Here is a 70,859-nt window from a genome sequence, read left to right on the forward strand (position 1 = left end):
CGTTCCTTCAGCCTGGAGGGGAGGAATGTCCGAGAGGGGGTTTTGAGCACTGCCTCACAAGCATGAGGTCCTGAGTCCAAGTCCCAGGGGTCACATGTGCACCTGGCACAAAGCCGGCACAAACCAGGCAGCTCTGCTGTCCCAGCACCACGCAGGAAGGGGGGTGACCCCAGGGGGAGGGCCACCGAGAGAGGAGGGGGACACCACAGAAAGGAGGAGGGAACACAGGGCAGGAGTTGAGGGCTGCAGGGCCGGGAGCACCGGGCAGAGAGCAGCCCTGGGGAGCAGGAGGCCAGGAGGGCGCACCTTGTCACTGGCCACTCGAGGCCGTGTGCAGACCCACGAGGCTGACAGGGCGCCAGCGACGGGGCAACCCCAGCAAGGATTTTTCTTTAAGTTTTGGGCCACGGGGCCAGAACTCTAGTACAGCGGGGAGGGCGTTTGCCTTGCACACAACTGACCTGGCTTCAATCCCGGCATCCCATAGGGACCCCAGAGCACCTCCAGGAGTAAGTCCTGAGTGCAGAGCCAGGAGTGACCCCGGAACATGTCCAGGTGTGACCCAAAATCAAAACAACAGCAGAGCAAGCGGAAGGGCCCGGAAGCTCTGAGCCACGGAAACGCCGAGGTTGGTTGGTGCCCACTCGCCTCCGCCCCCTGCCAGGCCAGGCCGGCCTGGGATCAAGGTGCCCGAGCGTCTCCAGACAGGATCTGCCTCAGCGGCTCGGTGCGTTATCTCAGCCTATCACCCAACTCGACTGGGATTGACTCTGGTTATCTCCTTGACTGGTTATCTTGGGCATCTCAGGGGCCAGCCGCCAATCTCCGTCCTCCCACCTGGCCAGGGCGGGATCAGGTGTCAGCAGCTGGGCCCTGAACACCCCACCTGCCCGTCCAAACGCAAAGCAAGCACAAAGCCAGGCTCGCCCCCAACTCGTAGGACACGACCAAGCTAGGGGCCCCGGAGAGCACTGGGCCCGAGGAAGGGTCCCAGAGATCCCCAAATTTCCCTTGCTCGACGGCCCGGCCCAGCAATCTGCATCAACCACTGGGCCCGAGCTCTCTGCTTTCCTTCTGCTTGCTCAGCGAGACGCAGCACCTCACACCTGTGTTTGGAGGGGAGGAACACCAAACTTTTTTTTTTTGGCTTTTTGGGTCACACCTGGTGATGCACAAGGGTTATTCCTGGCTCTGCACTCACAGGGGTTACTCCTGGCTCTGCACTCAGGAGACCATATGGATGCTGGGACTCAAACCCGGGATGGCCACGTGAAAGACACACGCCCTACCCACTGTGTATCTCTCCAGCCCCGGAACTCCAAACTTTATATAGAAAACAACGTATTTCACAATGCCTTTTCAGCCATTCTGATTGTTGGGGGGTAAATTCTAAACAATCATGGTGCATCTTTTGTTGAAATAATGAATGCAATCAATGTAGAGGATAGTTAAGGAGAAATCATCTGCCTCACAGGCATTGGGTGGGTGGGAGCTGGGGTATATTGGGGTTCTTGGTGGTGAAAAATGAGCACTGGTGAAGGGTGAAGGGAAAGGTGTTTGATCATTGCATGACCGAGACTTAAATCTGAAAGCTTTGTAACTTTTCCCACGGTGATTCAATAAATAAATAGAAGAAGAAAAAATAAATAAATAAATAAAATTATGAAAAACAAAAAAAAAGTAAGGTGGAGTTCAAGCCCAATTCAATCAGCTAATCAGTGGCTGAATAAATAGCAGTACTCCTACATTAAAAAGAAACAAACAAACAAACAAACAAACGAAAAACACTGTACTTGTGAGGCGAGTGCATCAGCAGCCTGATGGCACCTTCAGACTCCAGATACCCAAAATTGCTGCTGTGCCTTTGGCCAGACCCCAAAAACTTGGGCAAAGTTTACCAAAAAAGTAAACGGCCAAAAGTTAGGTATGTGGGAAACACACCCACAAGCCACCTCCGGCTCAGCTATATCCTTGGAGGCATGGCCTCTCTGGTTCCTGATTGAACTGCTTAACGGCCATGATCCCAGAGACTCAGAAACACATCGCGAAACCCAGTGGCTTTTGGCAGAAAGGCGTCTGGTCCCTGCAGCGCTGGGCCCATGGTTTCATGCCTTGGCCTGTTCCCCCTGGCGGCCAGGTGGCCGCCATCCTCCAGAGGTCACTGGACAGTCAGGCTTGGGCCCTCAGTGACAAAACTTGTTGGGCCTCACAGGATGGGGGTGGAGCCAGTCCTGTCCTCCCCGTCCCAACGAGACCCCAAGTCATCGTCCATGAACAGCCTCTCTGACTCCTGATCAAGCTGCTTAATGACCAGGATGCCAGAGACTCAGGAGCAAATCTCGGAACCCAGCAGGTTTGGGCAGAAATCCCTCCAGATTGAAGTGTTCAAATTTGGAATTTCAAAATCACGTGGCCACTACTGCAGCCACACAACATCATAGGTTATTCATAACCAGCAATAGAAAACAAACTGTCTACTGTTGCCTTTTCAGCAGATCTGAGTGTTGGGGTAAAATCTCAAACAATAATTGTGGGTCTGGTGTCAAAATATCGAATGTGATCAAAGTCGAGAGAAAATAATTTGGAAATCATCTGCCCCACACGTAGGGGGAGGGTGTGGGATGGGGATATACTGGGGTTGTTGGTGGTGGAGAATGGGCACTGGTGAAGGTACGGTTGTTTCATTGTATGACCGAGATTTAGACCCGAAAGCTTTGTAACTGCTCTCATGGTGACTCAATAAATAAAATCATAAAAAATGAAAAAAAAGTAAGGTGGAGTTCATGCACAATTCAATCAGCTAATCAGTGGCTGGATAAATAGCAGTACTCCTAAATAAAAAAAGAGAGAGAGAGAGAGAAATCCAGAAAAACACAGCAAATCTGTACCCCAAGCGCACTCCTCCCCAAACGATCCATTTTCCCCCACCCGAGATAAAGCCGACATGCTATGGGTCACATCCTCCTGCCACTGGCCCCCAAAACGCGACGCTCCCTCCTCCCACCCCGGGGACTGATGGCACAAACTCCATCTTTGTGTCACGCCGTACGTGAGACATTTGTCACTAGAACCTGATGACTCACTTCAGAACCTCAACAGAAGCCACAAAGATGGGGAGCACTGCTCGGGGAGCACCATACAGGGGCTGCTCAGACCTTCTCTGCCTCTGTCCCCCGCCTGCTCTGGGGACGATGCGTAGACAAGTGGCCAGGGGTTGAGAACAGAGGAACCAAGCCTGGAGGAAGTGGGTGCTTGTGTTTTGTTTTCTCTGGAGGCCTCTAACTACGGCTCCTCTTAAGAGACAAAGAAGGCCGCAAATAGGCAAACACTCAGAACTCGGTTAGCACCCAACTCTGATTTAACGCCAAGATCTGCTCTAAACGAACCTTGAAAGGGTAAGCTAAATATCTCTCAGGGAAGCAAATAACCTTAGGGGATTATCTACTCTGGTACTAAAAATGGGGGGGAAAAAGTCTGTTTTGGATTTCTTGAAAATGTCAGTTTGACTCAAAGCTGGGGTTTCCGAAGGCAGTTCTATTTCATCCCGCAGCACAAATGCTTCCTCCCTGCTAGAGCTTTGGCTCACGTCTGTCCAGCGTCTTCTGGACAGGGAAACACCAGCCCTGGGAGGTGTGGCGTGATGGGACACTGGCACACAGGAAGCACCTCAATTTGGGTCATTTTCCCCCCTTAGGACTCCGAGGACCCCTTACCCCTCGGGCAGCGCCGCACGGCATTCTATCAGGAAGTTACATAAAAATCAGTCTTCCGTTCGAAACAAAATTTCAGGAGCTGTAGACACAGTTCAAGACTATATACAGCCTGAAGGCACAGGACATATGCAAACGGCATCTATTCACTGTCATCAGCGAGCCCCGTCACCCGTCTCATGCTGGCATTCAACTTCAAAATATCCAGATAGAGGAAATTTTTATGTGTCGGGGGGGAAATCAGAGTTAGCAAGAGCTCGAAGAGAAGAGCAAGCCGGCAAACAGGACTAAGAGAAGGTGAGCGGAGGTGAGGCCGGTCTCTGGCCTAACCCGGGTCCCAGCCCCAGCTGCCCTGCAGAACCCACCAGGGGACACCCCACATGCCTCGGAAAACTCACGGACACCCCACATGCCATGGAATCCCTCCAACGCTCACAGCTGCTCAGGTCTGACTCACACCCGCCCTTCCATGCAAAAGAGCTGAAGGAACAAGGATCCCCAGGTCGAAGCTTCTAGTGTCAGGGCTGGAACGAGATAGTACAGCGGGGAGGGCATTTGCCTTGCATGCAGCCAACCTGGGTTCAAATCCCGGCATCCCATATGGTCCCCTGAGCACCGCCAGGAGTAAATCCTGACTGCACAGCCAGGAGTAACCCCCGTGCCTCTCCGGGTGAAAAAATTAACAATAAAAAGATAACACTGTGGAGGTGTGCAGACTGGGGGCGGGGTGCAGAGGGAGACCTCCCAGAGAGCCTGGCCCAGAGTGAGCATAACATCCCCAAAGACCCCGTAGGATGGCTCCGCCAGGTCTGGGGTGCAGCCTCACACTTGAGTCTAAGCCACCCTGGTCAGGATGTCCAAAGAGTCCTCAGAAAAGAACGGAATACTCTGCATTGGAGCAGACCACAGAGGCTGATGCAGGGGAAGGAAAGCATTAGGGGTCCTCTTTCGAACTGCTCAGGGGCCCAGGTGACTGTTCAGAGCGGGAACTGTGTCTGCCTGCGGACAGCTAAGCCGGCTCCTGCCCGGCCCTGCCCAGCCCCGAGCACCCAAACAAAACATTCATGTTTAAAAACGGCGTATTACTACAGAGACACCTCTAACAACTCCCACCCGGCGAGGCTCAAGGGATAGGCTCTGCACTCAGGAATTATTCTGGTGGTGCTTTGGGAACCATATGGAATGCCGGGGATTGAACCTGGGTCAGCTGCGTGCAAGGCAAATGCCCTCCCAATGTATATTGCTCCAGCCCTTGTAATTCCTCTTTAAAAGCCCCTAGGGTCATATCTGGTGGTGTGTGGGTCCCTCCTGTCCTGAACTCGGGGCTCCCCAGGTGATGCTGGGGCTCTAGCCCTCTAAGCTATATCCCCACCACCCATAATTCTGTATTTTTTTAATACGGAATTATGGGTGGATGTGGGGGGATGTGGGGCCCTTGGTTCTGACCTGTGTCGGGTCTGCCTGTTGGGATGGCCCCACCCCGACCGCACAGGGCCAGGAGCGACCCTGGGTGTGACCGAGACGGCCCCTACCCTCAGCTGGGGTGACCAAGCCGCTTCCTCAAAGCTTATGCACTGCTGACTGGGAACAGAAGGAGCAGAGAGGCCTCTCCCAGACCCGCAGTGACTCGTATGGAAGGTGAACCCCGAGTCCTGTCACCACACAGGGCCGGGCAGGCCCCTGTCCTGTCACCACACATGGCATGCAAGCCCTTTCCTGCTCCAAGACTGGGGTGGGGAGAGGCCATCGGGGGAGCCCAGGAAAGTTCTGGATTCCACAGGCCGAAGCCCAGGGACGTGAGCAAACCCACGGGGAGCTGGGTGACAGCAGCCCAGAAACCAAGCGAGCCCCAGGTTCTTTCTCTTAAGGTGCTGCTGAGACCAACATGCTGAGGGGAAAGGGGGCCTGGAAATCTGGTGATGCACCTGCGTTCTCGAAAGGTCGTGTCTTGAGACCAGCAGCAGTACCACAAATCAACTCACATGCCCAAGAACTCAGGGAAATGTGATCGCGTCTCAAACACACCTGCACAAGCTTCCAACGAACGGCAGAGGGCGCAGAGGGCGCAGACAGGCACCGGGAGCGCTGGGGCCGTGCACAGGTTCAAGCTGACTCCCGGGCTTGGCACTGGGGGTCACACCAGTCGGGGCTTGGAGGACCATATGGGGTGCCAGGGAACGAACCCGGGTCGGCCAGGGGCAAGGCAAGTGCCCTACCCACCTTACTATCTCTCTGGCCCTGGTACGCCGTTTTTAGAGGACATTATCAAGCTGATGTGTTTCCCCTTGCATCTTCCCCTTCATTCCAGTATTTATTTTCCCTTTCCCTCCCTTTCTCGCTGAGGCTGAGGGTCGCACACTCTAGGTGGTGGTTACCCACTTGGGGGCGGGGGGGGGGGGGTCTCACTCGGCCTGCCAGAACTACAGCCATGCCCAATTTTCCCTATTTCCAGTAAAAAGTACGTCATAGGAAAAGCATCTGGTTGAAAACTCACATAAATCAATGCTTTGGGGTCTACAGATTGTCTTAAGGGACTAAGCATGGAGAAACCTCACCGCACAGAAGAAAGAGCCAGAGATCTGGCCCGGGCGCCCCTAAGAGCCAAGCTGACACTTTGAAAGAGAAATATTTCAGAAGTGCTCCCTGTCATAAAGATAGTAAACAAAACATATAAAATCATATTTGCAAACAAAAAACCACCTTTCAGAAAAAGACAACATTTAAAAAAGAAATAGTCCGGGTGGTCAGATATATAGTTCAGTGCGAAGGTGCTTCCCTGGCATCAAAGAGTCAAATATGGACCCCTGAGGACCCCCAAGAGTAATCCCTGAGCATCACCAGGTGAGGCTCCAAGCAAAAACCAAAGCAAAGCAAACAAATAAATATGTGCTGAAAATAACCAGTAGGAAACAGGCTGGGATGGGCGTGTGGGAGAAACAGAATTTCCCGCACACCCTGCACCCAGCCCTGAGGTCACACTGCAGAACCTCAAGAGTTTGAATGAAAAATGTAGGCAATTGTATTTCTAGAAAATGAGAATGTAAGATTAGAGTCTTCAGGTCTTGCCAAGACTCAATCAAGGGGAAAGGCGGTCACTAAAACAAAATCCCTCACAAGTGGCTAACTGGAAAAACGCAGTGACAGACTTGACTATTTCTGGCTGGAGCGGCCCTGCCTTCCACTCTCGAAGCTTCCTCCACAGCCACAGTCAAGTCAGGGTGGGACGGGCACAAGGACAAAGATCGACCAGCAGCAGAGAAACACCAGAAATAAACACATTTAAGGACAACTGAGTTTTGAGAATTCATTAACGGCATTAACAATTTTAAGCAAATTCGTTGAAACAGGAGGGTCTCCATAAGCAAGAGGAGCAGAGGCCCGAGAGACAGCACAGGGGAAGGCGCTGGTCTTGCACGCAGCCAACCTGGGTTCTATCCCTGGCAGCACATATGGTCCCCGAGCATGGGCAGGAGTGATCCTTGAGCACAGAACCAGGAGTAAACCTTGAGCACTGCTGGGTGTGGCCCAACTCCCGTCTCTCCCCAAAAGGAAGAAACTGGAGGCTTCCAGGAATCACTGAAATGCCAGTGTCAGTGTCACCATCACAAACGAGGCAGAAACGAGCGTCAAGTTCAAAGGGCAAACACTGAACTTACTCGGAAGGCGCCCTCCGGCTCCATGGAGAGAAGGTCCCCGTCGAAGGGAAAGAGGTCCAGGCTGTACTCCTCCCTGTGGATGAAGGAGCCCAGGACGCCCAGGTCCTTCAGCCTCTGCTCACACAGCAGGCTACGCCGGGGTACAAACAAGATGTGGAAATCTCTTGTGAGGCCACGTCTCTCTTCACTGCAAGAGAAGGACCGTGCGTTAGCCCGAGGCCCCGAGGCGAGGACTGCTCCCCAGGGCCCCCCCTGTGCCTGACACACAGTGGGCTCTAAAGAGACGCTTATGAGCTAAGCCCCCACCACTGACTCGGCCCAAGATTCTAGTTTTCTTGCTCTCTTGATTTTGATGCCTTTTCTGGAAACCGCTGACCTGTGCTCTGCCAAGGGGCAGTGTTACTTTCTCATGGGCCATTGATGGGACATGAAAACTCTCAGGGTTGGGGCTGGAGCAACAGCACAGCGGGTAGGGCGTTTGCCTTGCACGCGGCCGACCCGGGTTGGAATCCTAGTTCCCAGCATCCCATATGGTCCCGTGAGCACCACAGGGGGTAATTCCTGAGTACAGAGCCAGGAGTAACCCCTGTGCATTGCCGGGTGTCACCCAAAAAGAGGAAAGAAAAAAAGAAAAACCTCTCAGGGTTATTGCAACGAACATCTGTTTCTTGCAGAAAAAATAATGTTTCTATTTAATCAAGCGATGTCTCTAGGAAAATAAAAGTTTGCTCCACACTGTGCCTGATCTTGCGCAAATACCTCGCATGCTTTTAAGTCCTTAGGGGCCACGTCGATCAAACGTAATGCAGACTGGACTGGTGCACTTCCTCCATAGATGCTGCAGCATTAAATTTTAATCAGCTTCTCCTGACTTTGCTTATGAAGTTTGAGCATATGGTATTCAGTACTTGAAAAAGAACCATTAGCTGTTTTTCTTTTTATAAAGAAATTTGGGTCCTTCTACTGAGACAGGCCGGAGCTTTCTACTGTCCTGAGACAGGGGGTTTATGTGGTTTGCCCTGCCTCCCCAAGCCCCAATACACAAAGTTTCCCATTCTCTATTTATAGTTTTTGGGCCACCCCGGCAGGTGCTCAGGGATAACTCCTGGCTATGCACTCAGAAGTCACTCCCGGGAGACTTGGGGACCGCACTGGGTTCCGAGGATCTATCCTTGGCTGACTGTAGAGTATCCTGCTCCTGACCCCCCATTCTCCTCCGACACACTCTCACATCTGTCCAAAGATCCACTTCCTAAAGCGCTGGCAAGCAAAGGTGTCCTGATGAGCACTCAAACCACTAGAGGAATGATTCCGTATGGACCCAGCATCAGCTCTGAGATACCTAAGCACATTTTCAGCCATTATATCCATCAGTTCTAGCCGGGGTCTGACGAAAAAATTGATATTTTTGACATCGGCTGCTGGCAAGAGGCTTCCTTTGAGTGTGAACATTTTCTCCACCTCATGTTCCTAGGAAAGCACACATACAAATGGTGAACAGAACCCCTAAAACTTACCAGCCGACCCAACCTTGGGCATCACTGCAGGCAGCCAACCTGGGTTGGACTGCTGGCGTCCCACACCGTCCCCAAACACCACCAGGAGTCAATCGTGAGTGCAGAGCCAGGGGTAAGACTGAGCACTGCCAGGGGAGGCCCAAACAAAACAGACCAACAACAAAAACTCAGGTGTTGTAACACTCCCGCTCCAAAGCACAGTATACTTTAGTGTTGAGTCAGAGAGTGCAGGGGCTAAGGTATATGCCTGACACATGACTGCCAACTTTGCCCCCTGGCACCACCAGGGTCTCGAGCATTGCCATGTGCATCCCAAGAGAGGCCACTGGAGTGGCCTGGGATATCCCTGCCACCACAGCACCAAGCACCATCGAACTGCTAAGAATCACCACCAGGAGGTGCCCTGGGGCAGTGCTCAGGAGACCCGGGGCCAGGGAGAAAGTAGAGCGGGGAAGGTGCTGGCTTTGCATTCAGCTGACCCGGGGTTCTATCCCCAGCACCCCATACTGTCCACTGAGCACTGCCAGGAGTGATTGAGTGCAAAGCCAGGAGTAAGTCCTGAGCACTGCCTGGCACGAGCCTCCAAATAAAATTCAAAACCACTTTAGTACAAAAATTTAGATTCCCCAAAGCCAGGTCTATAAATTCAGGCTGAAGTAACCAATCCTGTGTCTGAAAAACTTTGAGCCACATTAGGTAACAATCAGAAGACATGCCGCTCCGTCGAGGAGAAGAGGGGGGAGCACACCCACCCTTGAAAGGTCCACTGAAGGCTCCTATGCTGCCCGAGCCCCTGAGCTGCCTGTGCCCAGGTAGCCGAGCCAATGCGGTGCCCGCAGCTCTCCTTGACATGGGGGCTTTTGTGCTTTCCTAATCTTGGGATGTGTGTAGGGGCTCTCTCTGCCTTTGGAGAAGCCCACGGTCTCTCTTGAAATGTTTCTCTCTCTCCGCTCGTCCTCTTCCTAAAAGTCACCAAATAAAAGGTTTTTTCCTTCAAATAAATAAACAAAAGGTCCACAGAAGATAAAACATTTACCACTCCTAACAGCGTCAGTGATTCTAAAAGCCAGACAGCTCTGCACACCAGTTACTCCAGAAGTGGAACATCACATTACTCTTGCTAGAGTCCAGAATGACAGTTTCAAAAAAATACTAATAACCAAAACCCTTTTAGCTTTAGAAGTGAGCACTGTGCAAGCAAGCCAAACGGTCCTGTGAGATGCTCATCCCAAACTACTGCCTGTGGGAGGGAGAAGCATCCCGTCCTTTGAGTGAAAGGAATTTCAATAATGGCCAGCAGCAGTCATTTGCAAACTCCGGACAAACAAAGCTTGCAGTGAGCAACAGCTGACACACTCATATTCCGGGGCCTGAAGAAAAACAGCATCAGGGCAAGGGGTGCGACTGGCCACGGAAGCAATCACTGTCCTCCACAAAGACTGCAGGGTCCTGGGGTCAGACTGGGGTCATGGACCCCCGGGTGAACTGCCAAGGAACCCGTGGAGGACCAGGCAGCTGGGAAAGTGGCTCCAGGGTCGCAGGCGGCGACACCCGCACGCGGGACAGCGGGGAGGGCCTGGACGCGGGGCTGCGCTCGGCCTGCCAGACGGACTCGAGTCGCCCCGTTTCCCTCCCAGGGCCGGGCCGCAGGGCGGGAGCGCAACGCCCCCTCGCTCGGGCCGCACTGGGGGCGCCCCCGGCTCCAGAGGCCGCCGCCCGCCCCGGCCCTCCCCTCGCTGCCCGGGAATCGCCCGGGAATCGCGCAGGGCGTCCAGGGTCTCCGGCGCAGGGGACAGCTGCGGCCTCGGCGCCGCTCAGGCCCGCCGCCACGTGACGCGCGGGTCACGTGAACTCCGTGACGTCACGCCGCCGCCGGAAGCCGAAGCGGCCGGGGACCCCGCGCCTCTTTCCGGTCCGGGTTCCGCCTCTTGGTTCCGCCCAGCCCCGCGCATCCCGCCCGGGTCCGAGGGTCTCGCGTGGCCCCGGCGCGGCCCGGGAGCCCCCGGGAGCCGAGACTGGCCTTAGAGCCGGCAGTGGTGGTGCTAAGCCGTCGGGGCGACCCCTCCCTGGGCAGCCCCTGGACACCGCCGCGTGGGGCCAGAACTTTGGTTTTGTTTGTCCCTTTGGTTGAGATAAAATAAAGCGAAGGGACCGAGGGGCAGCGCAGGGGTCCGGACGGTCACCTGGCACACGGCCGACCCGGGTTCGATCCCCAGCGTCCCCTAGGGTCCCCCGAGCACCGCCAGGCGTGGTTCCCGAGTGCAGAGCCAGGAGGAACCCCCGAGCACCCCTCCATGTGACCCCAAAAGCAAAATAAATAAATAAATAAAAGACGCAAAGTGACTAAGGACAAAATTGGTCCTCGGCCTCCTGGAAAGTCTCACCTTCGGGGCCGGAGATAGCTCCGGGATGCAGGCATTTGCCTGCAGGAGGGATGTGCTTCCTGTGCTCCAGCCCCTGCAGCCCCCCAAAGAACGCTGATGAGTAAGGCTCAGTGTTGGCCAGGGAGAGGCGCCCAGCTTCGGAAGCTTCTGGAGCCTGGGAGCTGACTCCACCACCGCTGCCAGGTGAGGCTCTGCTAGCACCGCTCACCAGCCCACTGCACTGCTGCTCGCTCAAAATTTCAAGGTCGACTGAAATTTGTTTTGACTTTTTAGAAATGTTGTTTTCTTTGTGAATTTTTTCAATCCTAGTGAAATACACGGAGTTGATCATGATTGTTGGATTTCAGTCATATCATGTCCCAACACCTGTCCCTTCACCAGTGTACATCGCTCACCACGAATCTTCCCGGTCTCCCTACTCCCCCAGGCAGGCAAGGCACCTCTCTCTCCCTCCTCCTTTCTGCAGTGCTCTCTCTCTCCTCCCTCTCTCCCTCTTTTCTGTCTCCCCCTCTCTCTGACACACGCTGTTAGGTCCCTAGGGACCCTGAGGGAGATTCCAGAGTTAAAACTCTATAAATTAGTAACTCTCCCTTTCCTGCCCTCCTTATCTGTTACCTCCCTTAAGAACTCTTCCCTTATCCACCTCCGGAATGCAGGGCTGAGAATCAGAGGAAGCAAGGTGATAACCAAATGTCCAAGTTACCTGATGCCCACTAGTCACAATGCCTATGTACGTAAATGCTGATCTTTGAATCTATAGGCTAAGAAGTGATGTACCCTTAATTGGATTGGTTAAGAAAGCATATGTTGTTACAAATCTATTGGCTATGAAATGCGCGGGCTTTGCTGTAACGGCCAGTGAAGGCCTATATAAGATCCCCTTTGAAGAGGTTCGGGGTCTTGCCTCACCTAACTGACCTGCGTGTCTGTGTAGGCGGCTTGACCCTGGCTAGCCAGTCTTACAATAAACCTTGCTTGCTGTTTGCAGTCTCTGGAGTTTCTTTGTCGTTAAAGGGAGATCACGATCCGTGCCCTAACATTTGGAGGCCCCAGTGAGATCTCCCGACGGCAAACGGGCCCAGAGAGCGGGTTTTGAAAAGGCCTTAAAAAAAAAAAATTTCTGGGGAATATTCCGTCTGTTCTGTGGGGGGACAGTGTCCCCTTCTGGACCGCGGCAGGGAAGTAGCTAACCCTGTGAGGACTTGGGGGGACATAGGGTTTCCTCGGGTCCTCGTCTGTCTGTTCTGGAGGCCTCGTCTGTTCTGGACCGCGGCAGGGAAGTGGCCAACCCTGACTGGGAGGACTTGGGGGGACATAGGGTTTCCTCGGGTCCTCGTCTGTCTGTTCTGGAGGCCTCATCTGTTCTGGAAAATCCGGCGCCGGGAGAAGACCTGGAAGAGCTGAACCCTCCGGAGGTGAAAATCACGTGCACGCCCTTTGGGCATATTCGGGAGTCCCAGGGTGACTGGTGAGTGTGGTGCGCACCCGTGTGAGAGAGTGGACCGGTCCGAGCGAGTGCAGGAGTGTGATCTGTGCGTGTGTCCTTCGTGTGTGTATTTGTCTTATTATCCTTCTCTTAGTTCTGTTTATTGAGATTGTTTAATATGGGTCAGAATCAATCGACCCCCAAAGCTTTAATTCTTGATCACTTCTCTGAGATCCACAGGAAAGCTCAGAATCTGGGCTTGATGATCAAGAAAGGTAAGTTTGCCAATTATTGTTCATCAGAATGGCCTTCCTTTGGTGTGGATTGGCCCCCAGGAGGTTCCTTCTCTCCAAACCTTGTGGCTCGGATAAAGGAGGCAATCTGTGGAAGATCTGCTGTGAAGGTATGCTCCCTTGGAAATCTCTAGGGGGACTGGGGGAGGAATGTGATAACCTCTGTGTGAATGTGTGTGTGTCTGAGCACCCTGATAGGTCCTCCTATCGGGCGTGATTTTGTAGCTCCACGACCTGGCACTCTTAAAGTCCCTCTAAAGTCACGGAGCTCGAGTGGGCTGCCTGCGACTCCACGGAGAACATACGGTCAATGGTGGCACTGGTATAGCTACCGGTCGCAAGTCACAACGCTGAACCACTAAGGCTAAGTTCTCCTCCGGCCAGGCAAGCATCTGAATGGTCTCTGCAAAGAGGCACCCCTCCTTTGTCTGTCTCGCATCACTGTCCACTATGGGAGGAGAGCCCACTAGTGAGAAGATCCTGGTAAACTAAGGCAGATCAATTTCTAGTTAGAAATCCCTTTCTTAAGCATTCTAACCAGCAGAATCAGCTAGAGGTCAATTCAAATGCTAATGGAGGCAGTCAGCAGGTTTAGCCCTAGGCAAAGTGAAGCAGAGAAAAAAAAAGGTAAAAAGACAGACAAGAAGTTTGTGGAAGAAAGTGTCAGCAGGGAACATTGGAATATGTGGCAAGCTAAGAAAGGCAGAACTTTTCTCTTCTCCCCTTAATAGGCTTATTGGAAACCCATGGCACTCTAGGTATGGCTCCACACGTGTAAGCCATGGTTGTGTGGACGCTCGGGAGGCAGGACCCAGGGATTCCTAGGGTGACTCAGAAATCTCTAAAGGAGACATCCTTTAAAGAGAGATTTTTCTGATGGGCTGGCATGCAGTTGTGGTCGTGTCCGTGCTCTCTCTAGAACCACAACACTAGAAACTATTAGGAGGAGAGCATGCTAAGGACTTATCCTACCCTAGATTTTTCTTTTCCCTCCCTTTCATAGGTTATTGCTGACACTTAGGAGATATGGGAAATTCTACATCAGTACCTAAATATTCTCCTTTGGGTTGCTCTTAAAACACCGGAAGAGCTTCCAAGTAGATAGTTTAGATAAGGAATATCTTGTTGACCTCTGTAACACCACGTGGCCTGAGTATAAGTTAGAATATTGGGAAGGATATACAGTGAATGGCAGTTTGCATTACCAGATCATTCTGCAGTCAGATCTTCATAGGTAACAAAAGAAATAGGATTATCAAAGCAGAGGAGGCAGGAAAATGCAAGATCATGATACTAGCTCCCTGCCTCAGATTTAGCCTTGGCCAAAATATGGTAACATCTTTGTCATAGTTTATTTTGCCGGCTTATATCAACAAAAGCGCTTTCTTGACCCATTTTTAACAAGCGGGAGACTGGGAAATGGGGAGCAGAGTTCCCAATCAGCGATAAGGTTTCTTCGCCCTGGGGACAGTCCCTTCCTTTCTCAGTCCATCAGTTTCTCCCTGCCATTTTTTTGAAGGGTCAGATTGATCGATCAACTACAGATATGTGCACATGTATGTGTGGTGTTTTAGTCAGTTCATTGTCTTGTTTGTCTGTCTGTCTGTCTGTGTCTGTCTATCTGTCTCTCTATGTGAAACGCTAGAGTGTTGGGACCAGGCTGAAATCAGAAGTAGAAATTCTAGAGAAGTCAGTGATATGCAACTCAGTGATTTAAGGAATGCAGTTGTTTTTGGAACTTGCTAGAGAAGGTGGTTTAAACGAAGATTTCTTATCAGAAGTTTGAGCCTACAGAGAAAGCAGAATTCTCAATCTTGATTTCTTATTAGAAGAACGTTAATGATTATGTGATTAACAGTTGAAATCCTTTTGAACTTAAGAATCTTGTACTATCTAGAAGAGCTATGGAACTAGAGCCTGAAACTTAAGTGAAATAAGAGTTCAGAGAAAGCAAGACCTTATCTTATAAGCCTCAGCTAACTTTAATGGAAAATTAGGCCGCTTTTACAAACTACAGAGGTACAGAAGCCATTAAAATGAAGTTTCCTTATTTTCCTAAACAGTGGCAATTTATAGGATAACAATTGGATCTGTCCATTCTCCCTTGACACAAGGAGCTAAGGTTTATCATGTTACACCCATCACAGTGCTCCTGAGTCACTTCCATTCCTTTGTTTTTCTGTAACCACTTCTCTATGCTCTCCTCCCCAACCAGATAATCAGCTTTCACCCTAGTCAGAATCTGTTATTTTGTAAGATCAGATCCTTCCAGGACACTGAACTTGTATTGTAAATTGTGAGTCGATCTGTTAAGTAAGAATCTGTCCTAGAAGAATGTCCTGACTAGTTTGGATGAGGTTAAACATTTTTCCCTTTCAAACTGCCTTCAGTAAATAATTTCAGTATACTGCAAGAGGCAGCTTCCCTTATCTCACAGAGCAGATCTCAGGTGCTAGCCAGGCCTGATCTTTGGGATGTAGATTCCCAGCTCTAGCCAGGCTAGTCTTTGGTACTGGCCTGCAGATGTAAAGAAGCAATGTATGTTTTGCTGCCTCAATGTTCTTTCTCCTTTTTGCCCCTTTAGAAGTACCATGAGATTTTGGGGCTCTCTACTAGGTCTGAGAGAACAGGGGAAAACATGCTTGAGAGAACCTGAGTTCCTTTTATGGGATATAATGAGACTGTAAGAATGGGTGGCTAGGAGAGGCAGGAGAGATACGGGAGTGAATGGAGAGAGGATTGGAATAAACTGCAACTAAGATCAAGCAACCTGGCCATAAGATTTCCTTCCTTTTCTTGCCCATCTCCATCTACCTCCCTGGAGTGGGGGAAACTACCGAACGCGGGCGGTGGGAAAGATAGATTGTTGCCATCCTTTTTGTGCTCACACAGCAATTCAAATATTTCTTATGCTGATATCAAAGTTTGGTTAAAAAAAAAATCCAAAGGGCTTTTTCTGTGTCTGAAAGCATGTTTGTATTTTTGTGGAATTGTTAAAAATGTCTGGTATAGAGAGCTCATGATTTTAAATAATTAAGGTACAAGAACTATTGAAATTAAGCCAAAGAAAGTTTTATCATGTTCTATAAAAATTGATTGTTTATAGGTCTTTTGCTGTTATGTTAATGTACATATTCGTATCTGGGTTGGATTAGAATATTTGACATAGTAGGAGTTAAAATGACACATGAAAACAGGTTCAAAAAATAATGGTTTAGTTTAAACTTGAGTTTCTAGAGTTATAAAATTGATTGCAAAGTTTGTCCTACCAGTGCTCTATATGATCTCTGAGACTCTTGGTAACTAAAATTTCTAGAACTACTAAGAGTTATAAAATGGGTTCACCTCAGATGTCAGCCTTCTGTAATAGTTTCTGAGAATGGAGAATTGCATGGAAAATGTGGGAAATTTTACTATGTTGTTAATCAGCCTGTCTAGTGCTTAAAAGTGCATGCTATTATTTTGATAATTTTATTTCATGCCAAGCTTTGTCTCCAGATATCAAACTAGTCCTGACCTGAGAACTTTGTACCTAAATGTGAAATGCTTTCTGTTTCATGATAATCTATGAGTGTTTTAATCTTTTTGTATTTGTGTTTTCCTGTAAATCAGAATTTTAAGATGTCTTCTGGTTAATTTCTAATGTAAAGTGATCTTTTGCCCAGTGAATATAACTTGTAAGAGCCTTAATTGTGAGCATTTTAAAGGCTTTTTGAATATCTATAGAACTGATCTAATGCTTCTGAAATAGCAATGCAGAGTACAGCATGTTAAGTGAGATGGTTGGTAACTTGTGTCTAAATTTGGGAGATCACATTGTACATTGTACTACTGTAGATGTATGTCATAAGTCAGAGAGATAATGGATGGAGATATCGTCAGTGGGAAAACAGGACAGAATGAATGTTAAGGAATGTGCAGAGGGTTTGAGGTTGTGTTTTAAGAAAAGGAACTGATCAAATTGTATTGTTATAAGAAACTTTAAATTACACCTGCAGAATTGTTCTGGTGCCTATTTGGTAAGCTCTTATTGAAAAGATATTGGACAGATTGTCCAGACTCCTGGTACAGTGCTCTTAGAAAATGGGAAGTCAAGGTTTAAATGGTTAGTCAAGGTTTAAAAATGCTGCTAAATTGTACCCTTTATCGCTACAGATTTAAGCTTATTTTGACTAGGACCCACAGCAAATGGGTGTATTACACCTCACTGTGAGTAAGGTGAAAAGCTTGCTTTTCTCTTCTTTTGTACCTTCAGATGTTTTTGATGCTTTATGGCACTACGTTGGTTTGCATAAATACAGATAAGTCTTTCCTCTCTGTAATAGGGTCTACCCCTCATGCAGACAGGAAAAACCAGCCATGGGACCCCAAAGCCCTCTTTCAGGGAAACAGTCAGGGGATCTGTCTAAATGACAGGAGCAGGGACTAAACAGGTACTGTTTCAAGTACCCTACAAACCTCAGGGCGACCCTAGAGGCAGGCCGGCTCAAGAAAAAAACTGGAAATTATCACTGCTATAGAGAATGAGGAATCTAGGACTCTGCAATGACTAACTCAGTCTGGGCCTACTCTCAGTGTCAAGGAAAAAAAAAACCTGGAAACCAGGATTTCTCCCACCCCTGAAGAAGGGATGGGATGGACTCCTTTCTGCCAGGACATCTCTGTGTAAAATGAGGCCCGAAGGCTCGAGGCCATCCAGTTCGTCGTGGGACATCTTCTGGCTAGGCCTGGGTAGCTCTGATGTGCCAAATCAGATTAATGCCACTATTGGTGTGTCTCCTGTCTTTAGTCGATCCCCAGGACTTCTCAGTAAATAATGGGGTATCCCAAATGGAGAGTTCTCTAAGCTTAACTGTGTTTATGCAAAAGAACAAGCCAGGTTTGTTAAACTATCTTGCAACGTTTTGAAATGAAGGTGGAGAGAAAACCATGTTTCTGTAACTTGCTTTTTGTAAGAATCAGATTCTAATTCTACAAAGGTGATTGAATAAATGTATTTAATCTTGGTCTAAAAGGTAACCCTCTTTGGGAAATTTAGATAAAACCTGGTTACTCTCTGTAGGAAAACAGCCTAATCTATAAAGGAACTCAATGTTATACATGCTGTCACTTGTCTGATACGAGCATTGGAAGTCAGAGCTTTACTAGGGTGAAGCTCATCTCAAAGTGCAGAATTGCTTTCCCCCAGTTTGTGAATTGGCAAAAGTGTCAAGAAAGGCCATCTAAAATGGTTAAATTAGAGTGGATTAATATCTAGTTCTAAAATACTGTGAATTTTCTTTCTATACTTTCTGTATTGCATCTCATTTTCTGTGAACAGTCATTTGGAGAGAACAAGGATGTTAACAGCTCTTAATTTTTGTTGCATCATGGGATTAACACCAGAGAATGTTTCCTCTAAGCCAGAATGCTCTGCAGAAGAGGAACGATGGACATTGGAGGTTTCCAAAAGGAAGATGATGGATGATTTACCAACAAGGAAAGTTGCTAACTCCTGGACCAATGCAGTGGAATATTATTAAAGGGACTCAATAGCAAGTAAGGTAGAAGTAACTCAGAACTGTGCTTTCTGTGCCATTAATGAACCTAGTGGAAATCTTGATCCTTCTCTCCTAACACCTGTTCAGCATCAAGGAACTTAGAGGAGTATCGCAGCTTGGCTTTATGCAAATGATCAAATGCTCATATGTTCAAGGTATAAATATCTGTTGGTTCTTATTGATAGCTTCAGTGTATGGGCAGAAGCTTTTCCAATCTGCACTGAGAGAGTGAGAATGGCTTGGTGTTTCTGTGTCCAGTAGAAAAATCTGGACACAGGAAGTCATTTTTCTATCAGCCAAACCTGTGGGTAGAGAACTCTGTCCTTACTGGGTCAGAAAGGAACTTCTACTCCTCCAGGGTCTAACCATTTCAAAGTGATATCCTTCAGTCTAATCGAACTGATCTTTTCTTTCAGATAACTTCAGGAACCCAACCAATTCATTGCTGAGGGCCACTAAAAAGCTGAGGTAGCATGAGATTTCACCCCTTGTGTAGGCAGGGCCAGCGCCCCATTGTCAGCATGAAGCAGCTCCAGAAGATGGACCTTCTGCCATTCTCCCTTAAAGATTCAAGGTGGTGGAATCTCTGGGGGGGGGGGGGCAATAGGATGTAGGCAGGTAGATAGGGAAGGCCCCCTCCCAAGGCAATGAAGAATGGGGATTTATGTGTGGTGTTGGGAGAAAAATGCTGCTACTCTATACTGATCACACAGGGATGGTCTGAGACTCCACGGCCAAGCTCGGGGAGGGCCTTGAACAACGTCGGAGAGAAAGGGAGGCCTGGGAGAATTGGTTTGAGTCTTGAAAATCCTCCTAATTCTGGGTAACAATACTGGACCCTGCCCACTGAGGAAATTACTCCTCTGTATGAAGAGCCCACTGAGGAAGATTCCTCAATATGAAGTAGAGAAAGGGAGGAATGTTAGGTCCCTAGGGACCCTGAGGGAGATTCCAGAGTTAAAACTCTATAAATTAGTAACTCTCCCTTTCCTGCCCTCCTTATCTGTTACCTCCCTTAAGAACTCTTCCCTTATCCACCTCCGGAATGCAGGGCTGAGAATCAGAGGAAGCAAGGTGATAACCAAATGTCCAAGTTACCTGATGCCCACTAGTCACAATGCCTATGTACATAAATGCTGATCTTTGAATCTATAGGCTAAGAAGTGATGTACCCTTAATTGGATTGGTTAAGAAAGCATATGTTGTTACAAATCTATTGGCTATGAAATGCGCGGGCTTTGCTGTAACGGCCAGTGAAGGCCTATATAAGATCCCCTTTGAAGAGGTTCGGGGTCTTGCCTCACCTAACTGACCTGCGTGTCTGTGTAGGCGGCTTGACCCTGGCTAGCCAGTCTTACAATAAACCTTGCTTGCTGTTTGCAGTCTCTGGAGTTTCTTTGTCGTTAAAGGGAGATCACGATCCGTGCCCTAACAACGCCTTTCGGTTTACAATACAGATATGGAAAGGTTATTATGTGTATCTCTTTACCTACTTTCAACACCCAGTTCCCGTCCAAAGTGATTTCCAACCATTTCCAAGCATTATTGCCAGACTGGTCCCTACTCTGTCCCCAATGCTTGTGGGAGCTTCCAACCATTGACCAGTCCTCCTGGCCTCCATTTTCCTAGCCTTGGATATCAATCCCCTGTATATCTGTGTGTGTGTGTGTGTGTGTGTGTGTGTGTGTATATTATGGGCTGGAGCAATAGCACAGCGGGTAGGGTGTTTGCTTGCACGCAGCCAACATGGCCGACCCAAGTTCGATTCCTCTGCCCCTCTCGGAGAGCCCGGCAAGCTACGGAGAGTATCTCGCTCGCACGTAAAGCCTGGCAAGCTACCCGTGGCATTTTCGATATGCCCAACGCAGTAACAAGAAGTCTCACTATGGAGACGTTACTGGGCCCGCTCGAGCAAATCGATGAACAACAGGAGGACCGTGACCATACATATTATATTCCACGAAATGGGTGCTTGTATTTGTCAAGGGAGTTGGGAACCATATCCAGCAGTGCTGAGGCTCCTCCTAACTGCGCAGGCATCACTCCTGGAGGGGATGCTGGGGACCATAGGAAGTGCCAGGGAAAAGACTCTGGGTTTGCTGCTTGCTAGGCATCAGCCTTGCCCCAGGGCTCTCTCTCCAATCTACAGTTTACTGACTTACAACCTAGTATTACAGAATATTCACAGTACGATGTAATATTTGGATATCCTGCCAAGTAACCATGATTCACGTATAGACCGTTTGAATTCCCTACCATAGATTCTAAAGTCAAGGACTGCTATTGGGGCTTATGTAGGCTAAAAGTAACGTTCTTGCTCAAGCTCTTTTTCAGGAAAAATCAACCTGAGGACACGTGTGCTTCAAACGTACAGGAGTTGGTGCTTATAAACATCGTTGGTTCTGTTAATTTTGGGTTAATAATATAGCAACTTCCAGTTTCTTTCCCAGACTTTATGGATTGATGGTGTCTGTACTGCATGGTGTCCCTTTATTTTCGTCTTGTCAAATAGCTATGGAGAATCACTGAAGGTATTCATTTTAGGCTACATTGGTTAGGAAGCTTTGCAATAATGCAATAAAGGTTTTATTTGTTTTGGGTTTTTTTTTGCCATTAAACCTCACCCAGTGGTTCTATTATTTTTCATCTTTTATAATTTTATTTATTGAATCACCATGAGAGCAGTTACGAAGCTTTCGGGTTTAAATCTTGGTTATAAAATGAAAGACCCGTACCTTCACCAGTGCCATTCTCCACCACCCAAAACCCCAGTATGCCCCCATCCCACACCCTCCCCCTACCTGTGGAGAGATGATTTTCACATTACACTCTCTCTACTTTGATCACATTCAATATTTTGACACTGGACCCACCATTATTATTTGGGATTTTACCCCAACACACAGAGCTGCTGAAAAGGCAACAGTAGACAATTTGTTTTCTATTCCTGGTTATGAATAACATATGATGTCGCGTGGTTGTAGTAGTGGCTGCGCGATTTTGAAATTCCAAAATTTTAACAATTAAATCTGGAGGGATTTCTTGCCAAAACCTGCTGGGTTCCAAGATTTGTTCCTGAGTCTGTGGGATCATGGCCGTTAAGCAGATTGATCGGGAGCCAGAAAGGCCATTAGTGGGCGGTGACTAGGGGTCTTGCTGGGATGGGGAGGAAAGGGCTGGTCCCACCCCCATCCCGTGAGGCCCCACATGTCTCATCACTGAGGGCCCAAACCTGACTGTCCAATGGCCTCTGGAGGATGGCGGCCACCGAGCCGCCAAGGGGGAGCAGGTGGAGGGACAGCACCCTTTCCTCCCTGGAATGGCCCAGCGACAGTAACCTACTGCAGGGTCCAGATGCATTTCTGCCAAAAGCCACTGGATTCCGAGATTTGTGTCTGAGTCTCTGGGATCATAGTCATTCAGCACCTTAATCAGGACCCAGAGAGGCCGTTCATGGGCGGCGACTTGATGTCACGTTGAGACGGGGAGGAAAAGGCTGGCTCAACCCCCATCCCATGAGGTCCCCCTTGTCTCATCACTGAGGGCCCAAACCTGACTGTCCAATGGCCTCTGGAGGATGGTGGCCACAGAGCCGCCAAGGGGGAGCAGGTGGAGGGACAGCACCCTTTCCTCCCTGGAATGGCCCAGCGACAGTAAACTACTGCAGGGTCCAGATGCATTTCTGCCAAAAGCCACTGGATTCCGAGATTTGTGTCTAAGTCTCTGGGATCATGGCCGTTAAACAGCTTGATCAGAAGCCAGAGAGGCCGTTTGTGGGTGACAACTTGGGGTCTTTTTGTTTAGGAAAGGGCTAGCTCCACCCCCATCCCATGAGGCCCTACGTGTCTCGTCACTGTGGGCCCAAACCTGACTGTCCAATGGCCTCTGGCGGATGGTGGCCAATGAGCCACCACGGGAGAGCAGGCGGAGGGAGAGCACCCTTTCCCCCCCGGGGTGGCCCGGCAACAGTAACCTATTGTGCGATCTGGACGCATTTCTGCCAAAAGTTGCTGAGTTTCGAGATTTGTTTCTGAGTCTCTGAGATCATGGCCGTAAAACAGCTCGATCAGAAGCCAGAGAGGCCGTTTGTGGGTGACGACTTGGGGGTCTTGTTGGGGAGAAAAGGGCCAGCTCCACCCCCATCCCATGAGGCTCTACGTGTCTTGTCACTTTGGGCCCAAACCTGATTGTCCTGTGGCCTCTGGAGGATGGCGACCAGTGGGCTGCCAGGGAGAACAGGCCAGGGCACGAAATCTATTCCCACCTGGGGTGGCCCAGCGCCTCTAACCTACTGCAGGGACTGGACACATCTCTGCCAAAAAACATTGGGTTTTGAGATTTGTTTCTGAGTCTCTGGGATCATGGCTGTTAAGCAGTTCAATCAGGAACCAGAGAGGCCATGTCTCCAATTATATAGCTGAACTGGAGGTGGTTTGTGGGTATATCTCCCACATATCTTTTACCTGTTTACTTTCTTGGTCAACTCTGCCTCAAGTTTTTGGGGTCTGGCCAAACGCACGGCAGCAATTTGGGGGTACCTGGAAGTCTGAAGGCGCCATCAGGCTGCTGATGCTCTCGCCTCACAGGTACAGACTGACCTGCTGGTGGCACCATACCCCCAACCCAGTGCTTCTTAGGGTTTACTCCTGCCTCTGCACTTAGAGATTGCTCCTGCCAGGACACAGATGACTGGATGGGATTCCTGCCATTGAACCCAGATCAGCCACATGCAAGTACCCTACTCACTGCACTATCTCTTTAGCCCAAGATAAACGCTTTTAAGAAAATGGTTTACAGGCCCAGAGCAATAGTGCAGCTGGTAGGGCATTTGCTTTGGCCAATCTGGCTTCAATCCCTGTAATTCCATATAGTCTGCCCAAGCACTGTCAGGAGTGATTCCTGAGTGCAGAGCCATGAATAAGCCCTAAGACATCACCAGGGGTGGCACAAACATAAAGAAACAAAAAGAAATTGGTGTATCAGAATTCCATTGTAGAAACTGTTTGACTCATTTGACTCTATAGTTCTTCACTGCTAGCCAAAAATCTTTTCTAAAGAAACCTGAGAATAATCAGTTATCACTGGCAAAAAATAAATAATTTTATTAAAGTAGATATAGAACACTTGCTTGCTCAAATTTTAATACTGCTTTACATAGTTTGTGAAACAATTTCAATAATGGTCATTACTAAAAATTTCAATGGATCCAGATCTTTCACTTGTCAGACAGCTGATAATCTCCAGAGGAAAATACATCAAAATCATACATATAATTATAGAAGTTCTTATTATACATGTAGCCTGGATGGTACATTATCACTTTTGACAGAACTAGAAAACATTCAAATAAAGAAAAATAGATTGAAACTGGATGATAAACTTCTGATGGTTGAGGTCCTTCATTCAATCTTTTTGTGGTAAGAAAATCCAAAATTAGTAATGTTGAATTTCTCATCATACATTCATCTAAAACCACAGTGAAAAATGTAAACCTTGTAAAGACAGTAAAATGGTTATTCTAGGTGTTTCACAAATAGCTGGTTATGTCATCCTTCAAGTGCTGGTGATTGCTGCACAGTGCAGAGAATGGGGTGGCCGGGCCGAAGTTGTCGTCGTAATTGTTGAGTCGTCCCCGTTCCCGTCGAGAGCCACCTCGGATATCATCTCCACTTTCATCTTGAGGTCCTGATTCTTTCTTTGGAGGTCCACGATCACGGAATTCAGGAAATCGATCTGTGTTAAAGGAGAGCGTGAGACGGTGAGCCATCTGCGGGAGCCATCGGAGCCCGCCACAGAGGAGGCTGGGCCCCGCTTCCAGTCCCCGCCCCAGGGTTGGAGGCAGCCAGAGCTCCCCTTTCCCTTCCTGAGCGCAAGCTCCCGGGTGCCCCAGGGAAGACCCCAGGAGGACATGCTGGGCCCCCTCGGTTCCTCTCAGAGCAGGGAGTCAAGAGGGCCTTCCCTCTCCTACAAAGACAGACTCACTTCTTTAAAATCCACGGGGCGGGGGGGGGGGGAATCCCACTTTACAAAGGTAAGCATGACTATAGGCACAAACATTCATGTTTCACTTAAAAACTGGCAGGTTTGGGTCTGAGTGATAGCACAGCGGGAAAGGTGCTTGCCTCGCACGCAGCCAACCCAGGTTTGATCCCTGGCATCCCATAGGGGCCACTGGAGAGCAGCCAGGAGTGATTCCTGAGTGCAGAGCCAGGAGGAAGCCCGGAGTATCGCCAGGTGTGGCCCCCAAAGAAAGAAGAAAGAAAACCATAAAGCTGACTGATTCTTTTTCTCCCTCGGGGCAAGTTCTGATGAGGAGTCTCTGAGAGTGCCCAGGCCCTCCCACACTGGAGCCAAGAAACACAGATCTCTCTTCCTCCAGGTGAAGAAAACAAACACAAAAAAACATGGAAATGTTCAGTTCCCAACAAGCCCATGCAGGGTCCACCTCCACAGCCCACATGCAAAGTTCACTTCAGCCCACATGTGCTGTCCAGGACAACGGCTGTTAAGTACAGAAGTGCAGGAAGTGAGGGTGTGCGGGAACTCCACAGGGCACTGGGACCCAGATGGTCCCCTTCCTTGGAGAGGATTCAAATTATAAAGTGTTGCAGGCCAGGTGGGATGGAAGGGGGTTTGGGAAGGAGAGACATCAAGGAGGCCCCAAGGCTGACTCCTGCCGCAGGCCAGACGCAAGCCTGGTGATGGTAGGTGCGGGCACTGGGGTCTGCAGCCAAGTGTGCACACCCCAGAAGACCCCACCCAGCTGTCTCCCTCGACAGGAGCAAGAAGCAGGAAGGCGGCCCAGAGGACCAGACTCCCCAGCTCTGCGCCCAGAGCATGCACAACGTGGCCGGGACAGCCACATGTTGGTGGACGTTTCCGTTTGCGACCGGACCTTCCTGATGGGAAGGAGGCCCTCCAAAGTGGTGTTCGACTCTGGCAAAGTGAAGATTTGCCAATTTTATGGGAGCCCGAAGCCCAGGTTCTGGGAGAGCAGCAGGAGTAAGGGCTGTGGAGGGGTCTGGCTTCTCGGCTCTGGCAAGGACGTGACCCCTTGACTGAAGGGATGTGTCCTTGTCCATGGGGCCTTTCACTCCGTAAGCATCACCTCTTGTGCTGGGAGCATGTGGGGATGGGGTTCCGGCAGCGTGTGCCCAGCCCCTGGTTCTCACGCGCGCCAGGTGAGCACCGCCCCTTCTTCCTCAGCTTCCTTCTTTTTGGCTTCTTTTATTGTGATTAATGAATTCATTTGGGGGGGGGGGCTTTTGGGTTACAAGCCATCGTTGCTCAGGAGTGACTCCTGGCTCTGCACTCAGGGACCATATGGGATGCCGGAGATGGAACCTGGCTTGGCCACGTGCAAGGCAAACACCCTACCTGCTGTGCTGTAGCTCCGGCCCCACTCTCGGATATTTTAAATGGTAGGTATTCCCCGACTCTTTTGAAGCATACACACATATATACATATGTACATGTCTGTGTATGTATACACGCTCATCTATAACCTTTGTGGGTAGTCAGTTTGGTTTGTTTGGTGCGGTGGGGACTATGCCCTGGCTCTGTGCTCAGGGATCACTCCTGGCGAGGGAGGAGCAGCCCAGGCCGTCAGCAGTCACTCGAGCCCGGGAAAGTGGGGCTGTGTGGTCAGAGGGCACTGGCTCGCCTTCTCACGGTCATCAAAGAGCCTTGAAATGCTGCGTATGTCAACACATGTGGCTTCTCTTCCTGTCCCGGCCCAGGCTCTGGGCGAGCTAACTGGGGCGTCCAGTCCCTGCCGGGCTCCTTGCTCCGCCGAGCAGTCTGGGAGTGGTCAGCTGTTCAGTGATCTCGCCAGGCCGCCCCATGTCCCCCAGATTCTGTGTGGTCACTCCGCGCAGCACCTCCCCAGGGGTCATACAGGGGTCATGCAGGGGTACACTTCCCCTCCTGTCCCATGCGAGAACCAGGGACCAATTACTCCTGGCAGTGCTCAGGGGACCAGATAGGATGCCGGGGATTGAACCTGGGTCTGGCGTGTGTAAGTCAAACGCCCTCCCCGCTGTGCTATCGCTCTGGCCCAGGATATAGTTTCTCTCAAGGCTGAGGCCGGGCCTACACGCCCTGGTCACCACCATCACCCACCTCATTCTGCAAGTTTGCATTGGTGTTCCTGGTGTCCTCCAGGGAGGCCAGGGTCTCTGTCTTCTCCTGGGACAGTTGCTGCATAAAATGCCTGGCATCTTCCGCTGTCTGCACAGCCTGGAGAGAGAAACCTCGTTGAGCCACGCCGGGGGGGGGGGGGGGCAGGGAGGGGTTGGCAACAGTGGCACAACACAGCGCGAAACGCCCCACAAACCACCCACACCTGCCACAGTGGCTCCGGCCCCGCTGGCCGCCGGTTCATCCTGCGGGGACTCACGTCTGAGCCGCTCAGCAGCAAGACTGACACCCAGAAACAGCCCAGGGCTCCCAAGAGCCTCCATTCCTCACACAGAATAAAAATGACATGAGCGGACAGCTAAGCAGGCCTGGGTGGAAAGCGTGGGGGGGGGGGAAGGAGAGGAGATGTGAGCAGTGAGCACAGGTGTGGGAATGGGAGAAAGGTAAACCCTGAGTGAGGTGGGAAGAGAGAACACCTGCCCGGCACCAGGCACCCTCGAGTCCAGGCTGCCCTGCACCGGGCACACTGCTGGTGGCACAGGGCACCCCCGAGACCCAAGTGAGCAGACTCAGGGCAACCGCTCAAAGTCCCCCCGGAAGACAATGCTTTGCTTTACAACTTAGTGCCTCTCTCATGCCTTCCCTTACGTCTTGAAGAGCCACAGTGCAATCTTCCGTGAGAACTCCCCCCGGAAATGAACATACTGTCCTTTCTTGGTTTTATTCACAGCTTATGCCTTGTCCTAGAGGTCAGCAGGCACGTGGTGACGAGCTGTCCCTGCGCCCGCAGCAAACAGCCCGTGACACACGGGTTCCGTGGGGATCCACCGCTCCTTGTGCCGACGAAGAGCAATCCTCTTAACCGCTAAAAGGGGGTGCCCGGGGCCAACGGGGGTCGGGCCTGCTCCACTTTACCGTAAAAGAGTGCAGCGTCTTGAGCTCTCTGATCTTGAAGGTGAGCCTGATCTTGTCCTTCCTCAGTATGCGGTTCTCCTTCTGGGCCTCCAGGAGGTTGGCCGAGACGTGGCTGCTGGTCTGGGCCAGCCGACTGACCTCCTTCTGGAGGAGGAAGTAACTGCCGGCCAGCTGCTCCTTCTCCCGCAGGATCTCGGCCACCTTCTCTTCTGACCGCGCCTTCTCCTCCAGCAGGTCCAGGTGCTCGGCCTGCAGCCCCTGGGCACGCGCCCGCAGCTCCTCCACCTCCTGCTCCAGCAGCACCAGGCGGCCTCGCAGCTGGCTGGCCTTGTGGGCGGCCGCCTGGGTCTCCTGGGCGCGGGCCTCCCGCTCCTGCACCAGGGCCTGCTGTGCCGCGAGCCTGTCCTCCGCCAGCCGCCGGCACTCCTCCTGCCGCTCGGCGTCGAGCGCCTCCTTGGCCTGCAGCACGCTGGCGTGTGTCTTCTCCAGGCTGCGGGCTGCGTCCCTGGCCTCCTGCAGCGCCGCCTCGAGGGCGCCCTGGCTGGCCGCCAGCCCCTGGAGCTCCTGCTGCAGCGCCTCCAGCTCGGCCTTGTGCACGGTCTTGGTGGCCTCGTCCAGCTGCGTGCGCAGGCAGCTGGCCTCGGTGCCCAGCAGCTCCTTGGCCTGCAGCGCCGCCTCCAGGCTGGCGCCCAGCTTCTCCTGCTCCTGGCGCAGCAGGTCCTTCTCGAGCTGCAGCTCCTTGTTCCTCTGAGCCAGGCCGTCACGCTCCAGCTTCAGGGCCAGGCACAGGCTGTCGAGCTCCAACTGCTTCTCGAGGGCCGACTCTTTCTCGGCCGTGAGCTCCTCGATCTCTTGCGCCAGCGACTTCTGATCCCAAGCCAGCTCATGATAGGAGCACTGCAGCTTCTGGATGATGTTGTCCTTGTCCTTGGCCAGGGATAGGTTCTCCAGAACCAGCTTCTTGACATGCTCCTCCAGCTGGCCCCTCTCCTCCAGGCCCTTCTTACACTCAGCCACCAGGCTGCTCTTGCTCATCTGCAGCTCCTCCACCAGGGCCTGCAGCCCCACCTTGGCGACCTGCAGGGCGTCGTTCTCCGCGCCCACCCTCTGGAGCTCCTCCTGCACCGCCCTGGCTTCTTCCAGCACTTTCTCTTTCTCTGCCTCGAGGGCTTCTCGGCCGAGCTGCTCCTCCTGCCAGAGCTTCTCTGCGGCCCGCCTGGCCTCGATGACCTTCTCTTTATCGAAAAGAATCGCTTGGTTCAACAGCCAGAGCTTCCTCTGCTCTTCCCGCAGCGAAGAGTTTTTGGCCTCCGCTTCCTTCAACTTCAATAGCAATGACTCTCTCTCTGACTTCAGAGAGAGCTTCTCCTTCGCCAGCAATTGATTCTCTGACCTCAGGGCCCTGCGATCCTCCGACATCAGCTCAATTTCCTCTGATGTTATTAGGTAAGTTAATGACTACAGAAACAAAAGCGGGCAAGAACGGAAACAAGAATGAGATCAAGCAGGCACAAGCAAGCCAAGCACTTAATGTGGCCTAAACACCAGAAATGAAAATGGCAGAGTAGTCTTACCTGCACACGCGTGCATACGTGCATGCACACACAAACACACAAACACGTGCGCGCACACAAACGCACACACACGCACACACACACACACACACACTCGCAGGATGGAGAGGCTCAAACGCAGTTAGCTTCACAGGGTCAACATATCTACCTGCCTATTTTGTGGATGGGGGCCCCACACCTGGTGGTGTTCGGGTCTCGCTCAGGGTTCTGTGCTCAGGGATCACTGCTGGCAGGGCCGGAGGACCATACGGGATGCTGGGGATCAACCCGGGTTGGCCAAGTACAAGGCAGCACTACCCATTCTACTATCAGCCATTTTATTTTTGAAATGCCGTCTGAAATTATTCCTGACAGCTCCCCGGAAGTTTTAAGTACAGTTGGATCTTGACATTGGGGCATAAGATTTTTCCCCCCACTTCAATTATTCCATTACAAAATCCATCACTCTGTCATAGAAGGGATGCATTAAAAAACTAGTTTCCAGTACAATTCAAAGAACTACAAAAAGTATTTTGTTGTTGAACTTTGTGCAGGAGGGGAAGGGAAAAGCAACCATTGCTTGCAAAACGACTTTCACAGGGACAAACAGAGGCAGGAAATGGACTTAGTCCCAAAAGTTTTACACTTTATAGAAAATCCAGACTAATCCACCAAGCTTTGGAGACTGAAGCCAACAGGTTTTGCTTGCCAAACACAGTAACAACAAGTCTCAAAATGGAGACATTAGTGGGCCCGCTCGAGCAAATCGATGAACAATGGGAGGGCAGTGTTTGCAGAAATTTGGGAGGGGCCCAGGGGCTCCAGGAGGAGTGGCCGCACACGGGCCAGAGTCTCCCTCACCTGCTCTCCCTGCCCGTCAGCAACGGGTTGTGCGTCTTCGTTTCTGAGTCTCAATGCACACCATAGTTTAACCGCCATGTACTTTCCAGAACTTTCTGCAGCAAGGGCTATCTTCTCTGTCCAGCTCAGCAGCCATGAGCCGCAGCAGGCTACTGGCGTGCGCTGCGCTGGGCAGCTGACCGCTGACGGTCAGGTTACTGGAATGGGACTGACCTGAGCATGCACACGAGGCTGCTGGCCACAGAACTGGGCCGTGCAGGTGGTCCAGGGAGGAGACGTAGCCCTGGCTCTGGTGCGTGGTGGAAAGAGGCCGGGCACCAACACACACGCGGGCCATGGCCGCCGCTCAGCAGCCCTGGTTTCCTCTGATGTAAGCTCGGTTCCGTTTTCTTTCCACTGGCTTATAGATATGTATACACACACATATACATACAAGCACATATATGTATAGGCATACACATATATGTATAAACTATACATGGGACCAAGTGTGTAAAACTGAAAATGTATCAAAATATGTACATATGAATTAAAATACACTTATTATATGGATATAAAGATGTACACATATGTACATGTTATGTATGTACACACATATATGTGTGTGTACATTATTTTCCTTCTTGTTTTGGGGTTCACACCCGGCAGAGGTCACGGCTTCCTCCTGGGTGCTTGGGGGACCATGGGGGATGCTGGGGATCCCCCGGTGGGTCACGTGCACAGCAAGTGCCCTCTCACTGCACTAGTTCCAGCCGCTTTATTTCTCCCCACTGAGCTTCGAACCTTAACATTTCTTTGATACATGAAAAAATGCCTTTGAGCAGTCAAGTGAAAACACGAAGGCCTGAACTTACTGAGCAAGCTAAAAACAAAACAGACAACCCAAGCTGGGGTCCCTGGGCTTCTATGTGCTCTGCCGGGCGCCCTGGGAGCAACCCCCTTCTGGCTCTCACAGGCGCCGACGGACGGAGGAAGTGTCTGAGGCTGCAGGCCGAGGCCCCCAACAGAGCCCGACCCCGAGACGGCGGCCCTGCGCCCACACACCTTGGCCTTGTCGGCTTGCGTCTTCAGCTCGGCCACCTCCCGCAGCAGGCTCCCGTTCTCCGCCTGCACCGCCTGCAGCTTCTCCTCCGCCTGCAGCAGCAGCTTCTGCAGGGCCTGCAGCGCCTCCTCGTGCTGCGCCTGGCTCTCCGTGGTGGGCTTGGCGTGCTCGGCCTGCAGAGCCTGGGACTGGCTGCGGCTCACGTCCACCTTCTCCCCCTGCGGGGAGCCGGGGGCCACCATCAGCTGTGGGCCCCCTGCCTGCCCCCAGCACACACGCGCGCGCACACACACACACAACGCATACAATGCACACAAACACACAAACACACAAACATACCCGCACACACACGGCGACTCTGCTCACCAGCACATACACACACACAATGTGAGCCTCAGAGGCGATAGGGCCGAGCTCGCCTGAGGAGGCTTCGCTTTGCCCTCAGCAATGTAAAGATCAGCGTCCGACTCCCCTGGTACTCACCAAACTCCGAAGCTCTTTCTCCAAAGCCTCCTTCACTCGACTGACTTCGTTCAAGTTCTCCTGAAGACTACGAAGCGCTAGCTCCTTCCCCTGCAGCTCCTCGGCCAGGCTCTCGGCCTACCAGAGAGACAAGGATGGAGTGAATGGACCAAGGGGACGAACAGGAACAGGAAGGGGAAAACAAAACAGAAAGCACGTATGAGAAGCCCATGACCCAACACAACCCCGAAAAACAGAGGCGTGAGGTGAGTGCGATTGCCTGAAGTTCTCAAAGCCAAGGCCTTGGCGCCGTCAGTTCTGGTGATGACTGTCTAGTGGTTACTGAAAACGGCTCAAACAGAGGCGTTTTCTAGACCTACATTTGGAGTGACCAGAAAATAAGAAAGCCTATGAGAAAGACTGACTTTCCAGGGGCGGGGAGACGGCACAAAGGGCTGGAGTACACACCAGGCCCGAGTTGGAACTGCAGCACCACTGGGCGAGCCTGAGATCGGTCCACAAGCTGAAAGACCCACTACTGCTGGGCGGGAGGACCCCAGAGCCGAGAGCATGGCTTGGCGAGGAAGAAGGACGTAAGCAAGGGAGGAGGGAGGCTAAGGATACGAAGGAGGGAGGGAGGAAACAGGGAAGAAAGGGAAAGGGAGGGAAGGGAGGGAAGAAAATGTTATCTTTTTTTTTTTTTTTTGGCCCGCTTGAGCTAATTGATGAACAAAGGGAGGACAGTGACAATGACAGTGACCCTATGGGATGCTGGAGATCGAACTCACGTAGGCCGTGTGCAAGGCAAATGCCCTTCCCACTGTACTATCACTCTGGCCCCCAAGATTTACTTTCTTGTAGTTTCTTGTCTGTGACTTTAAAAGTTTGAGGGGTTTCAATATGAAATTTAAATTGAAGAACCTCTAATCCACTAGACAGCAGAACGTGACGTTTGTTACATCTTGATGCGAACAAGTGGTTCAACTATGCCCTGCTGTGTCCTAGGAATTGATTCTGTTTGTTTCTGGAATGTCAGCTAAGGAGTCCTGAGTCCTGAGAGGAACTCCCGGGGGTCTCTGGGTCCTTCTGTTATGTCTGTCAGTCCTGTCTACAAATCCCACAGCCCTTCCATCTTGGCCAACAGAGAAGTTTCTTCAACAAAGCGCACAGCGCCATGGGGGTCGGTGGGGGGCGGCTGGGAGGGTGCGTCCTGCCACCACAATCCTATAGGAGTTAAAGGGCATTTTTCCAAGGGGCTCCTGGGTGAGAACTGCAGCTTCCTCGGCTTGGCCCAGATCTCACTGTCTTGTCCTTCCCCAGGGTCAGGGCTACCATGAGAGTCCATGTCCGTGGCCAGCAGGAGGCCATGCTGGAAGGCGGACTTGGCCCAAGCACCCCTTAGAGGCTGAAAGGGATGAAATCTCTGCAGGGCTGGGCAGGGGCTTGTGCTGCAGGCCGGGAGGGGCCGGCAATGAGAAATACCAAGATGGGCCACGTCACCAGCCCTGAGGGAGCTCAGAGGCTCAGAGGCATTGAGCACCAGCTGGAAACTGAGGCGCCTCGGGGAGAGGTTGGCAAAGCCAGTCACACGAGCAGGTGGTCAGCAAGGTCAGGGAAAGAACCCTGCGGCCAGACTCGAGCCCAAGGGTCTGGGCGGACTCGGCGAGTACGCAGGGGGCCCAAGGGGGGGGGGGCAGAGGTTTGCTTTGGGGGCTCCTATCTTGTTTTCTCACTGGCCTTGTGAAGAGTTCTCAGTTTCAGAAAGACCCCAGACGGGCCCAATTAGCCGGGGCCAAGGCTTGCACGGCATCTGGGTGCTGGGGACCAATGACAGTCCCAGAATCGTGCCGACACGTTCTCAGTCCCATCAGAGGGAACCGCACGGGACGTGACCGGGAGACCTGTCAGCACCAAGCCGGAACACGGCGGCGAGCAGACAGACACACAGCATGCAGGGAGCGAGCGTGGAAGTGGGCGAGGGCACCCGGGTACCAACCTGCCACTCTCGGCCCGCTTTGCATTCTCTAACTCCTGAATCTGCTGCTCAGCCACCTGGAGCTGCTGCCTGAGCTTCTCCATTCCCAATTGACCTCGGAACTGGCCTTTCGGAGCCCATCGAGCTGCAAGAGCTTCTGCTGGGTGGCCTCCAGCTGCGCCGTGGCGTCGGCCAGGGCCTGGGCTTGCTGCCTACACATGGCCCGCAACCCCTCCAGGTGCGTTACCTTCGTCTCCGCCTCCTGCAGCTTGTTCAGGGCGTCCTCCATCTCCACCAGGTGCTGGTCCTCGGTCTGGTCGAGCTTGGCCCGCGCGGCCTCCAGGCTGTTCTTCTGCTCCTGGGCTGTCCTGACCAGCCGCGACCTGAGCGTCTGCAGCTCAAAGGCGTGCGCTGCACGCTCAGCCACCTGCTGGGCCTTCGAGTTCTCTACCTCCTGCTGGTACTCGAACTGCAGCCTCTCCATCTGCATCTTGAGCTCGGCCAGCTCGGCCGCCTCGGCGCCCACGCCCCGGCTCACGGACGCCTTCGGCTCGCCCATGGCCTGTTGGTGCGGGGCGATGGCCGTCTCCAGCTTGGACTTCCACGGGGCGATCACGTCCGTGTTTTCCTCGTTGGCATGGTCCAGCTTAGTTCTCAGCCCCTCGTTCTCCTTGGCGAGCTTCTCGGAGGCCGCCTGCAGGGCCTTCACCTCCTTCTGGTGGGAAAACAAAATTTCCATGAACTTAAAACAGGAAGGAAAAGAAGCAGAAATAGAAATTATTCTTTTGCAAACTGACTGTTTGCTTTTTCTTGTTTTAAGGAATACCTTCCAATAAACTGGGGTTCTAAAGGATTTGATTTGTGCTGCTCGACTGAAAATCAAAGCTGAGGCAAAGGCGTAGACCCAACTGTCAGAACGAGAGGAAAACGCTCATCAACAGCAGCCTCCGGCCCCAAGGAGCAGAGGTGCCTCCGCCGGGCCCTGCCAGGTGCATGACCCCTGGTATCCCTGTCTGATTCTGAGTCTCCAGCAGAAGTGGTCCCGGCGGGGTCGGCCAGGCCACCCCGCATCCTTGCCTGCACCCTGCAAGCCTCTGGGACCTGCCCGGGCTTTACCTCCAGGTCGCCTTTGGTGATGGACTCCTCTTCGACTCGGAACTGGAGGTCCTCCACTTTCCTGTGGGGGAGAGGGAGAGTTGTGAGGGGCGTCACTGCTGCCCCCCATGAGGGCCACCATCCTGTAGATGCGCGCCTGACCCAGCCCCCGCCTCCACACACAGGAGGGCTGAGAGAGTCAGCGAGGGCCAGAGCGAGAGTACAGCAGACAGGGCATTTGTCTTGGCACGTGGCCGTCCCGGGTTCAATTCCCAGCATCCCATTATGGTCCCCTGGGCAATGCCAGGAGTAATTCCTGAGTGCCGAGGCAGGGAGCATCGCTGGATTGACCCAAAAAGAAAAAAAAAAAAGTCAGCGAGTCCCCTCGGCTGCGAGCACTGGGTAGGACCCGCAGGCTACAGGAGGAAGCTCTGTCGAGCCAACGCCAGGCGCAGTGCCATATCAGCCTTTTCTGCCTCGCAGCTAACAGAGGTGGTTAGAGACTGACCAGGTGCGCGTGCCAGTCCCTCCCAGCCAGCGCCTGTCCCCACATCGGGACAACAACTGAGCCCCTGGGGGAGAAGCAGCAAATGACTCGGGGCCAGGGCGGGGGGGCAGGAGGGGCTCCCAGGGGACGTGGCGAGTTCGGCATGTGGAGCTGAGGGGCTGAGCCGGGCACTGGCAGTGCCCCTGGGCACCACACTGCCGGGAGCCCATCTGAGAAGACCGTCTTGGCCGGCACCCCGTGTCCGTCTGTCTGCAGCCTGGCCTGAGCCCTGCCTGTCTGCTGCCGTGCCCCATGGGTGCTGCGGGTTTCCTCCCGCCCAGGACTTAACCCCAGGGACTCCCACAGGGCCCCACTGGGATACGACAGTTCCCGGCCAGCCAGCACAGGTCTCCTGAACACCAGGCCACGTGGACACAGCAGGGAGGGCCGGGGGTGGCTGGGCTCCAGTGAGCTCCCCCCATCCCCCCCAATGAGGCCACTCTCAGGACTGGGCACCCGCTAGTTTGTGGTTCTCACAGCCCTGGAAGGCCAGGAGCACCCCACCCGAGGCAGCCCCCCAGCTCCTGGCACGGCCTCACCTCTTCTCCTCCTCCAGCTGGTTCAGCAGCTCCACCTTCTCCCAGTCGGTCGCTTCCAGCATGGCCCGCAGCTCGTCCATCTTGGCCTCCAGCTCCAGGACGTGCTGTGGAGGCAACTGCGCGTGAGTGTCCTCGCCCACCCCCGACAGCCCTCTGTGGGCTGGCACCGCCACCTGCCACCGCGGCATGCTGAACACGTCTCCCACCTAAGCCGCAGCGTTTCTGGAAGGCCGGGGGGGAACCACACCACGAAAGCACCAGCGGGGATAACTCGGCGCTCCCTGAACCCCCACGGGGTGAGCAGAAGGTGCATGCGATCAAACCACGCGCCGGATGCCACCGCAACGACGGCAGACGGGGACCCACGGCCTCTCCCTGCACCGCCTGCACCAAGGTCGCGCCCAGCATTTGCCGCAAGCGTCTCTTGGCCCCGGCACTGCCGTCTGCACAGACGTCACCTGGTCGTGCCCGTCCCAGCCAGGGCCAGCTCCTGCTCTATCTCCCCCACATGGCTCGTGGCCTTGGCCACCTCCACCCGCTCCAGGTCTCGCTCGGCCAGCAGCTGCTCAATGTGCTGCTGCTTCTCCTTCAGCGCCTCCTGGAGGGCGGTTGTGCTGGAGATCTTGCAGGCATAGCGAGAGGAGGTTTCTGGCAACTGCAAAGGAAAAAGAGACGTGAAGGGGGTGGGGGTGGCGGACGCGGGCATGCACACGGCTATCCTCAGCAAAGCAGATGGAGCAGCGCTGCATCCGTGCATATGGGCCAGCGACTCTCAGCAGAAGCGTCTTGAAACCTTCCCGAAGGTCCTTGGACGGGACCTGGGCTCCACTGACCTCGGGCCTCGTGGGAATCCAGAGACTCTTCTGCAGAGCCGGAGGCAGCCCCCTCCACAGCCCGCTCTGGCCTGAGCTTCCTTAAGGCTGAGCCCTTGGCATGAGCTTGAGGCCGGCTCCAGCATCTTCAGCCTTGCAGGTCCGTCAGGGTCTCCCAGGGCAGCCTGGCCCTTCTCTCTTCCTCTTCCTTCCAGCTCACCTCGCTCTCCCCAGCACCCGCCCCAGGCCTGAATAGCAGTAACCAGAGACTCTTGTCTCTGGGAATGGCCCCGTGCCCCTGAGGGTCACTGGGTGTGACCCCATAAAAGACCCCTGTGCCATCTGCCTTCGAAAGGGGGGATGAGAGGCTAGAATGGTAAAGTTGCGGGGAAGGCGCTGGCCTTGCACGCCGCTGCCCGAACTGGATCCCAGGTACCCACCCCATAGGGTCCCGAGCCCACCAGGAGTGACTCCTGAGTGCAGAGCCCGGAGTAAGTCCTGAGCATTGCTGGGGTGTGGCCCAAAATCCAGGAAAAAAAGGAACAAGTGGTGGGTGAGCATGTGTGAAGGCTCACGCCCAGCGAGCAGGACAGCAAGGGCAGCTCAGGGGAAGACCAAGCACAAAGGGAAGGAGAGAAGAGGCAAAGACAGTGAGGAGGGGAGGGGAGTGGGCTGGAGGGCCGCGGGGACCGGGGGTCCTGTCCGTTCTGTCCTGGGCTCGTGGTCACTCATGGTCGCTCTGCAGACCAGTTTCCTTGCGGCACAACGGCCCCTGCAGGCGGGGACACAGCGGGACCTGGTCTTCATTCTTCAGGCACACGGTGGCGGGCGCTGGGGCGGGGGTGGCCGAGGACGTCTGCTCCTTCTGCCCGGCCACGCCTGACCCATCGCCCTGCTCTTGCCGCTTCCCTGCATCATCTGAGCTGCTGCCAATTGCCTGCTGACTGACAGGCCCAGCAGGGCCCAGGCTGTCCACTGCTGCTTTGCCTGCTGCGAACTCTCGAGCTACCTGGTTCTGTCCGGGGAGCGGGTCATCCTTGCCTCTGCGTAAGGATCTGGCCGTGACTCCCCAATACACTTAAAGTATATTGGTCAGATTAAATGCTCTCCCCAGGGCCAAAGAGATTTCTTTTTTGGGGGATGGAAGGTGCTTTCAGAGGTTCAAGATCCAGCACTGTCAGGAGTGACCCCAAGAGCAGAGAGCCAGGAATAAGCCCTGAGCACCCCTGAGTGTGGCCCCAAAACCAAATAATAAATAAATAAAATTTCTAGGAGCACACGAGCTCTCGGGCCCAGCCATGTGCAGTGCTGCCGGGAACTGCAGTCAACTCTGATTTCAAGGGGTGGCTGGGAAGAGCTTGACAGCCTTGGGGGTCTCCACCAAGACCTGGGCTCAAACCCCCTCCACCGGGAGCAGCCCCCAAGCACCACGCCTGGAGTCCCTGAGCACTGCCAGGTGAGCCCCAAAACCAAAGAGCAAAAATAAACTAGGAAAGGTGGGCGGCGGTGTTCCCCGAGCCTCCTGGCCTGAGCGGGTGGGGCCGGCTGGACGCACGCGCTTCCTGGGCCCGAGACAGCTCCCTGAGGAAACGAGCACGGGAGCGAACGGCTTCTTTCAGCCAACCGTGGAGACGAGACTGCGAGGTTCAGGCGCCGGAGCAGGGAGAAAGCAGCACCCCTGGTATGGGGGGAGGCGGTGCTGAGGGGCTGGGCAAGGTCGGGGCCACGAGCTGAACTCAGGATGTTGATGCCAAAGCCTCTGCCCTGCGCATGGTGTGTGAGGCCCCAGGCTCCATGCCAGCAAGGCCGGACCCTCTGTGGGAGCCTGGTACCTCAGAAGAGCAACTCAGCCAACACGCGAACCGGGAGGCTCCCCCAGGGCACGCACGGACCTGTGTGCATGTATGTATGCGTGCACGTACGTTCCTGTGGGCATGTCTACACACAGCTGTGTGCGTGCGCGCGTTCTGTCTATGCAGGTACGTGCCTGTGTGTATACACCCATCAGCCTGTGTATATACGGTATGCACTACGTGTACATGTATGAGTGCCTGTGTGTGTGTGAACGCTTGTGTGTGCACGTATGGAATTACGTTGTGGAGGTATACTTCCATGAAGCCACACAGACTCATTCTATATTCCTGTCATATGTGCTAACGGTGATGTGCAGTGTAGGAGTGAGCTCCACCCTGCGTAAAGATATGCAAGGCAGGGGCCAAAGAGCTGGAGAGCGAAGCCCCAGCGCTGCCCAGGCTCAATCCCGGAGGCCCGCCAGGAATAATCCCGAGCACAGAGGCGGGAGAAAGCCCTGGGCTCTGCCAGGTGTGACCCCAGAACAGAACAAAACAAGACAGCAGGGGGAGGCTGGAGATACGGCTCAGGTGTGGGGCTCTTGCTTGGAGGTGGGAGGCCCCGGCTCAACCCCAGCACTGCAAACGGCCCCTTGAAGCACTGCAGGGTGTGGCCCACAGTCAAGCATAAAAACAAAACCAAATTCCACAAATGGGCTGGCTCGCGAGGGAAGGCGAGGGGCTTCTGAGTCTGCTCCCCTCCTAAATGGCGAGGCGAGGGGAAGGAGGAGTCGGAAGTGAGGATGGAGGCAGGACAGGGAAACCTGGTGGTGGTCAAGCAAGACAGGACTGGCCCCAGGCCTGTGCCCACGGCGCGCGGCCTCCTGGCTCCCGTTCCCGTGTCACCTGTTTTGTATCTTCCGTTGCACACACACTCACTCCCTCCTCTTCCGCATCGAGGGTCAATGCAGGGAGCAGAGGGGGCGGCAGGAAGCGCAGCCCCCAGCAAAGCCAGCCCCCCGGGACACGTCTCCATCGTGGGCCCGTTTCCCTGTGGACAATATCTCAGGACACCCTTGCACAGTCGGACACACTTTAGTGTTTAGGACTCAGAGAGACGTGAGGGGAGAAGCCACGAGGCCCCAGCTTTGACTTGCGGCCCCGCAATGGACAGAAGTCAAGGCCCCTCTGTGTCGACAGGGGTGCAGAGGGACAGGAGGGAGCAGGGAGGGACGGAGAGAGCAAACAAGCAACGCCAAGCGCCAAGCGTTCCCCAGAGTCCCTGGGTCCTGCTCTGACCCTCCGACGCCCCCTTCAGCTTCCCCACTTCATCGCTACGGCAGCCTGGGGCCGGAGACGAGCCCTGAGCACCGGAGGAAAGGCCCATCCCTGCTCCTGTCACCGGTGGTGGCTGGGAAGCCACTCGCCTGCCCCCCGGAGCTGCCCAGCCCACCCGGTCCTGTTCCGCCTCTCGCCCCTGGGGCCTGGGAGTCTGTGGGGGCCTGAGTATCGCACAGGGCGGGGAGGGGGCTGCTTACTAGTCCCGTGTGGCTGGGCCTGCTGCTCACGGATGAGGCCACGGAGCTCACGGAGCTGAGCGAGGAGGCCGACGGGCGGCGCTTCAGGCTGGCGGGGGTGGTGGCCATCACACGCCTCGCGGGGGCCGCCTTGGCCTTGGCCGGCGTCGTGGAGGGGAAGCCGATCTTGGTGACTTTGTGAATGGGAGCAAACAAGCCGTACTTGGGCTGACACTGGAAGTACCTGCGGACAACGAGGAGGGGGGGACAAAAGACACCTTTGGCAAGAGAGACAGGCGCCGACCGCGGAGTCCACTGAGTCCCACAGTCTCACACCCCCACAAACTAACACGCTCCCACAGCCCCACACTCCCACACAGTCACACCCCAACCAACTCTCCCACACTCTCACACTCCCACTCACCCCAACAAACACACTCACACCCCAACCAAGACTCCCACATTTCCACAGCCCCACACTCACATACACTCACTCCCCAACAAACACACACACTCACACACCCCAACCAACACTCCCACACACTCACGCCAACCAACACACACTCACACTCACACCCCAACCAAGACTCCCACATTTCCACAGCCCCACACTCACACACACTCACACCCCAACAAACACTCCCACACTCTCACACTCCCACTCACCCCAACAAACACACTCGCACCCCAACCAACACTCCCACATTTCCACAGCCCCACACTCACATACACTCACTCCCCAACAAACACTCCCAGACTCACCCGAAGAAACACACACACTCACATCGCAACCAACACTCCCACACTCTCACACTTCCACCAAAACAAACACTCACATTCACACCCAAACCAACACTCCCACACTCCCACAAACTCAAACCCCAACACACACACACACTCACACCCCAACAAACACTCCCACATGCTCACAGCCGCCCCACACTCGCACACACTCACTCCCCTAGAAACACCCATTCACACACAACCAACACTCCCACACACTCACACCCCAACCAACACACACTCACACCCCAACAAACACTCCCAGACTCACCCCAAGGAACACACACACTGACATCGCAAACAATACTCCCACACTCTCACACTTCCACCCCAACAAATACACACACTCACACCCCAACAAACACTCCCACATTTCCAGAGCCCCACACTCACACACACTCACTCCCCAACAAACACTCATACCCTCCCACAGCCCCACACTCACACATACTCAAACCCCAACTAACACACACTTACACCCCAACCAACACTCCCAAACACTCTCACCCCAATAAACACTCCCACACTCACCCCAAGAAACACACACACTCACACCCCAACCAACACTCCCACACTCTCACACTCCCACCCCAACATACACACACTCAGAGCACAACAAACACACCCACATTTCCACAGCCCCAAACTCACACACACTCACTCCCCAACAAGCACTCATACCCTCCCACAGCCCCACACTCACACACTCACACCCCAACTAACACACACACTCACACCCCAACCGATATTCCCACACTCCTACACACTCACACCCCAACCAACACTCCCACAGCCCCACACTCACACACTCACATCCCAACTAACACACACACTCACACCCCAACCGATATTCCCACACTCCTACACACTCACACACCAACCAACACTCCCACAGCCCCACACTCACACACTCACACCCCAACTAACACACACACTCACACCCCAACCGATATTCCCACACTCCCACACACTCACACCCCAACCAACACTCCCACACTCCCAACGTCCCACACTCACACTCACACTCACACCCCAACAAAAACACACTTACACTCAAACCCCAACAAACACTCCCACACTCCCACAGCCCCAGTCACACACACGCACACCCAACCAACACTTGCACGCTCTCAAACCAACAATGACATGCTCTCATTCCCTCACAAACATGCTCACACCCCCAACAACACTCACATGCTCATGCCCTCACCAACATTCACAGCCCCACACTCACACGCTCACATACACACACCCTCCTACATACATATCCACACTCCGAAGCACACACATTCATACATTCACACACACACTCCCTCGCACGCCTCCCACCCCCACCGCGCAAACCAAGGGCGATTCCAAGCAGCCTCCCCGGCATCTGAAGGGCGACAGCAGGCCCGGGGGTTCCTGCGGGCAAGCACAGCTGCATGTGGGAGCCCCAGGCTGTCCCCACATCCCTGCAGGGTCCCCGAGTGCCACCGGAAGTGGCCCCGCCTAAGAACCAAGTGAAGTGGCCTGCAGTCTCCTCAGCGCCTCCCGGGCACCGTGCATTGCCCCAGGCTGTCTGGGGGGGGCAGGAGGACCCACCTCGTTCCGGCCACGGCGCCATCGTTCTTGCCCAGCGGCTTGTCCAGCTCCACGCCGCACCAATCCCCCTTGGCGAAGTTCGTCTCCCCGAGGAAGCGCACCACACCGGCCTCCACGCCTCCCACCTGCCAGAGGGACGCGGGTCAGGCACTCTGGACTGCGCAAAGCGCCCCCACCCCCGCGAAGGAACATTCTGGCTTCAGAGTAGGGATTTCCGGAAGAAACCCCAAAGGTCAAGGTGCCATTTCCCCCTGCAACCCCTACAGGGTGAGCAGACGCTGCTGCTCAGTGTCCATGCAAGGCAGCGGCGTTCACGCCCACTCGCTTACACCGGTGGCCTGGCTGACCACACCCCTGGGAATCTCTGACCCAGGCCAGCCACCTGGTGTGGCGAGGGGGTCGCTGCCCCGTGGGTGTGGGAGCAGAGCCGTGGCAACCCCACCGCTGGAGAACAATTAAGCCAGAAACCAGCTAGAGGAAAATGACTGTTCTCATATCTTAGCGGAGTTCGATTTTCCAGTTCTCCTTCACTATGCCTTGGCTTGATGCTTGGCCCCCGGGACGCAGAGCAAAACAGAATCACAGCGCTGGACACCGACGGGAATGCTGACAAAAAGGGCCAGAGCACCGGGGGAAGGGCACTGGCTTTGTGTGTGGCCACCCTGGGTTCAATCTTCAGCACCCAAGATGGTCCCCCTAGCCCGCCAAGACTGATTCCTGAGTGCAAAGCCTGAGTGACCCATAAGCACTGCCAGGAGTGGCCCCAAAACCAAAAAGTCAAAACAGAAAGGGGAGAGAGAGAGAGAGAGAGAGAGAGAGAGAGAGAGAGAGAGAGAGAGAGAGAGAGAGAGAGAGACCTCAACTAATAATGCCTGAGAGCGCGGTTTTCTTTTTTCGGGTCTGGGGCAGGACTGGGTTCACGTGCTCGGGGGTCACTCGCAGCACGAGGGGTAGCAGCGTCACCCAGGACTGTCTCTGTGAGTCCTGAAGTGCCATGTGCAAAGGCCCTGGCACAGCCTCCGTGGCCAGGCGTGGGCCCTGGGCACTGTGAGTGTGACAAGGAATAAAAGAACAAGAGACAGGTGGCTGGGGTGGCGGCCCTGGGCTGAGAAGAGGCTGCAAAGTTCATCGGCGAAGAATTTGGCACAGAACATGCCGTCCCTGACCCGGAAACAGCCTCCTGGAACAGCACAGCTGGAAGCCAGTCACGTCTCTCAAGACCCTGACTTCATATCCTGGAAATATCATCTGCCCAAAACTGCCGCAAGCCTGTCTCCAGAACATTCTGTCAGAGCTCAGCTGGAGAGAAGGGAAGTGATCTCCCAAGGTCAGGAGAACCACCGCACATCAGCCCGGAGAAGCTCTTCACGGTTGGGCTCTGAGACGCCACAGGACGGACAGAGTGACCTCCCGCTCTGAGACACCATAAGACTGACTGTCCCGCTCTGCGACCCCTGCCTACTTGCGAGCACAGACGGGACTTGAGGTCAGAGCTGGGCATTTCCAGTGAGCCCACTGAGGGTCCCTGAGTCTCCAGAGAGAACCAAAGTAGCACAAGCATGGGGGCAGTCTGTCCACTGCCAGTGACAGGGAGTGCCAGGGGCAGGGGACCGCCTTCCACAGGCCTAAGGCTGGAACAGCCGTCTCAGAGCCTCCGAAGGGCTCCTCCGAGGTCAGTCACGTAAACATCGGGGCCAGCTGGCGCAGAACCTGGACTTCCTGTGCGCAGGGAAGAATGGGGCAAAGGGCAGGAGGCCCTTTGGAGAGCCGGGAGGGCGCCAGCCCTGCACGGGAGCTTCGCCTCGGTGCCCCGAGGCCAGCCCCCACTCGCCACGGCCTCCTGACCACGGCTGCGTTAGGCCGTGGAGCGCCAAGCAAACCTTCCTTGAATTAGGAAAAAGACCAAAGAAAGTGTTTGGGTTTTCTTTTTTCCCCCTTCTTCTTTCAGAAAACAGCCATTATGCTGGTTGTGGTCCCCCAAAAAAACCCTCAAAAACTTCATTTTGAAAGGCGTGCTCGAGCTGAGGTATGGAGCGATGGAACAGCACAGCGGGCAGGGCGTTGGCCTTGCACACACCTGCCCGGATGTGGTCCCTGAGCACAGGGCCAGGACTCAGCCCTGAGCACCACCACCAATAAATGAATAACTGATCAGAGTTATTCACCGCAGAGCCAGTGGCAGTGTCCCCGCTCCCTTGTTCCAACGACACTGGTGTCCCTATGTCCGGGTGTGGACGGTTGTGAATGCAAGTTAAAAAAAAAAAGTCTTTTTTCTTCTTTGGGTCTTTGGGTCACACCTGGCGATGCTGAGGGGTGAGTCGTGGCTCTGCATTCAGGAATCATTCCTGCGATGCTTAGGGGACCCTATGGGATACCGGGGAACCCAGTTTGCTGAGTGCAAGGCAAACGCCCTCTCTGCTGTACTACTGCTCCAGCCCCCCAAACAGTCTTTAAACCGTGAGTCTCCTCCAGCTCCAATTCCCTCCCCGTGTTACTCTTTGGCCATCCCTGAACCCTGACCGTGACCCTCCAGGACCCTCCGAGGGCCACCCTGCGCCTGCACAGCTCTCCTCTCCGGCCTCCACAGCTCTGACACCGGCCTGGCGATGGCCATCCCTGTGGTCCCCGGGAAGCCACTGGCTCCGGGCCAGCCCCCAGTCTGTCTGGTCAGAGCCGCCCGCCTCAGACGTCCCCGAGGTGACTTTTCCCGGCCGCTTCCCACGGGTTCTGAAAGCGTTATTGAGTGCTTCTGCTGGGGAGAACAGTTGTCTACAGCCAAGCGCCTCTGCTTAGGGGAGCTGTGCAGAGGAATGGGCTTGGGGTGGACTGAGGATGCCATGTGCAGGGACCTGGTGACCCCCACCAGAAACTCATCTCACAAAGGGTGCCCCCTCGCCCCCACCGAAGGCCTTCCAGGAGCTGCTCAGAGAAACCCAAGAGCAGGTGCTGAGTCTGAAGATCGAGCAACCAAGACAGCAAAACATACTCCTGAGAATGTTCCGGAGACGGGTCCCTACCCGTGGCTTACCCAGGGTCCATCCCCGACACCCCAGATGGTCCCCTGAGCCCTACCAGATCCCTGAGTTCAGCACCAGGAGGAAGCCCTGAGCATGGCCAGGTGTGGCCCAAACACCAAACCACACACGTCTGGAGAGACGGCTCAGGGCTTGCGCACGGAATGGCCTGGAGCGGCTCGGGGTGAGCCCTGTGACGCCCCAAACACAAACATCACAAACCAGAGCAATGGAACCGATTTCCAACTTTGTTCGTTGGTTTGTTTTTTGAGTCACAGTCAGAGTGCTCAGGGCTTACTTCTGGCTTGGTGCTCAGGGATCACTCCGGGATGTGCTTGGGGGACTGTACATGGGACCAAGACTTAAACCCCGGGTCAGAGGCATCCAAAGCACACGGCCTCCCCACGGCATGACCCCTCCACCCTGTTTTGGCTAAACTGGTAAAACTGGCAGCATCCCCGCACGCATCCATCACGCTGGAAAGTGCAGGACCAGGTGTCCTGGCTGCTCGTGCTTCCACCCAAACCGCGAGTCTGGGAAAGCTGATGGACCAGACAGGCGAATGGACACCCACCCGCGACCGCTGCCCTCGGCACTCACCAGCACCCGGTCCCCGAGCTTCAGCTCCTGCTCCCCGTTCTTGAGGGAGCCAGCCTCCGAGAGGTTGGAGATGGACTCGCTGGCCGTCCTGGTCAGGTTGCTGATGTGAGGGGTGGCCGGTGCCTCCTTCGCGGAGGGCTGGGGTGCCTTCGGGGCGGCCGCAGGGGCCGGGGCGGCCGACAGGGGCGGTGTGGCCCGGGCAGCAGGCGCTGGCTGCAGGCCGTTGGTCTCATCGTCGGCCTGCCAGCTCCTGCTCAGCTTGGACGGCCGGATGAAGATGCCCTTCAGCGGCTCGCACTGGAAGTAGCGCACACCCGCCACCGAGCCGTCGTTCTTGCCGATGGGCTCGTCCAAGACGATCCCGGCCCACTGACCAGGGGCAAACTGGGTCTCCCCGAGGAACTGGATGAATCCAGGCTTGTTCCCCTTCACCCAGACTCGTTCCCCGACCTGGAAGTCGTCCACAAACTCCTCCTGCGTCTCCGAGGAGGGGGCGCTGGGGGTTTTCTCCCCAGGCACGGACTTCTCAACGGGAGCAGCCGCTGGAACAGCAGAAAGGGTCAGAAGGGTCAGAAGGGTCAGGAAGGGCCTGTCCAGGTCCAGTTAAAGTGTGGTTGGGGGTGGCCACACCCAGCAGTGCTTGGGACTACTCCCAGCCAATGCCGGGGGCTGCTTGTGGTGAAGCCTGGCCGGGCCCGCCGTGAAGGGGACGTGCCTACCTACTGCAGCATCCCAGGCCACAGTCATATTTGGGCAGCTGAGGGGAAATCTTTGGACACACCCCGTGATGCTACGGACCAAGCCAGGAGAAAGCTCCAACACAGTGTCTTATTTCTGCTGTGTCCACTGGCCCATCTTCTTTTTCTTTTAGGGGGGGAGCACTCCAGCCAGTCCGCAGGGCCTATTTCTGGCTCTGCGCTCAGGGTCACTCATGTGAGGTTGAGGCTGGAGAGTCCCATGGGGTGCCGGTTGCCCTCCCCACTGTACTGTGGCTACGGCCGGCAATGAGGCCCTTTAGTCCAGGTGAGTCCACCTCCCTCAGCCTGTCCCCAAGCCCGGGCGAGGGGGCTAGCAGTTAGGAGGGAGCGTGTTGGTCGCCTCAGCTGTCACCAGTTGCCGTGACACGAGTCACAGAACGTGAGACTCGTGTGTGAGAGCTGTCCCCAGAGCCATGAACGTGCCTACAGCTCAGGGAGCCCTTCCCGGGCGAGGACTCGGGAGGGGGTTCCCGGGTGGAAATGAGTCTCCCCTGGCCCGGGCTGAGCGCACTTACCGGCCGAGGGCGCCTTCAGGGCCCAGCTCCCATGCTTGAGGATCTTGGTGGGGGCCTTCAGCCCGCTGGGCCTCAGCAGACTCATGGTCAGGTGGTCAGACGCTGCCGCGGCCACTACCGGGCCCTGACTGTCGAGCCCACTGTGGGGCCTTCTGAGGCGCACTCGTTCTCAGGGATAAATCTCTGAAGAGCAGAGGAGAGAGTCTGTCTCACGGGAGCGACCACAGCAGCTTCCGGAGCCCAGAGAGCTGCCAGTCTGAGACTCGCCACCCCGAGTGCGACCCCCAGCCTCCCGCACAGCCCCCTGAGCCCACCAAGTGTCATTCCTGCACAAAAACTCAATCCCAAACAGACAAACAAACAACAGCAGATTCAGGGCCAGAGGGCAGAGGGGACAGGTACTTGCCCTGCGGGCAGCTGACCCTCACGCCCTCCCTGGCATCACACCCACCCCCAAACACATTCAGGAGCCAGAAATCGTCCCTGTGCACTGTGAGTGCCACTGACCACCTTCCCGTCCAGACACTGACTAGCCGGGAGGCGACTCAGCAGTGATGGCTGGTCTTGTGTGTGCATGTGTGCGTATGTATGTGTGTGAGAGGCCCGGGGTTACACACAGAAGCTAAGGCAAGCAACAGGCACACTTTTTTCTATGGGCTGAGAAGTGCCAGGGAAAAGGGCCCAGCAAGACTGCGCCAAAGGGGGGCTGGAGAGCGATAGCACAGTGGGTAGGGCGTTTGCCTTGCACGTGGCCGACCCAGGTTCGATTCCCAGCATCCCATATGGTCCCCTGAGCACTGCCAGGACTGATTCCTGAGTGCAGACCCAGGAGTAAATCCTGTGCATCACCAGGTGCGACCCAAAAAGAAAAAAAATTGCGCCAAAGGGGAGCGAAGGAGGTTTTGGCGTTTCCTTCGTTCCTTGTGACGCTGCCCAAGTTTGATAACCACAAGCCAGTATTAACTCCATTTCTTAACCCACAGAACTGAGGCAGACATGTGGATGGGGGAAGCATCGCCATGGCAATGGAACTCCGAGGAAGTCAACAATAGCTTCATGGCCACCAAAAGACCACCTGAGGGCACGGGACCCAAGGTCTGGTCAAAATTAACCCACATTAGGAGGCCCAGAGCAGGCTGGACCCCCCGAGGGAATAGGAACAAAGGCCAGGAAAGGAATTTCTAAGAGGACCTTGGACCACTCAACTCTACCCCCTTGGCAACCACCCTAGCAACGGACTCTAGGTAGCTAGAAACTCCCACCAGGGGCAGCCTGGGGAAAACCCGAGATTAGCCCCCTTGAACCAAGGGAGGGCGCTCATGTGTGCCCGAGCCCAGGGACTGCTCTTGCCTACGAGGTCGGTCATGTCACGGGCTTCTCCCCTCCTGAGGTGTGGACTTTCGGACCGAACGCAACCAGGCAACCTAACGTGTTCAGTGGCTTTCTGCGCCTCTGGAGAAGCCGCACTCTCTCTCGAGCGTGTTACTCCCTCCCTCATTTCCCCTTCCTAAAAGCCTCCAAATAAAATGTTCCTGCTTCATGCTCATCTCCTGAAATGATTTTCTGCGAGAAGGACAAAGGCCCGGGGGCCTGAGGAGGTCGAGGATCGACTCCCTTTCCCTGAAAAGGGCAACCCCTCACTCCGGCCCGAGACCCCGGGAAGGCCTAGTGGGTGTCGTGTGGCTGGTAGGGCTCGTCGCGCTCATCAGTGCCAGCGCTCCAGCCAGTCCCGGGGGAGTGACATCTTCTCCTCTGCTTCTCATCAGCCCCCCATGAGGGCCCACTGACTTCAGAGTCATTCCGTATTTAATAGAAAAGTCCGCAGGGGGCAGAGAGGCAGGACAGTGGGGAGGGCACTTGCCTTCTATCCAGTTGTCCTGGGCTCGATCTCCGTCAGCACAGGGACGTTAGCCGGCCAGGGTGACCCCTGGGCACAGCCAGGTATGGCCACCCCACCCCACCCCACCCCCACCCCCCAAAAATATATATATATATAACTACTAAAAAAACTTAAACGAACTACAGATTAAAAACTATCATACACTAAAGAACTGTTAGAGAAAAAAGCCACCCGCACGCGGGCAAAAAGCCCAGAGACTCAGATTCACCTGTGTCACACTGCACTCGCAGCTTAAAGAACTGAGCTCTGCCAAACAGGCTCGTGCCAGTCTCCTACAGAGACTGAAAATGGCACTTGGAGTCTAGAATGTTCCAAGGTAGAATGAGAATTCCGCAAGGAGGAGGGCATCATGGGCCCTTCTTAAAGGGGCAGGCGCCACCCTTCGTGATGCCAGGGTCCGGCTGAGGCTCCAGAGGGCTGCCCTGCAGATGCCAGCACTAGCTGGCCAATGTGCCTCTGGTCCCTGCGGGGCCCAGTTCTGGACTCCTGGGCCCTGAGAAAGTGGTTTCAGAAAACGTTTGACAAATGTTTGGCAGTTACAGATCTCCAACTGAGGTCATTCGGCGTCCCCCGAGTGTGACCTGGACCCAGTGACTGTGCCCAGGGCCCTCCTCAGGAGCTGGGCCATAAAATCTATGGGCGGGCGGGGGCGGGGGTGGAGGGGCAGAGCGACAGGGCAGAGGCCCTGAGCCCGACCCTGATAGCCCTGCTCTCTGTGACCCCAGTGCTGTGAGCAACACCTGCCGCACTGTGGCCAGGGCGTGGCCCAGCCCACTAAGGCCTGAGAGCTGTACAGAGGAGTCTGGCCTGGCCTGCTCGGATGGGAGCACAAGCTGAATGAGTGCGGGTCCCCTCGAGGATGAGTGAGCAGGAACGGGGGAGTGGTGGGGAGGTGGGGAGGGTGGAGTGACCTAACCTGGGGGCTCAGGTCGGGACACTTGGACGGGACACCTGGCCGTGCTCAGGGCCGACTCTGATCCAGTCATCGGGGCTCATCCTGGCAGGACCTGGTGGGGGTGACGTACAGGGTGGGGTGGGGTCAGCCGCAGGCAAGGCAGGCTCCTTGGCCCTGGGCTACCTTTCCGGTCAAGGATACCTATTTTCTTTCTTTCCTTTTGTTTTTTGGGACACCCGGCAGTGCTCAGGGTTACTCCTGGGTCTGCTCTCGGGAATCACTCCTGGCGGTGCTCAGGGGGACCTATGGGGTGAGCCATGCACCAGGCAAGCGCCAAGTCTTGATGCCAAGGTGCCCACGAAACACAGTGTGCAACAAGGGACTCTACAGAGAACGTCAGGGCCAGCAAACGCTACGAGGAAGTCAATCAATTCTGAAAAAAACACAAAAAGATGCAAAAGGAGGGGCTGAAGTGAGAGCACAGTGGGGAGGGGTTTGCCTTGCTCACGGCTGACCAAGATTCGATCACCAGTCCTGAGCACTGCCAGGAGTAATTCCTGAGCATCCCTGAGTGTGACCCAAAAAGCCAAAAAAAAGAAAAAAACAGCGCGAAAGAAAATGTGTTTGAGCCTCACTGTCTCCCTGAGACTTGAGCACTCAGTGCCGTGTGTGAGCCCAGTAGAGTCTCCGGCCTAAACATGCCCCGACCCCCTCACCCCCATGCTCCTGTGTTTGGACCGTGACCCTAAATCCTGTGATGGGACCACATGTGTCCATGACAAAGACGCTAGCAGGCTCACGCCCCAGAACGTCCCTGCTTCACACAGGCGTGGCACACGGGTCCTGGCCTGCTAGTGGCCGGCAGTGATTTGGCAGGAAGCAGAGGTGTGAGCCTGAACGTGGGTCAAGTACGTTCCTTCAGCCTGGAGGGGAGGAATGTCCGAGAGGGGGTTTTGAGCACTGCCTCACAAGCATGAGGTCCTGAGTCCAAGTCCCAGGGGTCACATGTGCACCTGGCACAAAGCCGGCACAAACCAGGCAGCTCTGCTGTCCCAGCACCACGCAGGAAGGGGGGTGACCCCAGGGGGAGGGCCACCGAGAGAGGAGGGGGACACCACAGAAAGGAGGAGGGAACACAGGGCAGGAGTTGAGGGCTGCAGGGCCGGGAGCACCGGGCAGAGAGCAGCCCTGGGGAGCAGGAGGCCAGGAGGGCGCACCTTGTCACTGGCCACTCGAGGCCGTGTGCAGACCCACGAGGCTGACAGGGCGCCAGCGACGGGGCAACCCCAGCAAGGATTTTTCTTTAAGTTTTGGGCCACGGGGCCAGAACTCTAGTACAGCGGGGAGGGCGTTTGCCTTGCACACAACTGACCTGGGTTCAATCCCGGCATCCCATAGGGACCCCAGAGCACCTCCAGGAGTAAGTCCTGAGTGCAGAGCCAGGAGTGACCCCAGAACATGTCCAGGTGTGACCCAAAATCAAAACAACAGCAGAGCAAGCGGAAGGGCCCGGAAGCTCTGAGCCACGGAAACGCCGAGGTTGGTTGGTGCCCACTCGCCTCCGCCCCCTGCCAGGCCAGGCCGGCCTGGGATCAAGGTGCCCGAGCGTCTCCAGACAGGATCTGCCTCAGCGGCTTGGTGCGTTATCTCAGCCTATCACCCAACTCGACTGGGATTGACTCTGGTTATCTCCTTGACTGGTTATCTTGGGCATCTCAGGGGCCAGCCGCCAATCTCCGTCCTCCCACCTGGCCAGGGCGGGATCAGGTGTCAGCAGCTGGGCCCTGAACACCCCACCTGCCCGTCCAAACGCAAAGCAAGCACAAAGCCAGGCTCGCCCCCAACTCGTAGGACACGACCAAGCTAGGGGCCCCGGAGAGCACTGGGCCCGAGGAAGGGTCCCAGAGATCCCCAAATTTCCCTTGCTCGACGGCCCGGCCCAGCAATCTGCATCAACCACTGGGCCCGAGCTCTCTGCTTTCCTTCTGCTTGCTCAGCGAGACGCAGCACCTCACACCTGTGTTTGGAGGGGAGGAACACCAAACTTTTTTTTTTTGGCTTTTTGGATCACACCTGGCGATGCACAAGGGTTATTCCTGGCTCTGCACTCACAGGGGTTACTCCTGGCTCTGCACTCAGGAGACCATATGGATGCTGGGACTCAAACCCGGGATGGCCACGTGAAAGACACACGCCCTACCCACTGTGTATCTCTCCAGCCCCGGAACTCCAAACTTTATATAGAAAACAACGTATTTCACAATGCCTTTTCAGCCATTCTGATTGTTGGGGGGTAAATTCTAAACAATCATGGTGCATCTTTTGTTGAAATAATGAATGCAATCAATGTAGAGGATAGTTAAGGAGAAATCATCTGCCTCACAGGCATTGGGTGGGTGGGAGCTGGGGTATATTGGGGTTCTTGGTGGTGAAAAATGAGCACTGGTGAAGGGTGAAGGGAAAGGTGTTTGATCATTGCATGACCGAGACTTAAATCTGAAAGCTTTGTAACTTTTCCCACGGTGATTCAATAAATAAATAGAAGAAGAAAAAATAAATAAATAAATAAAATTATGAAAAACAAAAAAAAAGTAAGGTGGAGTTCAAGCCCAATTCAATCAGCTAATCAGTGGCTGAATAAATAGCAGTACTCCTACATTAAAAAGAAACAAACAAACAAACAAACAAACGAAAAACACTGTACTTGTGAGGCGAGTGCATCAGCAGCCTGATGGCACCTTCAGACTCCAGATACCCAAAATTGCTGCTGTGCCTTTGGCCAGACCCCAAAAACTTGGGCAAAGTTTACCAAAAAAGTAAACGGCCAAAAGTTAGGTATGTGGGAAACACACCCACAAGCCACCTCCGGCTCAGCTATATCCTTGGAGGCATGGCCTCTCTGGTTCCTGATTGAACTGCTTAACGGCCATGATCCCAGAGACTCAGAAACACATCGCGAAACCCAGTGGCTTTTGGCAGAAAGGCGTCTGGTCCCTGCAGCGCTGGGCCCATGGTTTCATGCCTTGGCCTGTTCCCCCTGGCGGCCAGGTGGCCGCCATCCTCCAGAGGTCACTGGACAGTCAGGCTTGGGCCCTCAGTGACAAAACTTGTTGGGCCTCACAGGATGGGGGTGGAGCCAGTCCTGTCCTCCCCGTCCCAACGAGACCCCAAGTCATCGTCCATGAACAGCCTCTCTGACTCCTGATCAAGCTGCTTAATGACCAGGATGCCAGAGACTCAGGAGCAAATCTCGGAACCCAGCAGGTTTGGGCAGAAATCCCTCCAGATTGAAGTGTTCAAATTTGGAATTTCAAAATCACGTGGCCACTACTGCAGCCACACAACATCATAGGTTATTCATAACCAGCAATAGAAAACAAACTGTCTACTGTTGCCTTTTCAGCAGATCTGAGTGTTGGGGTAAAATCTCAAACAATAATTGTGGGTCTGGTGTCAAAATATCGAATGTGATCAAAGTCGAGAGAAAATAATTTGGAAATCATCTGCCCCACACGTAGGGGGAGGGTGTGGGATGGGGATATACTGGGGTTGTTGGTGGTGGAGAATGGGCACTGGTGAAGGTACGGTTGTTTCATTGTATGACCGAGATTTAGACCCGAAAGCTTTGTAACTGCTCTCATGGTGACTCAATAAATAAAATCATAAAAAATGAAAAAAAAGTAAGGTGGAGTTCATGCACAATTCAATCAGCTAATCAGTGGCTGGATAAATAGCAGTACTCCTAAATAAAAAAAAAAAGAGAGAGAGAGAAATCCAGAAAAACACAGCAAATCTGTACCCCAAGCGCACTCCTCCCCAAACGATCCATTTTCCCCCACCCGAGATAAAGCCGACATGCTATGGGTCACATCCTCCTGCCACTGGCCCCCAAAACGCGACGCTCCCTCCTCCCACCCCGGGGACTGATGGCACAAACTCCATCTTTGTGTCACGCCGTACGTGAGACATTTGTCACTAGAACCTGATGACTCACTTCAGAACCTCAACAGAAGCCACAAAGATGGGGAGCACTGCTCGGGGAGCACCATACAGGGGCTGCTCAGACCTTCTCTGCCTCTGTCCCCCGCCTGCTCTGGGGACGATGCGTAGACAAGTGGCCAGGGGTTGAGAACAGAGGAACCAAGCCTGGAGGAAGTGGGTGCTTGTGTTTTGTTTTCTCTGGAGGCCTCTAACTACGGCTCCTCTTAAGAGACAAAGAAGGCCGCAAATAGGCAAACACTCTGAACTCGGTTAGCACCCAACTCTGATTTAACGCCAAGATCTGCTCTAAATGAACCTTGAAAGGGTAAGCTAAATATCTCTCAGGGAAGCAAATAACCTTAGGGGATTATCTACTCTGGTACTAAAAATGGGGGAAAAAAAGTCTGTTTTGGATTTCTTGAAAATGTCAGTTTGACTCAAAGCTGGGGTTTCCGAAGGCAGTTCTATTTCATCCCGCAGCACAAATGCTTCCTCCCTGCTAGAGCTTTGGCTCACGTCTGTCCAGCGTCTTCTGGACAGGGAAACACCAGCCCTGGGAGGTGTGGCGTGATGGGACACTGGCACACAGGAAGCACCTCAATTTGGGTCATTTTCCCCCCTTAGGACTCCAAGGACCCCTTACCCCTCGGGCAGCGCCGCACGGCATTCTATCAGGAAGTTACATAAAAATCAGTCTTCCGTTCGAAACAAAATTTCAGGAGCTGTAGACACAGTTCAAGACAATATACAGCCTGAAGGCACAGGACATATGCAAACGGCATCTATTCACTGTCATCAGCGAGCCCCGTCACCCGTCTCATGCTGGCATTCAACTTCAAAATATCCAGATAGAGGAAATTTTTATGTGTCAGGGGGGAAAATCAGAGTTAGCAAGAGCTCGAAGAGAAGAGCAAGCCGGCAAACAGGACTAAGAGAAGGTGAGCGGAGGTGAGGCCGGTCTCTGGCCTAACCCGGGTCCCAGCCCCAGCTGCCCTGCAGAACCCACCAGGGGACACCCCACATGCCTCGGAAAACTCACGGACACCCCACATGCCATGGAATCCCTCCAACGCTCACAGCTGCTCAGGTCTGACTCACACCCGCCCTTCCATGCAAAAGAGCTGAAGGAACAAGGATCCCCAGGTCGAAGCTTCTAGTGTCGGGGCTGGAACGATAGTACAGCGGGGAGGGCATTTGCCTTGCATGCAGCCAACCTGGGTTCAAATCCCGGCATCCCATATGGTCCCCTGAGCACCGCCAGGAGTAAATCCTGACTGCACAGCCAGGAGTAACCCCCGTGCCTCTCCGGGTGAAAAAATTAACAATAAAAAGATAACACCGTGGAGGTGTGCAGACTGGGGGCGGGGTGCAGAGGGAGACCTCCCAGAGAGCCTGGCCCAGAGTGAGCATAACATCCCCAAAGACCCCGTAGGATGGCTCCTCCAGGTCTGGGGTGCAGCCTCACACTTGAGTCTAAGCCACCCTGGTCAGGATGTCCAAAGAGTCCTCAGAAAAGAACCGGAAACTCTGCATTGGAGCAGACCACAGAGGATGATGCAGGGGAAGGAAAGCATTAGGGGGCCTCTTTCGAACTGCTCAGGGGCCCAGGTGACTGTTCAGAGCGGGAACTGTGTCTGCCTGCGGACAGCTAAGCCGGCTCCTGCCCGGCCCTGCCCAGCCCCGAGCACCCAAACAAAACATTCATGTTTAAAAACGGCGTATTACTACAGAGACACCTCTAACAACTCCCACCCGGCGAGGCTCAAGGGATAGGCTCTGCACTCAGGAATTATTCTGGTGGTGCTTTGGGGACCATATGGGATGCCGGGGATTGAACCTGGGTCAGCTGCGTGCAAGGCAAATGCCCTCCCAATGTATATTGCTCCAGCCCTTGTAATTCCTCTTTAAAAGCCCCTAGGGTCATATCTGGTGGTGTGTGGGTCCCTCCTGTCCTGAACTCGGGGCTCCCCAGGTGATGCTGGGGCTCTAGCCCTCTAAGCTATATCCCCACCACCCATAATTCTGTATTTTTTTAATACGGAATTATGGGTGGATGTGGGGGGATGTGGGGCCCTTGGTTCTGACCTGTGTCGGGTCTGCCTGTTGGGATGGCCCCACCCCGCCCGCACAGGGCCAGGAGCGACCCTGGGTGTGACCGAGACGGCCCCTACCCTCAGCTGGGGTGACCAAGCCGCTTCCTCAAAGCTTATGCACTGCTGACTGGGAACAGAAGGAGCAGAGAGGCCTCTCCCAGACCCGCAGTGACTCGTATGGAAGGTGAACCCCGAGTCCTGTCACCACACAGGGCCGGGCAGGCCCCTGTCCTGTCACCACACATGGCATGCAAGCCCTTTCCTGCTCCAAGACTGGGGTGGGGAGAGACCATCGGGGGAGCCCAGGAAAGTTCTGGATTCCACAGGCCGAAGCCCAGGGACGTGAGCAAACCCACGGGGAGCTGGGTGACAGCAGCCCAGAAACCAAGCGAGCCCCAGGTTCTTTCTCTTAAGGTGCTGCTGAGACCAACATGCTGAGGGGAAAGGGGGCCTGGAAATCTGGTGATGCACCTGCGTTCTCGAAAGGTCGTGTCTTGAGACCAGCAGCAGTACCACAAATCAACTCACATGCCCAAGAACTCAGGGAAATGTGATCGCGTCTCAAACACACCTGCACAAGCTTCCAACGAACGGCAGAGGGCGCAGAGGGCGCAGACAGGCACCGGGAGCGCTGGGGCCGTGCACAGGTTCAAGCTGACTCCCGGGCTTGGCACTGGGGGTCACACCAGTCGGGGCTTGGAGGACCATATGGGGTGCCAGGGAACGAACCCGGGTCGGCCAGGGGCAAGGCAAGTGCCCTACCCACCTTACTATCTCTCTGGCCCTGGTACGCCGTTTTTAGAGGACATTATCAAGCTGATGTGTTTCCCCTTGCATCTTCCCCTTCATTCCAGTATTTATTTTCCCTTTCCCTCCCTTTCTCGCTGAGGCTGAGGGTCGCACACTCTAGGTGGTGGTTACCCACTTGGGGGCGGGGGGGGGGTCTCACTCGGCCTGCCAGAACTACAGCCATGCCCAATTTTCCCTATTTCCAGTAAAAAGTACGTCATAGGAAAAGCATCTGGTTGAAAACTCACATAAATCAATGCTTTGGGGTCTACAGATTGTCTTAAGGGACTAAGCATGGAGAAACCTCACCGCACAGAAGAAAGAGCCAGAGATCTGGCCCGGGCGCCCCTAAGAGCCAAGCTGACACTTTGAAAGAGAAATATTTCAGAAGTGCTCCCTGTCATAAAGATAGTAAACAAAACATATAAAATCATATTTGCAAACAAAAAACCACCTTTCAGAAAAAGACAACATTTAAAAAAGAAATAGTCCGGGTGGTCAGATATATAGTTCAGTGCGAAGGTGCTTCCCTGGCATCAAAGAGTCAAATATGGACCCCTGAGGACCCCCAAGAGTAATCCCTGAGCATCACCAGGTGAGGCTCCAAGCAAAAACCAAAGCAAAGCAAACAAATAAATATGTGCTGAAAATAACCAGTAGGAAACAGGCTGGGATGGGCGTGTGGGAGAAACAGAATTTCCCGCACACCCTGCACCCAGCCCTGAGGTCACACTGCAGAACCTCAAGAGTTTGAATGAAAAATGTAGGCAATTGTATTTCTAGAAAATGAGAATGTAAGATTAGAGTCTTCAGGTCTTGCCAAGACTCAATCAAGGGGAAAGGCGGTCACTAAAACAAAATCCCTCACAAGTGGCTAACTGGAAAAACGCAGTGACAGACTTGACTATTTCTGGCTGGAGCGGCCCTGCCTTCCACTCTCGAAGCTTCCTCCACAGCCACAGTCAAGTCAGGGTGGGACGGGCACAAGGACAAAGATCGACCAGCAGCAGAGAAACACCAGAAATAAACACATTTAAGGACAACTGAGTTTTGAGAATTCATTAACGGCATTAACAATTTTAAGCAAATTCGTTGAAACAGGAGGGTCTCCATAAGCAAGAGGAGCAGAGGCCCGAGAGACAGCACAGGGGAAGGCGCTGGTCTTGCACGCAGCCAACCTGGGTTCTATCCCTGGCAGCACATATGGTCCCCGAGCATGGGCAGGAGTGATCCTTGAGCACAGAACCAGGAGTAAACCTTGAGCACTGCTGGGTGAGGCCCAACTCCCGTCTCTCCCCAAAAGGAAGAAACTGGAGGCTTCCAGGAATCACTGAAATGCCAGTGTCAGTGTCACCATCACAAACGAGGCAGAAACGAGCGTCAAGTTCAAAGGGCAAACACTGAACTTACTCTGAAGGCGCCCTCCGGCTCCATGGAGAGAAGGTCCCCGTCGAAGGGAAAGAGGTCCAGGCTGTACTCCTCCCTGTGGATGAAGGAGCCCAGGACGCCCAGGTCCTTCAGCCGCTGCTCACACAGCAGGCTACGCCGGGGTACAAACAAGATGTGGAAATCTCTTGTGAGGCCACGTCTCTCTTCACTGCAAGAGAAGGACCGTGCGTTAGCCCGAGGCCCCGAGGCGAGTACTGCTCCCCAGGGCCCCCCCTGTGCCTGACACACAGTGGGCTCTAAAGAGACGCTTATGAGCTAAGCCCCCACCACTGACTCGGCCCAAGATTCTAGTTTTCTTGCTCTCTTGATTTTGATGCCTTTTCTGGAAACCGCTGACCTGTGCTCTGCCAAGGGGCAGTGTTACTTTCTCATGGGCCATTGATGGGACATGAAAACTCTCAGGGTTGGGTCTGGAGCAACAGCACAGCGGGTAGGGCGTTTGCCTTGCACGCGGCCGACCCGGGTTGGAATCCTAGTTCCCAACATCCCATATGGTCCCGTGAGCACCACCGGGGGTAATTCCTGAGTACAGAGCCAGGAGTAACCCCTGTGCATTGCCGGGTGTCACCCAAAAAGAGGAAAGAAAAAAAGAAAAACCTCTCAGGGTTATTGCAACGAACATCTGTTTCTTGCAGAAAAAATAATGTTTCTATTTAATCAAGCGATGTCTCTAGGAAAATAAAAGTTTGCTCCACACTGTGCCTGATCTTGCGCAAATACCTCGCATGCTTTTAAGTCCTTAGGGGCCACGTCGATCAAACGTAATGCAGACTGGACTGGTGCACTTCCTCCATAGACGCTGCAGCATTAAATTTTAATCAGCTTCTCCTGACTTTGCTTATGAAGTTTGAGCATATGGTATTCAGTACTTGAAAAAGAACCATTAGCTGTTTTTCTTTTTATAAAGAAATTTGGGTCCTTCTACTGAGACAGGCCGGAGCTTTCTACTGTCCTGAGACAGGGGGTTTATGTGGTTTGCCCTGCCTCCCCAAGCCCCAATACACAAAGTTTCCCATTCTCTATTTATAGTTTTTGGGCCACCCCGGCAGGTGCTCAGGGATAACTCCTGGCTATGCACTCAGAAGTCACTCCCGGGAGACTTGGGGACCGCACTGGGTTCCGAGGATCTATCCTTGGCTGACTGTAGAGTATCCTGCTCCTGACCCCCCATTCTCCTCCGACACACTCTCACATCTGTCCAAAGATCCACTTCCTAAAGCGCTGGCAAGCAAAGGTGTCCTGATGAGCACTCAAACCACTAGAGGAATGATTCCGTATGGACCCAGCATCAGCTCTGAGATACCTAAGCACATTTTCAGCCATTATATCCATCAGTTCTAGCCGGGGTCTGACGAAAAAATTGATATTTTTGACATCGGCTGCTGGCAAGAGGCTTCCTTTGAGTGTGAACATTTTCTCCACCTCATGTTCCTAGGAAAGCACACATACAAATGGTGAACAGAACCCCTAAAACTTACCAGCCGACCCAACCTTGGGCATCACTGCAGGCAGCCAACCTGGGTTGGACTGCTGGCGTCCCACACCGTCCCCAAACACCACCAGGAGTCAATCGTGAGTGCAGAGCCAGGGGTAAGACTGAGCACTGCCAGGGGAGGCCCAAACAAAACAGACCAACAACAAAAACTCAGGTGTTGTAACACTCCCACTCCAAAGCACAGTATACTTTAGTGTTGAGTCAGAGAGTGCAGGGGTTAAGGTACATGCCTGACACATGACTGCCAACTTTGCCCCCTGGCACCACCAGGGTCTCAAGCATTGCCATGTGCATCCCAAGAGCGGCCACTGGAGTGGCCTGGGATATCCCTGCCACCACAGCACCAAGCACCCTCGAACTGCTAAGAATCACCACCAGGAGGTGCCCTGGGGCAGTGCTCAGGAGACCCGGGGCCAGGGAGAAAGTAGAGCGGGGAAGGTGCTGGCTTTGCATTCAGCTGACCCGGGGTTCTATCCCCAGCACCCCATACTGTCCACTGAGCACTGCCAGGAGTGATCCTGAGTGCAAAGCCAGGAGTAAGTCCTGAGCACTGCCTGGCACGAGCCTCCAAATAAAATTCAAAACCACTTTAGTACAAAAATTTAGATTCCCCAAAGCCAGGTCTATAAATTCAGGCTGAAGTAACCAATCCTGTGTCTGAAAAACTTTGAGCCACATTAAGTAACAATCAGAAGACATGCCACTCCGTCGAGGAGAAGAGGGGGGAGCACACCCACCCTTGAAAGGTCCACTGAAGGCTCCGATGCTGCCCGAGCCCCTGAGCTGCCTGTGCCCAGGTAGCCGAGCCAATGCGGTGCCCGCAGCTCTCCTTGACATGGGGGCTTTTGTGCTTTCCTAATCTTGGGATGTGTGTAGGGGCTCTCTCTGCCTTTGGAGAAGCCCACGGTCTCTCTTGAAATGTTTCTCTCTCTCCGCTCGTCCTCTTCCTAAAAGTCACCAAATAAAAGGTTTTTTCCTTCAAATAAATAAACAAAAGGTCCACAGAAGATAAAACATTTACCACTCCTAACAGCGTCAGTGATTCTAAAAGCCAGACAGCTCTGCACACCAGTTACTCCAGAAGTGGAACATCATATTACTCTTGCTAGAGTCCAGAAGGACAGTTTCAAAAAAAATAATAATAACCAAAACCCTTTTACCTTTAGAAGTGTAAGTAAGTAAGTAAGTAAAGGCCCTCCCGTTGATCATCGATTTGCTCGAGCGGGCCCAGTAACGTCTCCATTGGAGACTTGGTTGTTACTGTGTCTGGCATATCGAATACTCTCGGTAGCTTGCCGGGCTCTCCGAGAGGGCGGAGGAATCGAACTCGGGTCGGCCACGTTGGCCGCTTGTAAGGCGAACGCCAAACGGTCCTGTGAGATGCTCATCCCAAACTACTGCCTGCGGGAGGGAGAAGCATCCCGTTATTTGAGTGAAAGGAATTTCAATAACGGCCAGCAGCAAACAACAGTCATTTGCAAACTCCGGACAAACAAAGCTTGCAGTGAGCAACAGCTGACACACTCATATTCCGGGGCCTGAAGAAAAACAGCATCAGGGCAAGGGGCGCGACTGGCCACGGAAGCAATCACTGTCCTCCACAAAGAGTGTGTCTGCAGGGTCCTGGGGTCAGACTGGGGTCATGAACCCCCGGGTGAACTGCCAAGGAGACCGTGGAGGAGCAGGCAGCTGGGAAAGTGGCTCCAGGGTCGCAGGCGGCGACACCCGCACGCGGGACAGCGGGGAGGGCCTGGACGCGGGGCTGCGCTCGGCCTGCCAGACGGACTCGAGTCGCCCCGTTTCCCTCCCAGGGCCGGGCCGCAGGGCGGGAGCGCAACGCCCCCTCGCTCGGCCTGCACTGGGGGCGCCCCCGGCTCCAGAGGCCGCCGCCCGCCCCGGCCCTCCCCTCGCTGCCCGGGAATCGCCCGGGAATCGCGCAGGGAGTCCAGGGTCTCCGGCGCAGGGGACAGCTGCGGCCTCGGCGCCGCTCAGGCCCGCCGCCACGTGACGCGCGGGTCACGTGAACACCGTGACGTCACGCCGCCGCCGGAAGCCGAAGCGGCCGGGGACCCCGCGCCTCTTTCCGGTCCGGGTTCCGCCTCTTGGTTCCGCCCAGCCCCGAGCATCCCGCCCGGGTCCGAGGGTCTCGCGTGGCCCCGGCGCGGCCCGGGAGCCCCCGGGCGCCGAGACTGGCCTTAGAGCCGGCAGTGGTGGTGCTAAGCCGTCGGGGCGACCCCTCCCTGGGCAGCCCCTGGACACCGCCGCGTGGGGCCAGAACGTTGGTTTTGTTTGTCCCTTTGGTCGAGATAAAATAAAGCGAAGGGACCGAGGGGCAGCGCAGGGGTCCGGACGGTCACCTGGCACACGGCCGACCCGGGTTCGATCCCCAGCGTTCCCTAGGGTCCCCCGAGCACCGCCAGGCCTGGTTCCCGAGTGCAGAGCCAGGAGGAACCCCCGAGCACCCCTCGATGTGACCCCAAAAGCAAAATAAATAAATAAAAGACGCAAAGTGACTAAGAACAAAATTGGTCCTCGGCCTGCTGGAAAGTCTCACCTTCGGGGCCGGAGATAGCTCCGGGATGGAGGCATTTGCCTGCAGGAGGGATGTGCTTCCTGTGCTCCAGCCCCTGCAGCCCCCCAAAGAACGCTGATGAGTAAGGCTCAGTGTTGGCCAGGGAGAGGCGCCCAGCTTCGGAAGCTTCTGGAGCCTGGGAGCTGACTCCACCACCGCTGCCAGGTGAGGCTCTGCTAGCACCGCTCACCAGCCCACTGCACTGCTGCTCGCTCAAAATTTCAAGGTCGACTGAAATTTGTTTTGTCTTTTTAGAAATGTTGTTTTCTTTGTGAATTTTTTCAATCCTAGTGAAATACACGGAGTTGATCATGATTGTTGGATTTCAGTCATATCATGTCCCAACACCTGTCCCTTCACCAGTGTACATCGCTCACCACGAATCTTCCCGGTCTCCCTACTCCCCCAGGCAGGCAAGGCACCTCTCTCTCCCTCCTCCTTTCTGCAGTGCTCTCTCTCTCCTCCCTCTCTCCCTGTTTTCTGTCTCCCCCTCTCTCTGACACACGCCTTTCGGTTTACAATACAGATATGGAAAGGTTATTATGTGTATCTCTTTACCTACTTTCAACACCCAGTTCCCGTCCAAAGTGATTTCCAACCATTTCCAAGCATTATTGCCAGACTGGTCCCTACTCTGTCCCCAATGCTTGTGGGAGCTTCCAACCATTGACCAGTCCTCCTGGCCTCCATTTTCCTAGCCTTGGATATCAATCCCCTGTATATCTCTCTGTGTGTGTGTGTGTGTGTGTGTGTGTGTGTGTGTGTGTGTATATTATGGGCTGGAGCAATAGCACAGCGGGTAGGGTGTTTGCTTGCACGCAGCCAACATGGCCGACCCAAGTTCGATTCCTCTGCCCCTCTCGGAGAGCCCGGCAAGCTACGGAGAGTATCTCGCTCGCACGTAAAGCCTGGCAAGCTACCCGTGGCATTTTCGATATGCCCAACGCAGTAACAAGAAGTCTCACTATGGAGACGTTACTGGGCCCGCTCGAGCAAATCGATGAACAACAGGAGCACCGTGACCATACATATTATATTCCACGAAATGGGTGCTTGTATTTGTCAAGGGAGTTGGGAACCATATCCAGCAGTGCTGAGGCTCCTCCTAACTGCGCAGGCATCACTCCTGGAGGGGATGCTGGGGACCATAGGAAGTGCCAGGGAAAAGACTCTGGGTTTGCTGCTTGCTAGGCATCAGCCTTGCCCCAGGGCTCTCTCTCCAATCTACAGTTTACTGACTTACAACCTAGTATTACAGAATATTCACAGTACGATGTAATATTTGGATATCCTGCCAAGTAACCATGATTCGTGTATAGACCGTTTGAATTCCCTACCATAGATTCTAAAGTCAAGGACTGCTATTGGGGCTTATGTAGGCTAAAAGTAACGTTCTTGCTCAAGCTCTTTTTCAGGAAAAATCAACCTGAGGACACGTGTGCTTCAAACGTACAGGAGTTGGTGCTTATAAACATCGTTGGTTCTGTTAATTTTGGGTTAATAATATAGCAACTTCCAGTTTCTTTCCCAGACTTTATGGATTGATGGTGTCTGTACTGCATGGTGTCCCTTTATTTTCGTCTTGTCAAATAGCTATGGAGAATCACTGAAGGTATTCATTTTAGGCTACATTGGTTAGGAAGCTTTGCAATAATGCAATAAAGGTTTTATTTGTTTTGGGTTTTTTTTTGCCATTAAACCTCACCCAGTGGTTCTATTATTTTTCATCTTTTATAATTTTATTTATTGAATCACCATGAGAGCAGTTACGAAGCTTTCGGGTTTAAATCTTGGTTATAAAATGAAAGACCCGTACCTTCACCAGTGCCATTCTCCACCACCCAAAACCCCAGTATGCCCCCATCCCACACCCTCCCCCTACCTGTGGAGAGATGATTTTCACATTACACTCTCTCTACTTTGATCACATTCAATATTTTGACACTGGACCCACCATTATTATTTGGGATTTTACCCCAACACACAGAGCTGCTGAAAAGGCAACAGTAGACAATTTGTTTTCTATTCCTGGTTATGAATAACATATGATGTCGCGTGGTTGTAGTAGTGGCTGCGCGATTTTGAAATTCCAAAATTTTAACAATTAAATCTGGAGGGATTTCTTGCCAAAACCTGCTGGGTTCCAAGATTTGTTCCTGAGTCTGTGGGATCATGGCCGTTAAGCAGATTGATCGGGAGCCAGAAAGGCCATTAGTGGGCGGTGACTAGGGGTCTTGCTGGGATGGGGAGGAAAGGGCTGGTCCCACCCCCATCCCGTGAGGCCCCACATGTCTCATCACTGAGGGCCCAAACCTGACTGTCCAATGGCCTCTGGAGGATGGCGACCACCGAGCCGCCAAGGAGGAGCAGGTGGAGGGACAGCACCCTTTCCTCCCTGGAATGGCCCAGCGACAGTAACCTACTGCAGGGTCCAGATGCATTTCTGCCAAAAGCCACTGGATTCCGAGATTTGTGTCTGAGTCTCTGGGATCATAGTCATTCAGCACCTTAATCAGGACCCAGAGAGGCCGTTCATGGGCAGCGACTTGATGTCACGTTGAGACGGGGAGGAAAAGGCTGGCTCCACCCCCATCCCATGAGGTCCCCCTTGTCTCATCACTGAGGGCCCAAACCTGACTGTCCAATGGCCTCTGGAGGATGGTGGCCACAGAGCCGCCAAGGGGGAGCAGGTGGAGGGACAGCACCCTTTCCTCCCTGGAATGGCCCAGCGACAGTAAACTACTGCAGGGTCCAGATGCATTTCTGCCAAAAGCCACTGGATTCCGAGATTTGTGTCTAAGTCTCTGGGATCATGGCCGTTAAACAGCTTGATCAGAAGCCAGAGAGGCCGTTTGTGGGTGACAACTTGGGGTCTTTTTGTTTAGGAAAGGGCTAGCTCCACCCCCATCCCATGAGGCCCTACGTGTCTCGTCACTGTGGGCCCAAACCTGACTGTCCAATGGCCTCTGGCGGATGGTGGCCAATGAGCCACCACGGGAGAGCAGGCGGAGGGAGAGCACCCTTTCCCCCCCGGGGTGGCCCGGCAACAGTAACCTATTGTGCGATCTGGACGCATTTCTGCCAAAAGTTGCTGAGTTTCGAGATTTGTTTCTGAGTCTCTGAGATCATGGCCGTAAAACAGCTCGATCAGAAGCCAGAGAGGCCGTTTGTGGGTGACGACTTGGGGGTCTTGTTGGGGAGAAAAGGGCCAGCTCCACCCCCATCCCATGAGGCTCTACGTGTCTTGTCACTTTGGGCCCAAACCTGATTGTCCTGTGGCCTCTGGAGGATGGCGACCAGTGGGCTGCCAGGGAGAACAGGCCAGGGCACGAAATCTATTCCCACCTGGGGTGGCCCAGCGCCTCTAACCTACTGCAGGGACTGGACACATCTCTGCCAAAAAACATTGGGTTTTGAGATTTGTTTCTGAGTCTCTGGGATCATGGCTGTTAAGCAGTTCAATCAGGAACCAGAGAGGCCATGTCTCCAATTATATAGCTGAACTGGAGGTGGTTTGTGGGTATATCTCCCACATATCTTTTACCTGTTTACTTTCTTGGTCAACTCTGCCTCAAGTTTTTGGGGTCTGGCCAAACGCACGGCAGCAATTTGGGGGTACCTGGAAGTCTGAAGGCGCCATCAGGCTGCTGATGCACTCGCCTCACAGGTACAGACTGACCTGCTGGTGGCACCATACCCCCAACCCAGTGCTTCTTAGGGTTTACTCCTGCCTCTGCACTTAGAGATTGCTCCTGCCAGGACACAGATGACTGGATGGGATTCCTGCCATTGAACCCAGATCAGCCACATGCAAGTACCCTACTCACTGCACTATCTCTTTAGCCCAAGATAAACGCTTTTAAGAAAATGGTTTACAGGCCCAGAGCAATAGTGCAGCTGGTAGGGCATTTGCTTTGGCCAATCTGGCTTCAATCCCTGTAATTCCATATAGTCTGCCCAAGCACTGTCAGGAGTGATTCCTGAGTGCAGAGCCATGAATAAGCCCTAAGACATCACCAGGGGTGGCACAAACATAAAGAAACAAAAAGAAATTGGTGTATCAGAATTCCATTGTAGAAACTGTTTGACTCATTTGACTCTATAGTTCTTCACTGCTAGCCAAAAATCTTTTCTAAATAAACCTGAGAATAATCAGTTATCACTGGCAAAAAATAAATAATTTTATTAAAGTAGATATAGAACACTTGTTTGCTCAAATTTTAATACTGCTTTACATAGTTTGTGAAACAATTTCAATAATGGTCATTACTAAAAATTTCAATGGATCCAGATCTTTCACTTGTCAGACAGCTGATAATCTCCAGAGGAAAATACATCAAAATCATACATATAATTATAGAAGTTCTTATTATACATGTAGCCTGGATGGTACATTATCACTTTTGACAGAACTAGAAAACATTCAAATAAAGAAAAATAGATTGAAACTGGATGATAAACTTCTGATGGTTGAGGTCCTTCATTCAATCTTTTTGTGGTAAGAAAATCCAAAATTAGTAATGTTGAATTTCTCATCATACATTCATCTAAAACCACAGTGAAAAATGTAAACCTTGTAAAGACAGTAAAATGGTTATTCTAGGTGTTTCACAAATAGCTGGTTATGTCATCCTTCAAGTGCTGGTGATTGCTGCACAGTGCAGAGAATGGGGTGGCCGGGCCGAAGTTGTCGTCGTAATTGTTGAGTCGTCCCCGTTCCCGTCGAGAGCCACCTCGGATATCATCTCCACTTTCATCTTGAGGTCCTGATTCTTTCTTTGGAGGTCCACGATCACGGAATTCAGGAAATCGATCTGTGTTAAAGGAGAGCGTGAGACGGTGAGCCATCTGCGGGAGCCATCGGAGCCCGCCACAGAGGAGGCTGGGCCCCGCTTCCAGTCCCCGCCCCAGGGTTGGAGGCAGCCAGAGCTCCCCTTTCCCTTCCTGAGCGCAAGCTCCCGGGTGCCCCAGGGAAGACCCCAGGAGGACATGCTGGGCCCCCTCGGTTCCTCTCAGAGCAGGGAGTCAAGAGGGCCTTCCCTCTCCTACAAAGACAGACTCACTTCTTTAAAATCCACGGGGCGGGGGGGGGGGAATCCCACTTTACAAAGGTAAGCATGACTATAGGCACAAACATTCATGTTTCACTTAAAAACTGGCAGGTTTGGGTCTGAGTGATAGCACAGCGGGAAAGGTGCTTGCCTCGCACGCAGCCAACCCAGGTTTGATCCCTGGCATCCCATAGGGGCCACTGGAGAGCAGCCAGGAGTGATTCCTGAGTGCAGAGCCAGGAGGAAGCCCGGAGTATCGCCAGGTGTGGCCCCCAAAGAAAGAAGAAAGAAAACCATAAAGCTGACTGATTCTTTTTCTCCCTCGGGGCAAGTTCTGATGAGGAGTCTCTGAGAGTGCCCAGGCCCTCCCACACTGGAGCCAAGAAACACAGATCTCTCTTCCTCCAGGTGAAGAAAACAAACAAAAAAAAACATGGAAATGTTCAGTTCCTAACAAGCCCATGCAGGGTCCACCTCCACAGCCCACATGCAAAGTTCACTTCAGCCCACATGTGTTGTCCAGGACAACGGCTGTTAAGTACAGAAGTGCAGGAAGTGAGGGTGTGCGGGAACTCCACAGGGCACTGGGACCCAGATGGTCCCCTTCCTTGGAGAGGATTCAAATTATAAAGTGTTGCAGGCCAGGTGGGATGGAAGGGGGTTTGGGAAGGAGAGACATCAAGGAGGCCCCAAGGCTGACTCCTGCCGCAGGCCAGACGCAAGCCTGGTGATGGTAGGTGCAGGCACTGGAATAAAGACAGACCCATACATCAATGAGATAGGGTTGAAAATTCAGAAACAGACCCTTGAGAATATATATGGTCAGTTAATCTTTGATAAAAAGGTGCTGAGATAACTGGTCAATCATGTGCAAAAAGAAAAAAAATAAACTCAGACCTCTTTCAATTGTCATGCACAAAAATCAAATCAAAATGGATTAAAGACCTTGATAGCAGACTTGAATCTATAAGACAAAGAAAACACAGGCAGAAACTCTCCACGACATTGAAGCTAGAGGCAGCTTAAAGAAGGAAATGCCACTGACCAAGCAAGTGAAACCAAATATAAACAAATGGTAACACTGTAGCACTGTCCTCCTGTTGTTCATTGATTTGCTGGGGTGAGCACCAGTAATGTTTGCATTGTGAGACTTGTTGGTGCTGTTTATGGAATATCGAATATGATATGCCATGCGAGCGCAATACTCTCAGTGGCATGTTGGGCTCTCCGAGAGGGACAGCCACGTGCAAGGCAAACGCCCGACCCACTGTGCTTTCGCAACAAATGGGACTATATAAAATTAGTACATAAAATTAGCTTCTGCACGTCACAGGAAACAATGACCAGAACAAAGGCCCCCAGATTGAGAAATTATTTGCCCATCACTCATCTGATAAAAGATCAATATCCAGGACATATAAAGCATTAATAGAACTCTACAAGAAAAAATGTATCTGATTCTATCAAAAATGAGAAAGAGAAATAAATAGAAGTTCCTCAAAGAAGAAATACATATGGCCAAAATGCATGTTTTAAAAAATACACTACATCATCAATAATCAGGGAAATGTAAATCAAAACAATGAGCTATCACACCTACAGCAGCAAGACTGACACTCATCAAACAAACAAACAAAGAAACAAACAAACACAAAAACCTAGTATTGAAGAGGATGTGGGGAAAAGCAGCCTTCATTCACTGCCGGTGGGAATGTCCATAGGACCAGACTTTTTGGAAGACAATAAAGACATTCCTCAAAAGACTAGCAATTGAAGGTTTATATGACTCAGCAATTCCACTCCCTGGAAGACATCCCAAGGGTCCAAAGCACAACGCAAGACAGACATCTGCACCCCTGTGTTCACTGTAGCACTATTCATAATAGCCAAAATCTGAAAACAACCCAAGTGTCCAAGAACAGATGACTGGATAGAGAAGCTGTGGCACATACACAGAACACAACGGAATACTACGCAACCATAAGAAAAAGATAGAGTCAGGCAATTTGCTAAGTGGATGGATCGGAGTGGTATCATGTTGAGTGATGTTAGTAAGAGGGAGAGGGACAACTCAGAATGGTCTCTCATATGCGGGATATAAAGAAACTTCATAGGAATAACAAATGCCCAAAGGCAAGAGAAACATAGAGCAGGAGAAGTGGTCTTCAGCATGAAGCTTACTGTGGAGCAGGGGTGGGGGGATAAGTTGGGGAAGGGAACACTAGAATAATGGTGGAGGGGAAAGTGCCTGCCACAGAGGCAGACTGACAAGTGGGAAGGACACTGGGGACTCTGGAGGAGGGAAGAAGAACCTGGAGAAGGGGCTGGTGTTGGAATTGGAAAATTGTAAACCTGAAACTTTAATACTGAATAACTTTGTAACTATAATTCATAGTGAATCAATAAAAATAATAATAATTAACACTTTAAGGGATCACTAGTGAGCAAAAAGTTTTTCTATTCACAGCTATTTCTCGGTACACTTTCTGAGGTGTATGTTTTGGAATAAGTGCCGCCACGGTGAGCACATGGCCAGTGCTCTTTATCATGTGCACAAAGGTGCCAGGGATGTGACCCAGTGGCAGAACACTTAGCTAGTATGTGTGTGTCAAGCTCAAGTTGCAGTGCGACCAAATATATATATATACACCCGTGATGTATTCGATATGCCAAACACAGTAACAACAAAATCTCCAATGGAGACGTTACTGGGCCTGCTCGAGCAAATCAAGCAAATATATATATATATATAAACATATATATGTATGTATCTATATATATTATACATAAAAACAAAAAAAGACTGGGGACAGAAGTTTGTCTTTTTCTCCACATACCTGGTATTCAATAAGTATCTCTCTCCCCACAAAAAACAAACACAAAACAACAACAATCAAAAGAAAACTACCTTGTAAATTTAAAGAGTTGAAAATTCTGTTTTCCTATGAGTTTTGGAAATAAGTTTTAAAATACAAACACAAAGTTAAGAGGAAAAAACTAATTCCAATCATCTTAGGAAATTCCCACTGCATCTGTTACTGTGAAGCACTGACACGATCACGCCAGAGGTCTTGTCTTGTTCAAAAATTTAAAAAACACGGAGATGAGAAACAGATATTCTGAGATATATTTTTCCCCTTCCAATTAAATTTTCCCCTCCTAGGAATTGTTGAAGAACAAAGTGGAGACGATCAGTACTGTACCTTTTCATTGTCAACCTTGCCGAGAAATGTTCTTTTATGTTAGAAACTGCGTGACAGAAAGCACACCATCATCTTGCTGTGATTTGTCTAACCATGAGAAGAAATACACACACAGATCGAAATTTGGTCACTGCTGCCCCAGAGCATATCACGTGCAGATAAGAGATGGCAGCATCTCACAGCTGCGTAGGCCGTTGTTTGGCCGGGTAGGAACGTCCATTGGGGAAAGGGAAAGTCTATCTTCAGTCCCATATGAAATTGTCTATGAAATGGAGATTTATATACTAACTTGACTCACCCTGGGAACAAGCTTCTATAACATCTAAATGATACCGCTGCAAAAACCCATGCTTTGTGGCTCAGTGTTGGCTAAAGGATATGGTTCTTTCAAAGTTAAGAAAATG

The 70,859-nt window shown here is 53.1% G+C and overlaps 2 protein-coding genes across 2 annotated transcripts; both read right to left on the bottom strand.

Annotated features, from left to right (window-relative positions):
* Positions 1 to 23,616: 23,616 nt before the first annotated feature.
* Positions 23,617 to 31,572, bottom strand: LOC130017664 (CAP-Gly domain-containing linker protein 1-like). The gene is made up of 3 exons (XM_056108387.1): positions 31,520 to 31,572; positions 26,648 to 26,764; positions 23,617 to 24,259 (listed from the first exon to the last, which is right to left on the bottom strand). Exons 2-3 carry the CDS (start codon positions 26,729 to 26,731, stop codon positions 24,080 to 24,082), a joined length of 264 nt encoding a protein of 87 aa, XP_055964362.1. The 5' UTR covers positions 26,732 to 26,764; positions 31,520 to 31,572; the 3' UTR covers positions 23,617 to 24,079.
* An 881-nt stretch (positions 31,573 to 32,453) lies between these two features.
* Positions 32,454 to 47,112, bottom strand: LOC130017650 (CAP-Gly domain-containing linker protein 1-like). Its single transcript, XM_056108373.1, is given in 10 exon segments — positions 32,454 to 32,459; positions 33,679 to 34,191; positions 34,593 to 34,650; positions 35,655 to 35,758; positions 36,113 to 36,129; positions 36,132 to 36,309; positions 39,795 to 40,017; positions 42,141 to 42,265; positions 45,755 to 46,296; positions 47,028 to 47,112. Coding segments are annotated over 10 exon segments (1,851 nt in total).
* Between the last annotated feature and the right edge of the window lie 23,747 nt (positions 47,113 to 70,859).

The sequence above is a fragment of the Sorex fumeus genome, unplaced genomic scaffold (assembly GCF_029834395.1).
Source record: "Sorex fumeus unplaced genomic scaffold, SorFum_2.1 ptg000207l, whole genome shotgun sequence".
Lineage (NCBI taxonomy): Eukaryota > Metazoa > Chordata > Mammalia > Eulipotyphla > Soricidae > Sorex > Sorex fumeus.

Bases quoted from the DNA above. Each gene is read 5' to 3' on its own strand.
- LOC130017664 (XM_056108387.1), bottom strand. From the start codon at position 26,731: ATGCAGCAACTGTCCCAGGAGAAGACAGAGACCCTGGCCTCCCTGGAG. The intron at 24,260-26,647 runs GTGGGTGATGGT...CCTTTAACACAG, and splicing joins ATGCAAACTTGCAGAATGAG to ATCGATTTCCTGAATTCCGT.